General features: G+C 37.5%; 1 protein-coding gene across 1 annotated transcript; it reads right to left on the bottom strand.

The window, feature by feature from the left end:
• Positions 1-10,653: 10,653 nt before the first annotated feature.
• On the bottom strand, positions 10,654-56,455 carry PLPPR4 (phospholipid phosphatase related 4). The gene is made up of 7 exons (XM_049875735.1): positions 56,082-56,455; positions 28,341-28,526; positions 21,411-21,540; positions 19,319-19,514; positions 16,710-16,767; positions 15,601-15,774; positions 10,654-12,635 (listed from the first exon to the last, which is right to left on the bottom strand). Exons 1-7 carry the CDS (start codon positions 56,301-56,303, stop codon positions 11,310-11,312), a joined length of 2,292 nt encoding a protein of 763 aa, XP_049731692.1. The 5' UTR covers positions 56,304-56,455; the 3' UTR covers positions 10,654-11,309.
• Positions 56,456-72,089: the final 15,634 nt, after the last annotated feature.

Below are 72,089 nucleotides of genomic sequence, written 5' to 3' on the forward strand. Positions count from 1 at the left end.
CATTTTAAAATTTTTGCTTTAAAGACAGTGGTGGGAAGTGGATAGTTTGCTCTTTACTAAGATGAAGGACCAGGTTTGGAAATAGAAATGAGGATACACATTTTGAGAATATTAAATTTCAGATAATTATAAATAAGTTGAAATACATCTAAACAGTTGTATGTTTGAGTCTAGAGTTTTAGGGAGAGGTGAGGACTAGAGATAGAGAAATCAGATACATCTGCCTGAGAATAAGATTAAGAACAAGAATTAACATTTATAACTGCTTCCTAAATACCACACAGACAGCCATTGAAAACTCTATGGAGCACAGTTCTATTCTGATACATATGGGGTCACCATGAGCTGGAACCAACTCTATGGCAACTGTGTTGTTATTGTTGTTAGGTACCAACCACTCCGTTTCTACTCAGCAACCCTATGTACAGCAGAACGAAACACCGCCTGGTTCTTTGTCGTCTTCACAATCTTTGCTATGTTTGAGCCGATTGTTGCAATGACTGTGTCCATCCATCTCGTTGAGGGTCTTCCTCTGTTTTACTGACCCTCTGCTTTACCAAGCATGATGTCCTTCTCCAGGGACTGGTCTCTCCTGATAACATGTCCAAAGTATGTGAGACTAAGTCTCACCAACCTTGCTTCTAAGGAACACTCTGGCTTATTTCTTCCAAGACAGGCTTGTTCATTCTTCTGGCAGCCCATGGTTTATTTAACATTCTTCACTAACACCACAATTCAAAAGCATCAATTCTTCTTCAGTGTTACTTATTCATTGTCCAACTTTCACATGCATATGAGGCAATTGAAAATATCATGTCTTGGGTCAGGCACACCTTAATCCTCAAAGTGACATCTTTGCTTTTTAACACTGTAAAAAGACCTTTTGCAGCAGATTTGCCCAATGCAATGCATCTTTTGATTTCTTAACTTCTGCTTCCATAGGTATTTATTGTGGATCCAAATAAAATGAAATCCTTGACAACTTTAATCTTTTCTCTGTGTATCATGATGTTGCTCGTTGGTCCAGTTGTGAGGATTTTTGTTTTCTTTAAGTTGAGGTGTAATTCATACTGAAGGCTGTGGTCTTTGATCTTCATCAGTTAAGTGCTTCAAGTCCTCTTCACTTTCACATGCAAGGTTGTGCTATCTGCATAATGTAGGTTGTTAATGAGTCTTCCACCAATCCTAATGTCACATTCTTCTTCATATAGTCCAATTTCTTGGATTATTTGCTCAGTATACAGGTTGAATAAGTATGGTGAAAGGATACAATCCTAATGCACACCTTTTTGATTTTAAACCATACAGTACCCCCTTGTTCTGTTTGAATGACTGCCTCCTGGACTATGTATAGGTTTCCCATGAGTACAATTAAGTGTTCTGGAATTCTCATTCTTTGCAATGTTATCCATAATTTATTATGATTCACACAGTTGAATGGCTTTGCATAGTCAATAAAATACACTATGGCAACTAGGTTTTGGTTAATGGCAGACTGGGTGGAAATAAGAAACCAGTAGCTATGGCAGATACAAAGAAATTATTATAGTCTCTTGACACTAATTTATATTTTTGAATTGGAAAAATAACCTTGATTTCTGACTGTAAAAATGGTTCCCTGTTGTGTTTCTTTTTCCTTTTTTTAAGTGATAGAATAAGTAAGTACTCTTTACTGGCATTTGCCTCCACAGAGAGTACTGTGGAGGTGGGAACCTTTGAATAAACAACTGTTGCTAAATCATACCTATTGTGAGAAGACAGTTTGTTCCAAGAAATCTGACTTTTACCATGTCGACACTTTAAAAAAAAAATACTTTGACTAAGAATTAGGAGAAAAACAATGCATAAATTTGACTGCAGAGTCTTGGAGGGGATTTTTGAGAACTATGGAATTTTGAGGCACAGTCAAATGGACAACTATTTCTTTCTCTTTCAACCCCCCTTGTATTTTCTTTCATTTAATAAATTTTATAATTTACTTATATTAATAAAATTATTTTTCACTCACAGTAGATAGAACATACTCTAGTCATTCATAAATATTCTTATGTTTATTGACTACTTGTTAGAAGCTTCTTAAAAAGAGCTTACAATTTATTATGTAGTAAATATTCAATGCCTTGTTAATTAAATTGATTAAAATTACAAACCGTATGATTAAGTGAATACTTTGGCCATGCAAAACAAAGATTTATAAATATTCTCAACAGGGAGAGGTTATGTAGTCCTTTTGAAAAATGTACTGACTCTGATGTCAGAAGATTTTATTCCTTCATTCATTTCAAAATGCTTATTGTGTACCCAACCTATGTATTGTGTACTGTTGGGTAGGTTCTGACTCATGGCGACCCTATAGAACAGGGTAGAATCACCTCAGAGGGTTTTCTAGGCTGTAATCTTTACTAGAGCAGATCACCAGGTCTTTTCTCCCACATAACTGCAGTTTGGTTCAAACCACTGACCAGGTTAGCAGCTGAGCTCTTTACCATTGTGCTACCAGGGCTCCTTCGGTATTTGGTAGGAAGAAGTCCCTAAACTGTTGATTTCAAAGAGCTTAGGCTTCTTAAGCTAATGCTGCTTTATAGCAAGACTTTCTTTGCTAAACATTAAGGATTCAAAAATGGGCAGACTATAGTCATTTGCTGCCTCAGTGCCCTCCTAACATGCATTTAGGTAAATTGCTTCTCCCTGTGTTCTACTTTTCTCATATGTAAAACATAGGTAATAACAGAAATTATACCTAAGGGAAGGAGTGATCTCTCAGGTCCCTACCACCTCTAAAATTTTATTAAAAAAGATTGAGATTTACCCTTGAGGAACAAATGGGATTTTAAAAATAAGAGACAAAACTTTCCAGAAAGGGAGTTAAAAATAAAGTAAATGTATACACATATACACACACACACACACACAAAGAGCCCAAGCCTGTTGCAGCAGTAAGTTTACGTGGAGGAGCAGTAGGACACAGGAGTCTGTAGGTTATATAAAGGAGTTCTGGGGGTGCAAATGGTTAATATAGTCCACTGCTAACAGAAAGGTTGGAGTTCGAGTCCACCTGGAGGCACCTCAGAAGAAAGGCTTAAGATCTACTTCTGAAAAATCAGACATTGAAAACCCTATGGAGCACAGTTCTACTCTGACACTCTTGGGATTACTATGAATCAGAATCAACTCAATGGCCACTGGCTGGTCTGGTCAGGTTATATTGTGAATGATCATAAATGTCGGTATGACAGGAGGAATAATTAGCCCCCAGGAGCCATTTTTGTCCTTTACTATCTAGTTAAAGAATGCAGAGTGGTTAAACACTTGACTGCTAACTGAAAGGTTGGTGGTTCAAACCCATCAGCTGCTCTGCAGGATTAAGAAGTGACAGTCTCTCTGTAAAGATTTACAGCCTTGGGAATCATATGGGGGCAGTTCTACCGTGTCCTACAGGGTTGCTATGAGTTGGAATTAACTCAAGGACAATGGGTAGGACTTACCACCTAGAGGTTACACACCCAGCTTCTCTTGCAGAAAGGTGTGATCATGTGATCTAGTTTGGACAAATTAAGTAGATTTGGACAAATCAACTAGTTTCTATGCTATCTTCATTAAGACAAAGCTGCTTATCATTGACTTCCTCCCCACAGCTCCACTCCTGCTGGAAAATCGTGACAACTAAAGCAAGCTTGGAAGGCGTGTGTTAAAGCAGGCAAAACCACCTCTCCAAATATGGGCTGCGCATATGTGGACAGTTATGTGAGATGTGACATACTTCTACCTTATTTAAATCAATTTATTTTGAGATCTCTGATATAGAAGCTCAGTCTGACGGGAATTAAATAACAGTAACCGCCATTTTAACTACATTCAATCACAATTCTGGATTTTCTGAAATTGTCGTGATTTAAGATAATATTCTTTTTTGTAGAGGCAAGTTTTTAATTATATAATTGAATAAGATTTTTTTTATAATGTCCTATAACCTTTTTATAACCTTTCTTACAAATAAATCTGTAAATCAGATTACTTGAATAAAATAGATATCTGAATATTTAGTGTCTAAAATCTGGTCCCTTTAATCCCTAAGGGACCCTGATGCTTTATCAGATGGGGGCGTGGAGGGGACTCCAGATCCTTTTCCTGGTGTGCAGTCTCCTGGGATATGTGGTGTGGTCTCTTCTCTGACTGCTTTTCCAGCAAGAATGGGGCACTGCAGTTGATAGTTTTCTTATCCCTGTATTTTCATACTTTCTGTCATACTTAGTATAAATGCTAGAGCCCTGGTTGCAAAGTGAATAAAAGCTACAATTGCTAACCTAAAAAGTCTGCAGTTTGAATCCACCAGCCCCTCCTTGGAAACCCTATGGGGAAGTTCTACTCTGTCCTATGGGGTAGCTATGAGTCGGAATCCACTCTGCAGCAGGGTTTTTTTTTTTTTTTTTTGTAGTAAAAATGTATACTTAAAATACCACTAACTTGTTTTCAAAATTGGATTAATGCTTATATGGCCAGGACTAGGGTGAGGCAAACGAGGCGCTTGAAATAGATACAAAATTTGAGGGCCGCTTTAAGGAAGACAGGATTAGTATTACTGATTTTATTTTTGCCTCAGCCTCCAATATGGTTCTCCATGGCACTGTTACTGATCTATCTTTGCAATACAATAGAATAAAGTACACCAGAATACGATAGAACAGAATACAAGACACAGTGCATTGACCAAGGGACTTGTGATTAACAAGAGAAATTAAGGAATAATAGTCATTTATTTTGAGTTTGAGGACATGAATTGCTTTAGAAGTTACGGCAGAGTCATCTAGTCAAATATCCCAGAATAAACATTATTCAGATAAAAAATACCCAAACTTCTTAAATTTTTTTATTCACTATGAGTCAGAATGGACTCAAGGGCAATAGGTTTGGTCTGGATTTTTTGATATTTTGAAATAATTATAGATTCACATGCAGTTGCAAGAAATGATACAGAGAAATCTTGTGGACTCGTTAGTTTCCCCTAATGGCAGTATTTTGCAAAGCTATAGTACCATGGCACAACTAAAATCTTGACAATGATGTCTTATTCATATTTTTCTGTTTCAGGTGTACTCATTGGCATGTGTGTATGTGTGTGTATGTGTGTAGTGCTATCCAATTTTATCACATCTGTAGATTTGTGTGTCCACCACCCATAATCAAGAAACAGAACCATTTCATCACCACAAGGATCTCTTCTGTTGCCCTTTTATAGCTACACACCCACCATCCTTCCCTCTGCAACCTCTTCCCCCCTCCACTTCAGCCCCTGGGGATCATTAATCTGTTCTATTAAAAAAAAAATTTTTTTTTTAATATTTCTATTATTTATTTATTTTTAATTTCAAGCATGTTATATAAATGAAATCGTAAAGCATGTAACCTTCTGGGATTAGCTTTTTTTTATTCAGCTTAATTTCCTAAAGAGTCATCCAAATTATTATATGTAAAAATAGTTCATTTCATTTTATTGCTGAGTAGTATTCCATGATATGGATATATTATAGTTTGTTTAGCCATTAATTTGTTGAAAGACATCAGGGTTGTTTCTATTTTTTGGCCTTTGTGCATAAAGTTACTATGAATATTTGTATACAGTTTTTTTGTGGACATATATTTTCATTTATCTGAGATAAACTCCCAAGAGCAATTGCTAGGTGATATCATAAGTTGGAACTGACTCTATGGTAACCGGTTTTAAGGCTCTTGTGTGGCACAAACAGTCTGCAATCTACTACTAACCTAAAGGTTGGTGATTTAAACTCATCCACCAGAGCCTTGGAAGAAAGGCCTGGTGACCTTTTTCCATAAAGATTCCTGCCAAGAAAACCCTATGGAGCAGTTTCACTCTGTAAATGTAAATATATGGGTTTGCCATGAGTCTGAATCAACTAGACAGCTACAAGTTATGCAAAATGGCAGGACAGAGAGTTGTTAATTATTGTAAAACCAAGCTGTGTAAAAGCAAAACAAAGCAACCAATTTTCCTTTGCTTCTAGCATCAGGGAAACATGCATGATTGAACTGGAGAAACAAATTGAAGATTTTTCAAGGTTCCACTCCTGCCATTTTATCTAAGTGAGAGGTGGGGCAAATCCTGTGCATATCTACCCTGCTCCTGGTTATTTTTCTTGAGTTTAGTTTATGGCTTCTCACTACATTTATTGTTTGCTTCTTTTTGGTCGTGACCCTTCATTCATTCATTTATTCATTGAGAGTACATATATTTTGAGCCTATGATGTTATTACTGGGTTAACACTGGGTTGATTTCTGGATATTTTTTTAAGGTCCTTTTTCAGAACCATTATTGGTAAAAGTACCCTAATTCCAACACAATCTGGTAGTTCAATGTTCCTAGAAAAGTTTGAAAATAATTTGAGGATATTACTTACGGTCAGCCTAAACAAATCTTAATTCAGATGAATTTCCCATGTAATTCCTGAATTCTGAAGAGTTAAGAAAAATCCCATGGGGTTTCCAAACAAAAAATACAACTGGGAGGCAGCAAGCAAGATGTTATTGATTTTTTTCCTAATAATATTCTCTCTCTTTTACAAATATAAATCCATGTCAACGAAAGCTTTGTCTCCATTGACATGGAAGTTATACAACTGAGAGAGTTCTAAAGAATTTCTCATTATCCCCTGTATCATTTTCCTTTTAGATTAAATCATCACAGTTCCTTTTGATTTCCTTCAATTATATTATTTTAATCAAAGTATTCTCTGAATTGTGAATTTGTTTTCTTATACCCTTTGAGCTGTAATATAAAATGACCTGCAGGTATCAGGTAAAGACTTGACCTGTGAAACACAGAAATAACATGATACTTTGATAGCTTCTTATTTATATAACACAGAATCCACTCACCTGAAGCCTCATGAAAAAAGTAGTAGGATTAGGGGTACTTGTATACAAGTCATCTATTTTGATACATAAATAACAAAAATGATTGGTGTAGGCTTTTAGAATCAGCAGGCTTATGTTAACCTTGTGGTCAAAGGTGATAATACTTATTAGTCTTCTGAGACCAGCAAGTTATTTCCTATTTCTCTTCAGTAGTTTTTGTTCTCTAGATAAATAAAATGCAAAATGCTAATCCATAGACATTTGAAGTTGTCAAGGATTTCATTTTATGCAGGTCAAAAATCAATACCCATAGAAGCAGCATCAAGAAATCAAATGATGTATTGCATTGGGCAAATCTGAAGCAAAAGACTGCTTTAAAATGGTAAAACACAAACATGTCACTTTGATGGATATGGTGTACTTGACCTATGCCATGGTATTTTCAATAGCCTCAAGTGCATGTGAAAGCTGGACAATGAAAAAGGAAGACAGGAAAACAATTGACGCATTTTGAATTGTGATGTTGGTGAAGAATACTGAGTACAACATTGACCGCTAGAAGAGTGAACAAATCCGTCTTAGAAGAGGTACAGCCAGAATGCTCCTTAGAAGTGGAGATGGCAAGACTTTGACTCACTTACTTTGGACATGTTATCAGGAGGGACCAGTCCCTAGAGAAGGACATAACCCTTGGTAAAGTAGAAAGTCAATGAAAAAGAGGAACACCTTCAAGGAGGTGGATTGACACAGGCTGCAACAATGGGCTCAAACATAGCAACAATTGCGAGAATGGTACGGGACTGGGCAATGCTTTGTTCTATTATATATAAGGTCACTATGAATCACAACCAACTCAAAAGCACCTAACAAAACCAGAAAGGACTTTAAAGATAAGATATCTGAATGTCCCCATGTTAGAGATGAAAAAAATGAAGGTCCATACAAGCTTAAAACTGTATTTCTACTATCATAAAACACGCATAATTTTTTCATGTACAGACATTGCTGAAACAGGATGTTTCTTATAATTCATTAGCATCTTACAATGGTCGTTGGTTGGCTAGGTAGCAATTGGATGTCATTGACTCATAAGCATGAACTTGCTTGTTACCGGAAAACTGCGTGAACTTGATGGCATGACTGGACAACTTCAACTTCACATTTCAGTCAATAAATCAATTAAGAATCATTTGAGTAAAGCATAAATTCTGGCTATGGTCCAAAAAGTTGTGTTAGTACCTTTTGGTAAGATGCAGAATGTATATGCATTAAAATTCATATAATGGATGTGAATGGCTTGGAAGAAAATCCTGGATTTAATAGCTTGAAGCATTTTTTTTTTTTAAGAAAAGTTGCAGCACCAATGACAGGATGGCACAGAGAATGATAATGTTTGGGAACTATACGCGTCACCTACTTTTGGTGAAAAATTGACTCAAAGGAGCCAACTCTGGCACTCTCTCATGTTTTTGTTTTTATATATGCATATAGCATTGATACATGAAAAATATGTCTAAATAAGTCTAAAAGAACTCCTTTAAAACACATAAAAATTTTTTAAGAGATAAGGAATGTTATGTCATAGTTTGAAAAACTTTTCTTAGTGGAACATAAAATAATGATAGGTCTTATTATCAATGGCGTCTTAGATTAAGTGTAATAACAGTATTTAATAGTTGAGGAAGGATTAGAATTTGGCACTTCTGAATCACAATTCAATACCCTTTCCCCTAGAAAGTTATGGATTTAATCAATTCTTGTTCATTCTTACATCTTTAGCTGTTTTCCTATATTATCCATTTATACTCTCTCTGAAGTTGAAAAACAAAATATTCCAGTTTTGGTGAAGAAATCTAATCTTTATTTCTATGATGTTAGCACAATATACTCACACAATAGCTTTGCTCTGTACTTAACAAAATACATTTATAGCACTTTACAAACTTTTTCAGTTTGGAAAACATTGCATAACATTTTATTAAACACAATACTTTATATATATTAGATATATATTCATAATTTTATTTACTTTAAAAAGATAATTAACTCTCTTTATTCAATACTTTGTTTTTATCAATAAAGCACAGCCTAACAAAGGAAGAGGTGCTCCCATTAGCAAATACAATAAATAGACCACTAAGAAGAGATACCACCTGTTAGTCTGATTTATTTCAAATTAAGGTACCAGTGGAATGTAAACAAAGATTTTTTTTTCTGTATTTTTTTCTTCTTCTTCCTTTTTTTTTTTTTTACAAAAGATGTGTTATCAAATATACATGCAGAGGTCTGAGTTCTAGTGACTATCGTTATTTTTCCTTAACAATATGGTACAATTTGTTAAGTCATTAAAAACTGTAGCCTTTGGCACTTTGAATAGAAAAAGAATATATTATTATTTATGTAAAGAAAAAAAAACTTCAATGACTAGAGAAGTACTTTAAAATCCTTTGTTAAGAAATAGGAAAGATTAGGAAATATCACACTGCACCTCAAATACTACAGTTTTTTTTTTTTTTTTTCAGAGTCCTAAAACCAGTCCACCTTTACCTCTTTATGAACTGGCCGAAGCCAGCAGTAGTATTGTGATGGTGGTGGTGCTGAGAAGTGGGGAAGTCATCATTTTACTCCCACTTCCCTCTCTGAGAAGGAAATTACTAGAAGGGATGTGGTTGAGTTTGTTTTATTGCCAGAGTTTTCAATTCTGCTGGTTTTAGCTAAATCCCTTGTGCCTTACAAGGTAGGTTTCTCTACGAAAGCTCTGTCCTTTTCCTATAAAAAAAAAATAGAAGCTGATAATGACAAGATATTCTTCCTTTCTAAACAACTCCTTCTGTTCTCGTTGAAAACTGAACTACGAGCAGATCAACCAGCTCTGTTGTTTCTTTTTATCCCTTCAGCAAGTATATATTAGAATTCTTAAGAAATGGTTTAGAAAAGGTTTAACAACAAATTTCAAGAACAGAATATTTCTTCATAGTACTTAAAATATCATGTAAATTTTTAAATTGGAGAACACTTCAAAACATTTTCTTTTTATCTTCTTATAGATAGTATTGGTTTCCTTGGATTTAAGCTCAAGACTTCAGGATAGGTAGCAAAAACTGTTGTTGTTTTGCATTTTAAGCACTAAAACTGTACCTATTCAAATGTTTTGAAGAAATATATTCTTAACTTAGAATGTGAGATACTTTTACTTACCAATTTGCATTTTTCCAGATTCTTCTTGTTGGTGTCTAACTAACAAAAATATTTTAGGGAAGAGAGTAAAACCCAACTACTGTGACTCTAATTTTCTGGTTATCAGGATACCAGAAACAGTTTAATTATCTGGAACCAAATGAAATTTTTGGATTACTTGTTAAGCTAGCAACCTAAGCCAGCTAGTTGCTGCCATTGAATGGTAGACTTGACCAATGTTATTGGTTTGGTTCAAATTTTTTTGTTTCTAAATTCACAGCAATATATTTTGCTCAAGGATTGTCAACTGTTATCTTTGTTTTTAAAATATAAGAACATATCTATAACATCAAAAAAATTTAAAATTCAATAAATAAAGAAGCCATAAAATGCAAAATATGATCACAACAATTTTATAAGTCTCTCTAAAACAATATTTTTTAAATTATGCAGATTTACTCACTAAAAAACAGATTCTTCATTAGCAGTACCTATACTTAAATAAAAAGTAAGCAGCAGAAAAACTATGCAGAAAAATACTAGTTATTTCCTCTCACTGACAATATCCCTATGCAATTTTTGTTGTTGAAGAAAGTATAATTTTAAAGAAATGCACAAAACCTTTTCAATTTTTGACTGTGACAGAGCCACTATGGAGAAGATGCTGTGTGTGCTATTCTAACACAAAGCAACCAGCATCTTATTAATGAAGTAGCATTTCTTTGACAAGGAATTGCACACCACTATTTCACAGCTAAATAGAATATAAGAGTTTACATTGTATATTTACTATAATAATCAGCACCACTCGATATTGAGCTTTAGGTGCAGTTCTCCAAAATGAATATATAATACTGCATGGCCTCTGCTGTAGGGAAAACATGTGTATTCTTGTTTCCTACAGGTAATTAGAAAGAAAAATCCCGAAAGTTGGCACATTCAGGAAGTAAAATAGCATACATTGATGGAAACCACTTTTCTTTTGATAACTGCCCTCTGCAAAACCTTTTGTGTTTGTAGAAGACAGGTCTTAAAACTCTTCACATAATCGCATTAGTTAGGTTCTTGCATTGTGCTTTCCCTCCCCCTTGATATGAAATCTACAAGCTTGAGTGTAGCAGTTTGCAACAGTTCTAGTGTTCCAGGCTCATGGTGGGTAATCTAGTTTGGTGAGAAGACTTCCCAAATGCTGGAGCAAAGCACAGGTAGAATCAACAGGTGGTCTTTTCGGGGGTTGTCCAAATTATTGGATGGCCATCCCTCAATCCTTATAAGCCCGTGTAGGGGAGGTTCCTTTGTAGAAGATGTTTCTAGTGTTCTCAGGGCTGTTGCTTCTTTCAGGGATTAAAATGATGTTGCCCTTTCTTCTCAAGGTGGAGTCGCGGGAAGAAGAAATAGACAACGTCTCTGAACCAACTTCACTGCCCTCTACTGGGGTAACGCGGATGGTGGTGATGCCGTGGTGGTGATGCTCATTATTATCAATGTTGCTTCTCTTGCGATCTCCAGAACCAAAACTGTCTTTTAGGGACTCACAGCTTTCTGAGTCCCTGTTGAGATCGTTGAGTTCATAAGTTTGGCGGAGGCTGCCTTTCTCAGGGGCTTTCCATTTCCAGGAGCCACTGCCTTCGCCCTCGGTGGATGGGATCTGAATGATGGGCCTGTTGTTCTCCGGGTGAGCCTCCACCCTCACGATCCCACTGGGCTCGTGGTCTGTCAAGGTTTTGTAGCGAATGGAACCAGTGCAAGAGACCGTGCTGCCTTCGGTGTTCTTGGGGCTGCTCTGGAGAACGCCCTGCTGCTTGGACATGGCTATTACTTGCATGATTCGGGGCTGGCTGTTGCTTCTATTACAGGCCACAGTCTTCTCAGCAGCTTTCAACCATTTGGCCCGAGCAGAGCTGCTTTTGGGGGAGGTACTTAAATTTTCCTGGGTCTCCTCCGGAATGTGCACCAACTGTGAGGATCCGGGGCGGGACTGAATGGACACTCTTGGCCCTCCAGGCATGCTGTTGTTACACCCAGGGACAGTACCAGGCTGGATCTTGAGGTACTGATTGCCAGGACCATGGTGATCTCCATTCACCCCTACCCTCGATGGCTCTGAGCTTGACCTCATTTCTATGGATCTGGGTGGTGATTGTCCAGGCTCATTCTCTATTACTTGCAGGGACAACTTCCGGCTTTCATTTTTATTCTTCCACTGGGTGAGAAGCTGCTTTGATCGAGCAGAATCCATCGAGGCATGAATGGTCGCATTTCTTCTGACAGGGTCTTCTACTGATGGGGTGTTGGCCCTAGGCAGGGTATTGCTGAAGGTAACCATGTTCTCCTTCCCCATGGGGCTTCGTGGCGTGATGATTTCTACGTCAGCATTTGCCCTTTTGAGATTTGTCAGCGAGCTAGCATCTCGGTGGTTTCGGTTGAGGATGCCTTCTGTGTGAGCAATTCCATCACTGCTGCTACCATTTTTAGCAGATAAAACTCGGTTTGGGTCTTGATTAAGATCAGTCAGAGACCTGAGGGCTTCTCTGTGCTGAAACATACTCTCTTCACTAGGCAGAAAGTTCCCCACAGCATACAAGCCCTAGTGTCCAAGAGAAAACAACAAATCAGTCCTAGAAAATATGGTTACTAATAGTCTCCCCTAGAATACCCACTAAAGTATATAAATAAGGTATGTAGTCTGTATGACACCACTGACTAATAAAAGTAACAGAAAACCAAAACTACAACTAATTATTACCCTGTAAATAGTTTGTAAGTTATATCATAAATTGCTGAACTAATCGTTCAGAAATGGGGAATCCATTACTTTTACTATTAATAGGATTTTTCTTTCTTTTCTCCACTCATTGAATATTTTTGCAAATCCTTTCTTTGTATGTTTTGAGGAGAAAAGTCAGACAATGAGAGAAATAATGATATTCTTCTGTTTTTCAAAGCAATTCATTTTTCTGGTTTTAAGAACTTCAAATTGAGTGACAGCTCAAGGGGCTTCAATGATTTATTTTGCCTTTCATTTCAAACAAAGCTTATGATGGAAAGCAGAAGAAGTATAGAAAATATAGAGCAATGGATTATCCAAAAACCATGATATGAGGTTTTGAGATGAGGTCAGAGACACAAAGTATCACAACTCAATTGAGTACACCCTTACCTGTCAGCATTCTATAGAGTGTTCTCAGAAGGAAGGGCAGAGTCTGCCACTAGATCTTTCCTGATTTAAATTTGGTCTTATATTGGGAAATAACATTTAATTAATTTAGTGCAATTACAAAAAAATTTAACCCAAATTTTATTTAATCTTGTCTTCATAATCAGACTATCTATCTATCTATATATGCATATACATATATATATTTTCGATTTAGGGGCAAAAATTTGGAAAAGGCTAAAATTCAGATTCAGAATTTTTAACCCTTTTACACATGGAAGATCTAATCCCTCCTGGATTTTCAGTTTCTGAGATGCTTAGTTTGGAGATACAGTCAAGCAGAAGATGTTTATTTGTGTGCTAATTTCAATAAAATATAGACACTACATGTTTTTCCAGTTAAAACAAACGAGTTTTATGGATTTTTTTTTTGTAGCCAGTTTCCAGTGAACAATGGCCTTGGCTTAGAACTGATAAATTTCCAATTTCAGAACGCTGAATGCATGCAGGAATGAAGTAAAGTCAAGCTCCTATCTCTCCAACTATAATTTCTGGTGATAATCTCTTAAATAATGTCTGTCTGTTTCCACTAACAGAGTTCACTAGGATGAGCAGTCCCTACCCATGTTACATTAAAAATTAGAGTTAAATTTGTAAGTTTGGGAAAATCCTCCACTAGACTATAAGTTCTGTCTGTATTGTTCATCACTGAACTAGTTGGTCAACCCTTGCAATGGTATGAGGCACAACTGGAAGGAGGGTTGCAATTCAAGTTTATATCCTTTGTACTACAAAGTTCATGCTATTTCTGAGACACTGAAAAATCACACCTGCAAAAGCTTGAGCTATAAAACAACAGTTCTCAGTCTTCATTTCTTCTGTGACACATATTGCCAATTAACACTCCACGGGCAACCCAGGGTTATGCACAATTCCTGACACATTGACTTCAGTTTGACTCATTTCTCCTCCACAGAAGAAAACACGTAAGGAAGAGTGAGATTTAATGTGACAGCTGTAACTATATTAGTTTGTAAAAACGAAAAACTAAATCACTGCATACTGAGTATTTTATTATTTTTTGAAATAATGTTCTTGTGATACCTTTCACAAGTGCACCAAGCTCTCATGAGTGAGCACTGCTGCTATAGAAAATTCGTTCTTATTTCTCAGTCAGCTTCTTCTCACTTTCCTTCGTTATTGTCTTTTCCCTGCATGCTGCTTACATACTGGCATTCCGTGGCTCTTTTTTATTCTTATGATATGGCAATTTTAGGTGCCTCCATAAGTACAATAATACTTCTACTGCTAATGTTGATTCCCAAATCTATTTCTCCAGCACTGATTGCTCTTTGAGCTCCAGACTCAATTCTTCAGCATAAATACCTAAACACTGACAGTGTTACATAAAGCTGCCTATTGGTCATCTTTCCTTAAATATTTCAATATTTAAGGAAAGAATTTTTTCAATCTGATCCCTAACCCCACTGACCTGCCCTCTCTATCATATACATAGTTTGTTAATGAAGTCGCCATCTGCCCAGGCTTCTAAGCCTGAAATCTGGCCATCATCTTTCATTCCTCCTGTTCCCTCACCTGCCATATGTACTTGCCCTTTCACATGCCCATATCTCTACATATGCAGCTTCTTCTGCTTGAATGTCCTTCCTCCTTTCCTTACCCTGAGAAACTGTTGTTTTTTGAACAACATACCACTTCTATGAAGACTTCTTTAAATTCTTTAGGGAGTTTGCTATTCCCAAAGCACTTTGCTCATACCCTATTATATGATTTTGCATATTATAACCATTTATACTTATGTTAGTCTTTAGATGTACAAACTCTTCAAGGATACATCTTATTTCTCACTGTCCTGATGCTTAATATAGTGCCTGGCACATATTAGATATTAAATAAACGTAAAATTAATGAATAAATGCATGAATGAATGAAATGGGCAAGCTCTGTTTCCTTGTATTGAGGATATTTCTCTTGGAAGGAGATTGGATTTAAAAATAGAGTACTGTTAATGAATTCAATATGTTAGATCATAGTTATATCCAGGTGCTATATTTGTGTTGTTGGGCAAGCTATCTGACTTTCTTATACTTCACTTTCCTCATCTATAAAATAATACTAACAATAATAGCTTTTACCTCCTTTTTGTTGTAGTTGTTATAAAATGAGACAATCCTTCTGAAATCACAGTTTCTGGCACATAGTAAGAGTTTAATAAATTATATTATTGAAAGTGCAATATGTGTTTTGGCTTAGTATGAAGATGCGGCCAGAGACTTTTTTCACGATAGTAGTAAATTATTATGGTGCAAAATATTCCATGCATATTTTTCATTTTAAATTGTGGTTTATCAAATAATAATAATAAATTATTTACCAAGTAGAGAGCAATTCCTCCTCCTATTAAAAAGCCACAATAGACATCAACTGGGTGGTTTTTATACTGGGTTATCCGTGTTAGTCCACAGATGATCCCACAGATGATAAATGTAAAGACCAAGAGAGGTTTCAGAAGCTTAGAGGAATCCGTTAATGTGGAGTTGAAGTACATCTTCGAAATGAAAGAAATGGGTTAAGCCTACTACAAAGACCATTTTATATTAAATTATAATCAAATAAAAACAACAACAACAAAAAAACCAAACCCATTGCCTACAAGTCAATTTGACTCATAGCGACCCTTTAGGACACAGTAGAACTGCTCCATAGGGTTTCCAGGGAGCAGCTGGTGGATCTGAACTGTCAATCTTTTGGTAAACAGCCGAATGCTTAACCACTGGGCCACCAGAGCTCCTATCCAATAAAAGTTAGACTCAAAAGCCTAACTAATACACTCAAGCATCATTATTACTGTTTTATTCTCCCTGCTATGGTTGTGTTTACACCTGTAGAGAAGGGAGATACATGTTGGAATCATCAAACAAATAAAAGATCTTTCATTTAATTGCTTGAAAGTTTGAAAAAAAAATGGAAGCAATGGAATTAGTCAAATATCTGGTTCGTCTCCATGTTACTTGTCACATACTTTTGGTTGCTTTTTCTCACAAAAGACTTCATGAACTATATTGTATTAATCAGCTACAATGACTATTATTGTACCATATTTATCAAATTTACACTGGCTTAGAACTAACCATTGTTACGTAAATACTGAAAGTAAAGTGTGTGTGTACTTAATGCAGTTCTTTCAGTTTTAGTAAGTGTAACATCCATGTAGTTCACAACACCCTCCCATGAAGTACAATATTACATTAAAGGGATACCAAGCTAAATAAATACCATTACACTGCAAAAAAAAAAATTATTTTACTGTACTATTTTTTATAGAATCGTATTTCTTTCTCCAATGCCATTGTATTAAAAGACTGCAGTGCTAATGTTTACTGTTCTGTTATTACACAGCCATATAATCTGGTCATCTGGAGACAACACTTACTCGTCTGATTTTCTGTTAGACAACTTAACGAGAAAGATCCAGTCACTTACCGAAACATACACAGCTGCAAACGCTGCGAGGGTCGCATGTTGAGAAGGAAATGACTTTCTGCCAAATAAATACAGTCAAATTATGCCTTTTAATTCAGATACACCACTAGCAATCATCTGAAGAACACTGAGTGGTTAATATGTTCAATTTAAAAGCCACAAGGCAACAAAGAATAATTTTAATTCCCATTTCATTTTCTGGGGAAAGACCTGGGTGATAAAATAAATACTGCTACTTGCTGTTAGTATTAAAGAGTAATGGAGTTTCACTTTCCAACATAAATACCTGTGCCAGGTTGGTAAGGAACCACTTCTTTACCCCACTGAAATGATGGTTGAAAGTAGAAACTGATTGGCAAACATTATAATAGTTCTTATATAATAGAATTATTTTCTGTTTAAAGCAAATTTGAAAAAATTGGTGTTTTAAAGCTTTAAAACTTTTTTTATGCCTCTAAATACATGGTTTTGGTTACATAAAAATTTTTTTTTATTAACTTTTATTGAGCTTCAAGTGAACGTTTGCAAATCAAGTCAGTCTGTCACATATAAGTTTACATACATCTCACTCCCTACTCCCACTTGCTCTCCCCCTAATGAGTCAGCCCTTCCAGTCTCTCCTTTCGTGACAATTTGGCCAGCTTCCCACTCTCTCTATCCTCCCATCCCCCCTCCAGACAGGAGATGCCAACACAATCTCAAGTGTCCACCTGATATAATTAGCTCACTCTTCATCAGCGTCTCTCTCCCACCCACTGTCCAGTCCCTTTCATGTCTGATGAGTTGTCTTCGGGGATGGTTCCTGTCCTGTGCCAACAGAAGGTCTGGGGACCATGGCCGCCGGGATTCCTCTAGTCTCAGTCAGACCATTAAGTACGGTCTCTTTATGAGAATTTGGGGTCTGCATCCCACTGATCTCCTGCTCCCTCAGGGGTTCTCTGTTGTGCTCCCTGTCAGGGCAGTCCTCGATTGTGGCCGGGCACCAACTAGTTCTTCTGGTCTCAGGATGATGTAGGTCTCTGGTTCATGTGGCCTTTTCTGTCTCTTGGGCTCTTAGTTGTTGTGTGACCTTGGTGTTCTTCATTCTCCTTTGCTCCAGGTGGGTTGAGACCAATTGATGCATCTTAGATGGCTGCTTGTTAGCATTTAAGACCCCAGACGCCACATTTCAAAGTGGGATGCAGAATGTTTTCATAATAGAATTATTTTGCCAATTGACTTAGAAGTCCCCTTAAACCATGGTCCCCAAACCCCCGCCCTTGCTCCGCTGACCTTTGAAGCATTCATTTTATCCCAGAAACTTCTTTGCTTTTGGTCCAGTCCAATTGAGCTGACCTTCCAGCTTACATAAAATTTTTAAAAGACAAAATTATTTTCTCACCGCAGTAGCTCTAAATGTGTGTGTGTGTGTGTGTGTTTAATACCAAGAAAGCACGCAAAGTCCAATTTTAACAAAGCGTTTCTCTGTATATTACACTCTGGAAATCATTATCATGTCAAGAATAACAGAGCATTTTATTTAGTTAAATAATTGAAGGAAGATGGTTGGGGAGATGGAACACTGGATAGTGGGAGAGACACTTAAAAGGACAGACAAAAGAAAAAGGACAGAGATTTCTTTCCATGGATAAGAAAATCTTGGAAAAAATAAATTGAGAGTTATAGTAATGCCCCCCTAATTACTTGGCACCACATTACAGAGAATAATCATTCCACACAGACAAGATAATGTAAAAGGATGGAGAAAGAAGACATAGGTCTTGAATGTAAATTTAAAATTATTGAATGGTCCATGGGAACTTGGATGTGTATAATCACATGATATCAGTCTCTGGTTTCTCAAGTGTACGTATTAACTTATTTTTGACTATTATATTAATTTTGGGAACAAACTGAGTAACAAACCCATCTTGTAATCATTCATTTTTCCTCATTCCCCTGAAGTTTATCTCTTTTGAGCTTCTAAGATACCGCCTCTTGCCATATAAGTTTATTTTTACTTTGTTGATTGAAAAAAATAATGCATTGGTAGGCTTCTTTTTCAGTATTTTAGTCCCTTGTTTTCTGAAATGCAAGGCCAGAAGCTATAAAGGTATTCCAGGTTTATTTTTTAAAAAGATATAAAACCTGAGATGTTACCACTTCTCAAATTCTACCACAATTCACAGGGTTCTTTTGATAAAACATGTCGAGATGTAAATATCACAGATATTTAGTCTTGCAGTTAAGCCAGTGCAAGACACATGTCCTAAGGTGACATTAAGTGCCATAATGACTGTAAGCCATCACTGACTGTAAATATCTTAAAGTAAACCTATGAGGTAAATCTGGAACCAAAAGAAGTATAGGGCGTATCACAAAACATGAGTGGGGACTGGTGATATGAGGACTGGTAACAAGAATGTGAGGCTGAAGTTTGGAGACAGAGAGAAGGATTCAGAAGGAGCCACCAGTGGGTTTCTACCATACAATCACTAAAGAGATCACTGAATTGAGAAGAAAAATAACACCAAAATCATTATGACTTTGGATGTTTAAAATGATACCGCGAGCAATTACTGAACACCGGGAACACTGACATGGAATTTTTTTAGGTCTCAGTTTCTCACCTTCCACTGTTGATAACTGTAAGGTCAGATCCCGAGCAAATATCTTCTACAATGTAGGAATTTTCTTTGCAAGATACATTCAGAGAGGTATAGTTTGGCTTGCACACAGTCAGAAAGTATGGTGCCTGATACCCTGTGGACAGTTGTATGATATCTGTAATGAGAGCTGTAGAGCATAGTCCAAATACATGAACACCTATAAGCCAAAGGAAAGAAAGTGTAACCAAGTTAGCGGTTAATGCTGATGTTGAGTCATCATCTGCCATGTTAATTACACACTAATATGCCAACTTTAAAATCTGTTAGAATCATTTTCTCTAAGTTTATTTCAAGAAGATAGTATAAAATATTCCTAAACTCATAAACAGATACTTAAAGACAAAAGGGCAATAAGTATCTCCAAAGGAGTAATTTGAGACATTTTTATCAGCGTTTGGCTAATTAGGGCTAATTCTTGATATTATTAACCATAGGCCACTTGACAAACACCTGGATCACATTAAGTTGACGGTGTGATTTGAGAAGGGCTAAATGTGGGGATGTGGGGAATGAAGCATGGCATAGGACTTTTATTTCCACATTCCAATCCCTGGCAGTATGCAAGGTTTTGGAGAGAAGTAGGGATAATAGGGGAAACCTACCTAGTTTTACTTTTGGAGAAGGAAAATCATAACCCCAGACCCAGGAAGAATGGGGCTACTGAGTGAGGACCTCTGGAAATTGTTCACTAGAGTATGATGGGCCTTCTTTCAGTCACGAGGCATTTCGGAGGTCACATGCCATCTGTCCACAGCATTTTGTTAAATTAGGGAAAATTTTCTCAGAGATCAGCTACTTGCCCTCCAGTTTTATTCCCTGGCCTCAGTGTGTGACCCTGCCAAGGGATCTGTTCTTGTTTTACCAACTTGATATGCTTTACTTAGTGGAGAGGATTTACACAGTCCAGGACAGAATTTAAACCCAGACTTTTTGCTATTTTGAGAGAGAGGATTATATTTATTTAGGTATTACGTGAAGTTGCCTATTCCTTTGAACTGACAGGTAACAAGTAAAAATAACATTTTACTGACTTATTGAGAAATAATATAAAACACTCAGGTTGGTGTGATACACTGTGACTTGTCTACTTAGCTCAGATAAGGGGAAAAAAAAAAATTCCAGTTTGTGACTCAAGCACCATTAAGATGATCCATGCAAATCAGAAGGAATGAAGGTTTAGATAGTCTGATTGATCCTGGTTGTCCCAGATGTATTGATTTCCTTTGCTGTTGTTAACTACCAATGAGTCAGTCTCAACTCATGACAACCCCGTGGACAAGGGGATCAGACCATGGTGATCCATAATGCTTTTATTGGCTGATTTTTTGGAAGCACATCGCCAAACCTAGTTCATCTTAGTCTGAATGCTCCACTGAAACCTGTTCAGCATCACGGTCCCACGGAAGCCTCCAGTGACAGATAAGGGGTGGCTGTGTTTGAAGTGTACTGGCCAGGAATCAAACCCTGGTCTCTTACATGGAAGGTGAGAATTCTGCCACTGAACCCCATCTGCTGCCATTGATTTTCTATAGGTCTCCTAAAAAATGAGAGGGAAAGCCAGAGAATATAACCAAGGAAAAAGAGCCACGGATGCAGTGTTCCATGGTGACATTTCCATTTGTAGTAACTTCTGGATGAAAACACTCTTGGACAATTGAAATCGAATCATTGATGTGGCTAAAGTAATATCTGAAGAGTTACCCATTCGTATTGGCCTGCTGACATTTATTCTCCCCTTTAAAAAACTGAACATAGATTCAATGGAACCACTTCCTTTAAAGTAAATTCAAGTTTCAACCTGAGCTAAGACAAAAATATTCTTAAGTGTATGGCATATTAACTCTGAAAACAAGGCATATAACTGTAAATAGCACATTTCAGATACAAAGCACAAATTTTGGTGTTTTAACAGTTTCTTGCATAATGTAAATCTCATCATGTATCTGAAATTATACATGTAAATTATAGCTTTAAAGACTTAATATCTGTAATTAACCATAAGATTTCTACTTAGAAAAAAAATTTCCCTTTGTAATTGGTACCCCTCACACACCAACGAATCTAACGGCTCTTCTAAGAAAAGAGTTGAAGTTGCAGCCTCCAGCATTTATGTTGGGCTCCAGTCCAACTCCATTTCTTCTTTTGGACAGGCAACAGTAGAGAATTCCTTCCCCTACCATAATCTGCAAAGACAAGAAGGTGTTCAGAATGAACTCATTACTTACAAATGAATTATGAGTCATCTCTTAACACTTTGTCAATTCAACAAGGTAAAGGTGTATTTTCTTCAAAACTGTAAAGAAATGTAAAGTAATTTCTCCCGAGTATTTGAGCAAGCAGTGAGAGGAAGCAATTAGGGAAGCCGTGAAGACCATTAGGTGGATATCCTGTACTCTTATGCACTGGTTAAGTGTGCGATTGTATTCTGACACTTTAAAGTGGTTACAGCACTCAGGCTTTGGCCCTTTGCCCAACAAGACCCATGATGCTCAATAGATTAATCACATGGTGATTCTGCCCTAACTGTTAAAGCCTTGACATTTCATCCCTAAACCCAGGAAAACAAAATGACTAGGGAGAGAATAAAATAAGCACCAGATTTAGATCAGGAACATCTTATAAGTAGCTTAGTTCAGTAAACTAATTTGAGATTGAGCACAGCATCAATCAATGGAAATCTGGTGTGAGAGTAGAAAGGTACTATCTAGAGTGGTCCAACAAAAATTTCTGCAGTGATGGAAATGTTTTCCGCCCTGTACCACATGGTATCCGTGAACCACATGTGGCTATTGAACAGATGAAATGTAGCTACTAAAACTGAGGAATTGAATTTTTAATTTTATTTCTTTCCATTTAATTAATTAATTAAAATCTAAATTGATTTAATATTAAGATTAAATAGCCACATGTGGCTAAAACCAAACCCACTGCCATAGAGTTGATTTCAACTCCTAGCGGCCTTGTAGGACAGAGTAGAACAGCTCATATGGTTTCCAAGGCTGTAAATCTTTACAAAAGCAGACTCTCCTATCTTCATCCAAAGAAGAGGCTGGTGGGTTTGAACTCTGACATTTCAGTTAGGAGCTGAGTGCTAACAAGTACTAACAGCCCCGTGTGGCTAGTGGTTACCATATTGGACAATGCAGATTATGACAGAATCTAGCAGCCAGGGTGATATTTCCTATGGTATTAAAAAAAAAAAAAAAAGTTGTTTTTTTTTTTTTTTAGGAGCTTAAAAAATCTGTTCACAATGGACAGAGAATCAAACTGTAGTATCAGAAGCAGTGTACTTTGTTGTAAGATTCGAGGACACAGGACATCAGTCAAGGAACTCAGTATTTTTTGGGCATCATTTTTTCAGGAAGTTTTTCATGAAGTCCCTTACTATACTCTAAATTATGTCCCCTTCTATGTGGCTCCCTTGGCATCTTATACTTCCCTCTAGCACAACTTTATTAAAGTCCACTTTAATTGTTCATTTGATTGTCTCTCACTAGGCTAGGACCTCCTGAGGAAGGAACCATTTCTCACGCGCTTTTATCCTATCTAGCCCTGTGCCTAGTTCCGTGGGACTCATGGTACTACCTCTCTTGGACATTTGAGTTATTAGTTATTCTGTACAATAGAAGCAAGACTTGAAATATGAGCTTTAGTTATACAAACATTTTCAAATATTTGAAAAGAGATTGTTGTGAAATCAGATATTGACTTGCATAAATGTGTGGAGCTGAGAAACATAGAATTACATGAGATAGCAACAGTCCCTCAGATGCAAGTGATTGGGTCACTTTAGAGATTATAATCATTTTAAGTGGCTAAAATGGATTTTATGAAAGGAAAACTTTTCTCCAATTCTGATTATTAGCTTAATATTTATTTTATGAGGTGTTTAAAATTATAGGTTTTTTTCTTTTTTTATTACCAAGAGTATGGCCTTCTGCTTCAAACTACTAGGCACAATGAGACTAAATCTGTATTTAGTTATGTAGATAATATAATGTGTGCACAATTATTAAACATTAAATCTGCATAACAAATAAAAAATCGTTCTCTTCAGTGGAACTCTATTAATAACCTTGTGTGAAAATCATGCAACATGCATGATAAATTACTTTAAGATCAGCCATTATAGAAAGAATCAAAAGGAAATTTTTTCATATAACTGAGCATTGAATTGATGGGAATGCAGTCAATTCTATACTCTGGGCAGGTTGAGGTGACATGATGCACCCTGCACACAGAATAAAATAATGACTATCTAAAATTCACTATTTCAAGAAAATTAACCACTTAGCCCTGATATGCTAAGCGTATGGGTAAAATATACTGATTTGGTTTTCACTTCTTCAATAATAATTCTGTGAATAATATTCTCTTTTCAATTTTAGAATGACCTCACATCTTGTTCGTGAATGCTAAGTTACATAAGGATTTATTTTTTTCAGTTTCATTAGAGAAATATGTTTTGCCATACAACATATCAGTCATTATCTGAAATGACCTTGAGATTTCAGGAGTTTGAGTTGGTTTAATATGCTCAAAACTCACATGATGAAAGAGTGCCTTTGACTTCATTTGGCTTGATCATGTAATACGGATGGAGATTTCTTGTCAGTATTTTGACATCACCCAAACTTCCCTTCTCTTAGGAGCATATTAATTTCCTCCTCACACTTCAGTTCATTTTGCCGTGATCTATATTGCATTGCATGAATTTTCAAAATGATTTAATTTGCTTTCAAGATAGAATTCTCCTAAGGGGAACGAGAGAAACTTCCTAATGTATTTCCAAGTGCTCCTGCTTATTTTCGCTTTCTGAATGGCATGCTATTGTGCTGCAGCGTGGCTTCAGGGTTTAAGCTTTGACAATAAAGTTATCCTTTGTTGCTGTTGTCATTTGTAAACAGAAAACAGTTTATGACAAAGCATCTTCTCACAACAGTCTGTTTATGCTGCACGTAAGCCTGAAAAGATACAACATAATTTTTTTGTTGTTGTATCAATTATCATGGAAGAGATTGCATAGTGACTCTGCCTCAGAAAAGATGCTGAGAGGAAATACATCACTTATTATTATATGGGCACAGCTCTTAAAATAATTGCCATAGGAAGAGCTCTCACTCCAGGAGTCTTTCTCATTAAAAAAGCAAAACATAGCCACCAAAAACATTCTGATATTCACCACAGTATCTTTAATGTTTAGGTTTGCCATGGTTGTCTTTGGAAATCTGAACACATTTAACATTCTACATTGCCATCATATAGTCTACTAAAGATAAGTTTACTATCTAGGAACTATCATCAAAATCTGATAGAATTTTCCTATACATTTAGATGGAGTCATCCTTTAATAATAAGCAACACAATTGTATTTTCAGGGAAGGAAAAGTACACATCTTTCCTATTTATGTAATTTCCATGACAATTCATGATAAACCCACATGTTCTGTGTTACTTTCTCTTAGAAAATATTTCCAAAGGACGTAAGCAAACTGCTTGTTTCATTATTAACACTAAAGTCAATGAAAACCGAACATTAAGGAAGAAATTTTCCAATCAAGAACAATTTTTGGAAAATAAGAATTTCACAGATATGGAAGGAATTTTTATGGTTTCATATACAACAGGTATGTGAAAGACAAGTTATTTTTAAAATATCTCTCAAAGCATAAAGAAAAACCTGAGAAGCAAACACTAAATGATCTGTGTAAAAAAATCACTTGATCTTTCTTTTGTTCATGTGATGGTCCTTTTAAAGAATATTGCTAGCATGAAGTCTTTTGTATTGCTTTGTCTTCTCTCCATGGAAACTGGGTGAACATAGGAAGCCCTTTCCTCATACAAATTTATTCTAAAAGCCATTTTCAAATGAAGGATACTGCTTGCCCTCCCCTCCTCCCACACCACCCCATTTTTGAATAGGTTTTATGCCATCATGAAACTAAAAGAAAAACAGCATCCTTGAAAGTCGGAGACTATTAGTCTATTTGTTATTTTCACTTTTAGGAAGAGAGAGAGAGAAAAGACGGTAGTGTAATGTATGCAGTAAGATTAGTGATAGAATTATAGTTCTAGAGCAAGATGACTACAGAAACTATAGGACCAGATGTTGGAATAATATATGTTTTGGGAGAAGTCCTTACAAAAAGAGAGAAAATGGAATTGGAAAGAAATCCAAATGTTTAGAGAGGAATATGAGAAGCAGTATTTCAGTATTTGATGTCAGCAAATCAAGATTTGTCTAACCACAACGCTGTTCACCCAAAACCCATGAAACAGTGTCATAGAAAAGGGTTGCTGACATTCTTGAGTGTTCTGGATCGTTAGGTGACGGGGGAGAAATTACAGGCATCATGGTGTAAACATCTCCCTGGTTTTTCTCTTGTTCTATTAAGAGGTAGGTATTCAGCAGAAATGGAGGCCCTGTGGAGGCCCAGGAATTCAGTGATGCTTCAGGAGCATTCACCTGTCAGAACCACAGGGAAAGAAGTTTGTGGCAGAAGTTGGAACTGGGCATCCCAGGGCAGCTTGGTGGGAAGGGATACACAACAAATTTCCTTTTTCATTCCTCAGGATCCAAGAAAGATTTCAACTCAGAATCCTTCAGAAAACTCCCCTAAGCTGCATATAAGAATTTTTTTACAGGAAATAAGGAATCAGAGGCAGGGGCACAGTGATGGGGTCAACATTGTTGTCCCCAGGACATGTAACTGTGTCAGCAAAGGAAGCAAAGTCAGGGAAATGTTGTTGGCTGGGAGTGCCACAATTAGACCTGCTGTCCTAGAATTTGATAAAATACCCTAGGGAAGAAAGACTTCTGGATATAGAAAACGAAAATTATTAAAGTGATTAAATATTAACACAATATATTCAGCAATGTCATGAACATTTTTATAGTATTTTATTCTATTTCAAGTATATTAATAATAAAAAATTCAGGCTTTAAACCTCAATTTAAGAGAAATGTTTTTGAGTGTGATAGATTTAAAACATATATTCATTCTGCTCTTGTCAAATGATGGGATGATATGGAATTTTTTGTATGTTTTTAGAGAAATGACAGGAAAATGCTGCTATCCTGAGCAATATTGCCCTTTGAAAATATTTTATTAGTCTCTGAGACTCAGCTATATTGCCCTTTGAAAATATTTTATTAGTCTCTGAGTCTCAGCTATATTGCCCTTTGAAAATATTTTGTTAGTCTCTGAGTCTCAGCTGCTTCCAAGTAAATCACTATAGCTCTAATCACCTGGAGTCACTGCATTTTGAATAACTCATTAATTCACAAAGTATTTTGAGACCTTTTAAATATGGAAAATTAAGCTCTAATTTTACTTTCTGAGAGTGTTTTATATAATTTATTTACAGTGTAAACAGAATGATATAATTACTTAATACAGGGGAAATTTAAAAAATAAATCCATGGCTATACAAAAGCGGAGTTTAGAAGGTCTCTGCAAAGACTTTTTCTCTAATTGCTGATGTACAGAGCCAGAATAGGCCAATTCATTAGGAAATCTTGTAAAACTTTTATTCAAACACAGTTTTTAATTTAACCACCACTTCATCTGGCATTCACAACCATGATAAAAGCAAAGTAATAGTTTCTACTGGTAGAAATAAATACTATTAACCTTAAAGCATGTTTTTAGTTGCCTTTATGTAGTATTCTGAGAGTAGAAAGATTGTGAAAAAGCTTTGCTAGTCTTATTTATTAACGAATTAATCTAAAAGTGTGTTCTTTAACATGATTGTTAACTTAAAAACAACAGTGTTTTTTATAATGAAGTATTGCATTGGGGAAACCTGGTGCAAAAGACCTCTTTGAAGTGTTAAAAAGCAAAATGTCACTTTGAGACTAAGGTATGCCTGACAAGCCATGGTATTTTCAATTGCCTCATATACATTCGAAAGCTGGACAATGAATAAGGAAGACCAAAGGAGAATTGATTCCTTTGAATTACGGTGTTGGCAAAGAATATGGACTATATCATGGACTTCCAGAAGAACAAACAAGTCTGTCTTGGAAGAAGTAAAGCCAGAATGCTCCTTAGAAGCAAGGATGGCAAGACTTCATCTCACATACTTTGGACTCATTATCAGGAGGGACCAGTCCCTGGAGAAGGACATCATGCTTGGTAAAGCAGAGGGTCAGTAAAAAGGAGGAAAGCCTTCAGAAAGATAGATTGGCACAGTGGCTGCAACAATGGACTCAGATATAGCAATAACTGTGAGAATTGCACAGTACAAGGCAGTGTTTCCTTCTGTTGTGCATGGGGTCATGATGAGTCAGAACTGACTCAATGGCACCTAAAAATGACAACTATAATGTTTTTAATTCAACTTCAGTGGGCCAGAGCATTTTTTAATATGTTATATACTTTAAAATGCAAATATCTTTTCTGAGTCAAAACTATCTGATTCATTGTGTGTCTGTGTGCATGCATGCACGAGCCTGTCAGGAATGTGAGTCCCATCCCCTTTACTTTTCAATTGTTGATGCTCAACGGTCATAATCAATAAAAAGTGCTGGCCTAGTTAAAAATGAAACTGTTAGTGACATTAACATGCAGTTTTGGGAAGAAAGTCTGTGGGCTGTACAATTACTTGCTTTTTTTCCAGAGATTTCCAGAATTCAGATACCAAATAAACACATAAAAAATACATTCATTAGTAATGGATCAGAAATGTCTTATTATCCATTCAAGAAGAATTATGAAGTTGCAAAATCTTTTCAGAATAATTGATGAAAGTAAATACTAGTGACCCACCATTTTTGTAATCATACAATCTTAAACTTTATTGTGAATAATTTTAAATATTCCTATGTGATGCAGTCTAAATACTTCAAAGATATCTTTTTGGTCCAAGATTTAGAGTTCATCTTTTGCTTTTTATTTTATTTTTCAACTCATTTATTACACAAATGTGATCATTTTTAGTTTTCTGGGACTGAGAAGCACAATCTGGGAGCAATTCTTACCGTAATTGCAGGTCCAGCAAAAGCCAAGCTAAGCAACATGAGGAATGGTATTGCCTCCTGGGTCGGTTCAATGTACGGCATGCTAAGACTTCGGTCATAGCAGCTGAATCCAGAGTGCACAGGTTTGAAGACATCAGTGAGTTCAAGGAAATATAGGCTAACCACCGAGGATGCCAGTATAGGCAGCTGAGAAAAAAAGATACAGAAGCTCGTTAATGGGGGGACATAAATATAATCAGTACATCTTGAAGTAGGAAGCAAGAGGATTTCTCCCTTTCTCTCATTTCATTTCTTATCTCATCTCCCAGAATTAAAATCATTCATAAATACTATTACTTTTGCCTTCAAGACATCTCTAATTCACCCACCTTTGTTATCAACCTACTGGAAGTCCAAACCATCCCTCATCTTTGTTCTTGAGTGGCCTCCTAACTGGTACTCAGATTTCACTCTTGCCCTCCCACTCACCCATCCCTTTTCTACCTAGGATCCAAGTAATCTTTAGAAAATGTTCAAATCCTATCACTCCCTGTCTTAACTACTTCCAGTGGTTTCCTTTCTACTTGAATAAAATCCAAATTCCATACCATGCAAATCTCTGTATGATTTGGCTCTTGCTTCAGTTGCTTACATCTTTGTTCACTACGCTTTCACCACTCCTCAGCCCTCTGCCCACTACAATCCAATTTGTCCTCATTCTTTTCTTGTCATAGTCAAGCTCATTTCTGGTTAGGGCGTTTGTGTTTGCTGTTCCTTCTTCATTTTATGTTCTACCCCTGGCTCTTTGCACAACAGACTTCTCAGTATTTAACGATGCCTTCCTGAACTCTTTCTCTAAGGTAGAGCTTGATCCATCTTCCACTCTCTACTTCATTACTTTGCTTGATTTTCTACATGGCACTTACCAGTAACTGAAATTATCTTTTCAATTTAATGCTTCATTTCTTTATTTTTCACCTTCCTCCATAGCTTACTGAAATACATACTCCATTAAGAGAGAGTTTGCTAGTGTTATTTACTGCTGAGTCCCTGGTGCATAGATATTTTCTTGGCATGTGGAAGGGACACAATCCATCATTTAGTAGTTTAATGAAGAAATAAATACTTGTCAATAAATGACCAAATGAATAAATAAGTAAGCCTTAATTTCTTACAATAAGTTAACTAGAGTTACCAGATTTAGCAAGTAAAAATACATTACTTAAGTTGAATTAGAGTTTCAGATAAACAGCAAATAATTTTTAGTAGAAGTGTCTCCCATGGAATATTTGGAGATACTTGTACTAAAAAATTATTTGCTGTTTATCTGAAATTCTAATTTAACTGTTGTTGCTGTTATTTGCCATGGAATTGATTCCAACTCATGGCAGCCCCCTGTGTGGCTATCCTCTATTTTGTCTGGAAGCCCTAAACTAGACGCAGTCTGCTTTCTAGATTTTGTGTTATAAATTCAAGTATTCATTCATACCATTTGTGATGTACCAGGTACTATGTCAGGGACTAGCTATAACATGGCGAGCAAGACAAATGTCAGCATGGCCACCAAGGACCATAAGCATAATGAAAGATCCGCTCTCAGTTTAAGAGAAATACTACAAGTGCATTGTCTAATAGGCCTTTCAGAACCTGAAAACGCAGACTATTGAAAATTGAAAGAACTGTTTAGTTTAAAGCTTTGTTACTTGTTAAGGAGTCAATATTTAACCAAAGTACAGGTTTTTGATAAAGACATTATAGGCTACTTGTGACTTCCTGTTGTCTGGTTTTAGGAAATGGGAAATTTCCATGGCAGCATTGTGTCTTCTAGCCCTATGAGCTATTTTGGCAAAGAAGTGAGACTAAAGTTTATTGGACAAATTAATAATGTGTGGCGATTAATCTGGTTTCCATTCAGCAAAGGAGAGAACAAAAATTTTGTCAAAACATTCATACTTCTCTTATTAGAATCGGTGATCATTGGATCACCCTAAATATCTGATCATTTCTTCCTACCTCTTGGGTACAGCAGAAATAGTAGCTTTCAGTTTAGGCCAATAAATCACCTCTTTGTGGTGCAGGACAGATTTCCACTTAAATCCACATAAACATACTTTAGTTTTAATTTAACAAACATTTAATATAACACTCAGCCGGAAACTATTCTAAGGAATTTAGATATTTTAATTAATTTACCTTTAAACTTTCAATTATGACATAAGATAGTATTATCCAGACACTGTAAGCAAGTGGCAGAGGGGGGGCTTGAACCCATGAATGCTAGTTGCAAAGCCTTGTTTGTGAACCAGTGTTTTATGTTGCCTTTCTAAAAATAGGGTACAGTATAAGAAAATACAACTGGCATCAATCAACTGAGGTACTGTTCAGCTCAAAATTCTCATCCATTAAGCATTTCTATTTGCAAATCTTAAAAGGAGCCCTGGTGGTACAGTGGTTAAGTGCTTGGCTGCTAAAGGTTTGAACTCACCAGCCACTCCGTGGGAGGAAGATGTGGCAATTTATTCCATAAAGATTTCAGCCTTGGAAATCCTGTGGAGCAGTTCTACTCTGCCCTATAGAGTATGAGTTGGAATTAACTTGAAGGTGATGAGTTTTGGAATTTGCAAACTTTTAGTTACCAATATGCATAACAGCACAAATAGTACTGAAAATTATGACTTCCATAAGTCCAGAGAATGGTTTTCCTCCAATGATTTGAACGCTAACCCTTTCATGAAGAGTGGGACATTTAGATCCCACTTACATTTTCTGCCTCTATGGTTTATTGAGGAAACACTGGTGGCCTAGTGGTTAAGTGCTATGGCTGCTAACCAAACGGCTGGCAGTTCGAATCCATCAGGCACTCCTTGGAATCTCTATGGGGCAGTTCTACTCTGTCCTACAGGGTCACTATGAGTCGGAATCAACTTGATGGCACTGGGTTTGGTTTTTGGTATGGTTTTATTGATAAGGCACTGTATCGCTGACAATACATTCTGCCAGCAGGTGGGGGCGTGTATAAATTTTTGAAATGAAAGAAACAGGTGTGTGCTGCAAATTACTGTTTTTACAGGGTATTGCCCCTCGGTGCTCGAATTGGGAGGGTGCGACTTAATGATTGCCCCTGGGCGCTCATTGCCCTCACAACGACCCTGCCCACAGGGTTTCCAAGGCTGTGATCTTTACAGAAGCAGATTACCACATCTTTCTCCTGCGGAGCCGCTGGTAGGTTCAAACCGATGCCCTTTCAGTTAGCAGCTGAGCGTTTTAACCACTTTGCCACCAGGGCTAAGAAAACCCTGTGGGAGTAGTTCTACTCTGTCACGTGGGGTTGCTATGAGTTGGAATTGACTGGATGGCACCTAATAACAGCAACAGCTATCACCATGGGAATGTTGAAAGGATTAAATGAGGCATTGCGAGTAAAATTCAAAAGTGCCTGGAATGAAGAGTAGTTAATAAATGCTGGTAAGTGTTATTATTATTAATAAACTGATCAAATGTCCTGCTAGTATTAAAATTTTCGTTGATAATCCTTTTTGAGAGTAATTCTTTACTCTTGATTCCTAGCACTTTTTTTTTTTCCTAGCACATCTTTTCAGGAAATTTTTGCACAATGCTTTATATTATAGTTAACTGCTATGGTTTAGTTATGGGGTCTCTGGGTAGTACAAACATTAAGTGCTTGGCTGCTAAGTGAAAGACTGGAGGTTCCAGTCCATCCGGAGGCACTTTGGAAGAAAGGCCTGGCAATCTACTTCTGAAAACTCAGTCATTGAAAACCCTATGATGCGCAGTTCTACTGGGAAACACATGAGGTTGCCATGAGTCAGAACTTACTGAGACAGCTAGTACTGATATAATGTAGTTATAGACTTTGCTCTGCTGAGTTTGAAATCGCATTAAGGTAGGGAAGTAATCTCAGTTATGTCTATATTTCTCTCAATAATATACACCATAACCACTTCCAAATAGTAGTATATTATTTATGTATATAATTAATATACAAATGAAAATAATTTCTATGACTAATATTCTGTATCTTAGTCCTCTCAGACATTAGCCTTAATGAAGCTCTCAGTTTTTCCTGTTATACCATTTCTTCTATCCGTGTATTATCTTCTATAGCTCCACAGAAGTATGTTTCAGAATCTTCAATTGTTTTAAAAATAAGAATCATTTTTCTTCCATTTTTGAATTATTTTTGATATTTGTTGCTCTGATTTTTAAATAATTCACCTTTCACACATTGCATTTGCATTTATTTTGTAACACTAATTTGAAGACTATTTATAATACCTGGAAAATAAGTAATTTTATGCATTGTTTTCCTGCGCCGTATTTTACAACCCAACAGCGTACTGAATTAAATTATAATGTTTTCTTCTAAAAAATTTGTCATCAAAGGTATCTTTAATATTTTGAAATGTTCAACAACAGAACTTTCTTTTGAGCATAAGAAATGATATCTACTAATTTTGGCATAGATATAGAATTTATATACAAATAATAAAATTACATAATGGAGTTGTCTTGATTGTTTTTAAATTGCATTTAAAAATGAAATTCTTTTAAAAGTGAGCAAAAAAAATCTATATGATCAGGCATTAGGGATTTTATTGTCTACTTATGCTGTAGCCAAAAGAAAAATGTGGACCAAGTTCTTTTTATGTAGCGATACAGAGGAGGGAAATTACTTGAAAATCACAAAAACTGATTTTCACAAAGATTGATTCTTAAAATTGCCATAGGCTAAGGAACAGACAAAAATAATAAAGAGCAATTTTAAAAGAGAAAAACCTACAACTGTTTTAAAGGACATGGCAAACAGGAAATGTGTTTCATACAAGCATATTTGCTAGGTAATATTGATTTTTTTCACGCTAATTAAAAAAAGACAAATCTTCAGTATAAAACCATTTTAGTGGAACAGTTTATATAATCTATCATGACATTTTATATAGGTCAGATAGCTTACTTGGTTTTAGCATTGTTAAAATACGGACAAAGTTTATTTCTCATTTAGGAGAGTTCACTTTACACTCAGTCTAGAGCGGATTAGACACTCAATACAGGTCAGTACCATTCTTTTACATTTTCGTGATCATAGTGAAGTCAGAGTCCTATAAGGTCTTCTTGAACTGATGGGACCATAGTTACAAAGGATCAGTTGTCATATATGTTATGCATGGTTCATTCAGGTATTCATTCATTCATTCAACGAAAATCTATTGCGAACGTACTACTGCTAGGCATTGTTCTGGGTCCTAGGAATACAGTTATGAAAACACAAAATCCTTATTCTCATAAAGATTTCATTCTACCTGAGGAAGGCAGATAAAAAAATAATATTAGAAAAAGAATATTGTTGTTGTTGTTAGGTGCTGTTGAGTCAATTCTGACTCATAGTGACCCTGTAGAACAGAGTAGAACTGCCCCATACGGTTTCCAAGGCAGCAGGTGGTGGATTTGAACTGCTGACTTTTGGTTAGCAATTGTGTGCTTCACCACTAGGCCACCAAGTCTCCAGAAAAAAGAATACGTGCTATAAGGGGATAAAACAGAAAGTTGTGATGCTTGTGTTGTTATTTTCGATCAAGAAAGACCTACTTGAATAGGTGCCATTTGAATGGAGACTTGAATGGGCAATAAAGAACTTGTTGTTGTTGTGGGTCATTGAGTTGATTTTCTTCTCATAGCAACTGCATGTGACAGAGTATAACTGTCCTATAGGGTTTCCTAGGCTGTAATTTTACGGGAGCAGATCCCCAGGTCTTTGCTCCTGTGGAGCTACTGAGTAGGTTCACACTGCCAACCTTTTGTTTAGAAGCTGAGCATTTAGTCATTGCACCACTTAGTCTCCTTAAGGAAGAATTAGCCATATCAAGTTTTGGATAAAAGTCATAGACAAAACATGGAAAAGTGATACAAGATCAAATCAGAGAGGAAGACTGGGGCCTAGACTGTGCTGAGGCTTGAAGGCCATGATGGAAGTTCAGATTTTATTCAAAGGGAACAGGTAACACTGAGAAATTTTAGTAGAGGAGTAACATGAATTAAAAGATATTTTATAAAGATTAGTCTGGCTATTGGGTTGAGCGGGCCAAAAGTAGAAGCAGGGTAAAAATTAGAAGGCTCTTAAAAAACTCAACAAATATTTATTAAATACTGTTATGGACTGAATTGTGTCACCCCCATAATATGTGTTGTAAATCCTAACCTCACAATTGGACCAATAAGCAACATCATCCTAAATGGAGAAAAGACTGAAGTTGTCAAGGATTTCATTTTACTTGGATCCACAATCAATGCCCATTGAAGCAGCAGTTAAGAAATCAAACCGTGTATTGCATTGGGAAAACCTGCTGCAAAAGACCTCTTTAAAGTGTTTAGAAGCATAAAGATATCACTTTAAGGACTAAGGTGCACCTGACCCAAGCCATGGTATTTCAATTGCCTCATATGCATGCAAAAGCTGGACAATGAATAAGGAAGACCGAAGAAGAATTGAAGCCTTTGAATTATGGTGTTGGGAATGAATATTGAATATATCATGGACTCCCAGAAGAACAAACAAATCTATCTCAGAAGAAGAACAGCCAGGATGGCAAGACGTCATTTCACGTACTTTGGACATGTTATCAGGAAGGACCAGTCCCTGAAGAAGGACATCATCTTTGGTAAAGTAGTGGGTCAGTGAGAAAGAGGAAGACCCTCAACGAGATGGACTGACACTGTGGCTGCAACAATGGACTAAAACATAGAAACAATTGTGAGGATGGATCAGGACTGTGCAGTGTTTCATTCTGTTGTACATAGGGTCGCTATAAGTCGGAATCAACTCGAGGGCACTGGGTTTTGGTTTTGGTAACAGCAACAACATGCCTGTGATTATTATCCCATTTGGGAACAGGTTGTCTTTGTTATGTTAATGAGGGATGATTAGTGTAGGCTGTATCTAGGATATAAAAGAGGTGAAACAAGTTAGCAGAGCAGAGCTGAGGGAAGAGAGATGCCAAGCCACATGAAAATTGCCCTAGAGCAGAAGCTCAGATGAGACAAGGATCTTCTTCCAGAGCTGACAGAGAAAGAAAGCTTTCCCATAAAGCCGCCACCCTGAATTAGGACTTCTAGCCTCCTGAACCGTGAGAAAATAAATTTTTGTTTGCTGAAGCTACCCACTTGTGGTATTTCTGTGATAGCAGCACTAGATAACTAAGACAAATACCTTGTATGTCTACAACTATGTCATACTGTGGTGGCTTGTGTGTTGCTTTGATGCTGGGAACTCTGCAACAGGTATTTGAAATACTAGCAGGGCCATCCATGGTAGAATAGGTTTCAGAGGTGCTTCCAGATTAAGATAGACTAGGAAGAAAGGCCTGGTAGTCTACTTCCAAAAATTAGCCAACGAAAATCTTGACTTCCAGTACTATATCAGAACATTAATATAGAACATTGTCTGATACAGTAATGGAAGATTAGCCGCCTAGGTTAGAAGACAATCAAAATGCACAGTGGCTGTAACAATAGACTCTTGATCATACCAACAATCGTGAAGATGGCACAGGACTGGCAAATGTTTTGTTCTGTTGTACACAGGGTCACCATGAACCAGAGACAACACCATGGCAAGTAACAATGTTATGTGCTGGGCAGTTTTCTAAGTGTGAGAAGTACAATGGTAAACACAACAGAGGAACATCCCTTTATCAAGGAGTTTCCATTCTGGTGGATGCATGTCTGTTCTAGTAGGCCAGCCAAAAGATGGTGGCAACTTTTACTAGGCTGTTTTACAGGAGATATAGTCAATCGGTTCTGAACATGATTTTGGAGACAGAAATGGCAGGACTTGTTAATAGGTTGGTCACTGAAGGAAAGAAAAGCTGATTCCAAGGATTTCAAGCATAAACAATTGGACCAATGGTATAATTTACTGAAAAGTGGAAGACCAGAGGAAGCTGGGGGAAGAGGAATCTAAAACTCTGTTCTGGAAAATCGAGGCGCCGCTTAGTTGTCCAAGTGTAGTCATCCAGAAGGGAATCAGGCCTGAATCTAGGGTTCAGGGGAGAAGCCAAGAGCAGAGGTATAAGGCTGCACAGTCACTGGTACGTAGATAATGAGACAGCATAATCCTCCCTTTTGAAGAACATGTGCACGAAAAATTTCAAAGTTAAATTACTTTGGTTTTGGTATGAGTAATGTCACAAGAAGTCAAAAAATTTAATTGTGTATATTAATGCTACTCACATGCAAAAGGAGAAAAAGGATCATTCTATACTAACAACTAATTTAAACTGGGTGTCTGAGAATCAATCTTGATAAGTATTTAAAACTAATACAAAATGTGAAAATTAGAGCATTAATAGAACATATCAAAATGAAACTCAAACTGGAAACAAGTATTATCAGATCAATGCAATTTTTATTAAAGTCTGTGGATACTAAGGAGGTTGTCACAGGTCAGTACACAATGATGAGGGAATTTTCTATTTCCTACCTGGAGCCCTGGTGGTGCACTGGTTAAGTGTTATAGCTGCTAACCAAAAGGTTGGCAGTTCGAATCCACCAGCTACTCCTTGAAAATCCTACGGAGCAGTTCTACTGTGTTCTATAGAGTTGCTATGAGTCCAACTCCACAGCAACAGGTTTTTTTTTTTTTTTCTTCTTACTTACCTGGAATCCTTAATGATATTTCATAATATTTTTTACCTTGTATCTAACACAAATAATTTTTTTCTTCACATATTGACGATAATAATAACTACTAACAGAGTATAGTTTATAATACTATTTCATCCTAATTGTGGTAAATTCAGAGAGCAATGGGTTTTTTTTTTTACTTCAAAAATGTAGAATATATACACATGTAATTTACATGTTTTTAAAAATCTATATTCCATTATTCTTTTCATTAATAATAGGTCAAAATGAGTCTATAACAGTATTCAATGTTTAGTTTTCAAAAATAACGAAGAAATGTGGGTGATCTGGTTCAAAATATAGATATAGAATGACATATAGGATATTTTATAATATGGTCTGAAGCCAGCTTTCTTTTTTAATTTTCTACTGTACCTATGCTCCATATTCAAAGGTCAAAAGAATTATTATTTGTATATAAGAATATATACATAATAAAATAATCATTTATGAATCATAAAGAAAGGAAAATCATAATGAATAATACTGATAATATAGGACTACCACCGGTAATGTCAATTTGAAAAATAATGTGTACTCGTACACTATATTTCATATGGAGTACTTAGATAAAAACGAAAATTATTTGATACATCTGCAGAAAAATAATATTTTATTTAGGGGAAATCTTAGCTTTCTCAGCTATGAAGAAACTAAGAAAATTACAAAAGTCTATAAAATTTTTAAAACAAACATTAGCAATATAATAAAACTAAAAAAAACCAAACAGATTAGAAGATTTTTGCCTCAACTGTGTTTGACAAATATACTAAATAGACAAAGAAAAATTATAGCTAATGAACAAAAATGAAATATTAATATATTAATGAAGTATTGATTTGTCAAAGCTAAGAGTTTCAGTCCTGGTCTGAATAATCAATAGAATATGAAAGATATTTATGTCAGCATACACACAAGGATGTCCAGATTAGCATTTGTCTATACTACAGAGAATTTGGAATTAATCTAAAACCTCAGTCGTAGAAAAAATAACTTTTAATGTATTAATATGGCTAATTAGTCAACAAACATAAAAAAAAATTATAAAAACTATATAGAGATGTGGAAAATTGTTTATTATTTTCAGTTAGGTAAAACAACATCACCGGCTACAACTGATGACTGCCCTGACAGGGAACACAAGAAAGAACCCCTGAGGGAGCAGGAGAAGAGTGGGATGCAGACCCCAAATTCTCATAAGACCAGACTTAATGGTCTGGCTGAGACTAGAAGGGCCTCAGTGGCCGTGGCCCCCAGACCTTCTGTTGGCCCAGGACAGGGACCATTCTTGAAGCCAACTCTTCAGACATGGATTGGACTGGACTATGGGTTGGAGAGGGATGCTGGTGAGGAGTGAGCTTCTTAGATCAGGTGGACACTTGAGACTATGTTGCCATCTCTTGCCTGGAGGGGAGATGAGAGGGTAGAGGGGGTTAGAAGCTGGTGAAATGGACATGAAAAGAGAGAGTAGAGGGAGAGAATGGGCTGTCTCATTAGGGGGAGAGTTATTGGGGGTGTGTAGCAAGGTGTATGTGGGTTTTTGTGTGAGAGACTGACTTGATCTGTAAACTTTCCTTTAAAGCCCAACAAAAATTATATATATAAAAAAATCAGAGTATGTATAACTACAACCAAGTAAAATAGGAATGAAAGAGAATTGTAAAAATAAAAAATTCATTAGACTAGTTTTAAAGCCTTTTTCAAAAGTGTTAACTATGTATTGCTATTTCCAAAAAACAATAACAAAAACAAAAAAACCCAGTGCCCTCAAGTCGATTCCGTCTCATAGCGGCTATTTAACCCAAAAAGAATTAAACTAATCATTAAGAAGTATCTCATTTTTATTCTAAAAAGTAAAGTTAAAGGTTATATAACAGACAAATCTTGTTGCAACCTATCTAGCATGCAATGAATATGTAGCTCTGTACAGAAAAATACAGCAAATTACACAGAAAAAAATGCAGACTGTTGCCCAACTTCTTTAGGGCATTTTTTCTAAAAGAACTATTTAGGACCTCTAGGAAAAATAAATGTGCTCAAGTCAGCCCCTAACTACAGAGGGTGTGAGATTCCATCTAATGGATGTAGCTTATATGGCATGCAGAGGTGCAAATTAAAACAGGGCACTGTAATAGGGAGGAGCTGATGCTGGCCTCAGAAACAGGAGAATCCAAATTCTCCTTCATTCAGCCCATTAGCTTCTGGGATTTGGGGCAAACACTTAATCTTTCTGGGTCTCATTTCTACAGGGAGCAAATGGGTGTCACTTCTTATCAATGAAATGAGCGGTTTCTCATGTGGCCATCTAGTTCTAAAATTCTGCATGCATAGTCATGATTTAACAAACGTTCCTCCCATTTCTTTTCACACTCTCACTGCCCTGTGTAATGCACGGGTTCTTCTCTATTCTCTCTACAATTTCTTGAACCATTCACAGTGCTTCCACGGTTAATTTTTCTAGAATTCACATCTGGTCCTGCTTCCCTAATCATAAAGTGTGCCCCACTAATAATGAAATAAAGTGTTTTTTTTTTTTGAATGACATTTAAGATATTTTATAATATGCCCTCAAGCTGACTTTCTTGTTTAATTTTCTACCGTAGCTACGCTCCACTTTCCCAACTCAGTGATACAACCCATGTTCTGATTATACTCATTTCCCAAGAAGACATATTATAGTCTCTGCTTTAAGTCACGTTTTCCCATTTGTTTCCCATAAAGATTGTCTTCATTCTTCCAGGCTAAGTCCACATACTTTTTTCTCCCTGAAATCCTCCTCATGCTCTGCACTCAGAGTTGAAGACTCCCGCCTCATGTACTTCGTGTATAACTTCACTGTCTGACCTATTACTCTGTCTTGGATTATCGTTATACACCTATTACGAGCTCCTGTCTGAAGATCAGGTATTCACAAGTGGGAATTTTGTAATTCACACCATGCTTTGGATATTTTAGGTGTTCAGTAATTTAATTAAAAGAAATTAGGAAATTACTATTACAGATATGAGAACTTGGACAATTTCTTAACAATACCTAACATGTATTGAGGACTTAGGTAGCAGATACTGTGCTAAATTCTCTAATAGATTACTGTGTCAATCCACACCTTATAAGCAAGTACTAATATTAGTCCCAATTTATAGATGTGAAAAGTCGAGTACAGATAAAGCACCCCCAAAAAAACCCAAGCCCACTGCCATCAAGTCGACTGCAACTGATAGCAATCCTATAGGACAGAGCAGAACTGCCCCATAGGGTTTCCAAGGCTGTAACCTTTACTTAAGCAGACTGCTACATCTTTCTCCCAGAGATTGTCTGGTGGGCTTGAACTGCTGACCTTTTGGTTACCAAGAGAGTGCTTTAACCACTGTGCCACCAGGGCTTCTTTTTGAGGTAGAGATAAGTTACATAAATTGCCCAGGGGTCACAAAGTCAGTAAGTGGAAATGCCCAGATTCCTGCTCAGGCACCTAAGTCCAGGAAACATGCTCTAAACTGCTTTGCTTGTGGTTTTCAACCCATTTTTATTTGCTTTTTTTTTTCTCTTAACACTGCCACAATGGCTGTAATTCCCAAGTGATTGTGTTAGGAAATGTGTGCAATGTGAAAACAGCCAGCCAGTTGCTGATAGAAATACCCTTAAACACTTTCTCTTCCCATTTCTTCCCCATTACTCAAACATGAAAATCATTTCTTTTACTCAGAATTAAGACCTATTCTTCCTACCCATTTCACTCTAAGTTACTGAAAGTAGAATTTGTTGAACACCTAAACCCCATTGAACCCCTACTCAAACCTAAAAAAAGAAAAGAACATCTATTGGATGTTTAGACATTTTCCCTATAAATATCTAATTTAATTCTCATACTCTCCTTCAGAGCTTTAATCCACATTTTAGAATGAACATCTTGCCCCAGATAAGTTAAACAGCTTGCCTGGCTTCTCAGTGGCAAGACTAGTCACTAGAATCTAATCTGCTGAATTCCTGAAAGCATGTGCCACTGTGCTGCCACTCTGCCACATGTCGCCATCTGTCAATAGTCTGATGCTTTTTAGGAAAGGATGACCCTAGGCTTCAATGTGAATGCTAGATGAAAGGATGGAAGGGGTGAGGTGGCCATGTGTGCAAGGGGTTTAAGCGGCACCAAGACAAAAGGGGAAGGGTCACTTTCAGATCACGGTGTTACTAGTATGGGATAGCAAGGTCTTGAAGGTTCTTACCTGTGCAGTTCCTCCAAAGTCATTTTAATTGCATATGTGTGTATGTGTGTAATAACCTGTAATTGTTAGTTGCCGTGGAGTTGATTCTGACTCATGGCAACCCCATCCATGTGTGCAGAGTAGAACTGCTCCCTAGGTTTTCACGGCTGTGATCTTTTGGAAGCAGATCACCAGGCCTGTCTTCCAAGGTGTTTCTGGGCGGGTTTGAACTGCCAAATTTATAGCTAGCAGTCGAGTGCTTAACTGTTTGCACCATGCCAGGACTTCTGCACAGTATCCCAAGAACCTTTAATTACATCTTGAATGTGCTCTGCTTGTATTCTCACTTCTGCCTTCCCTAGTAAATTGTTCCTATTATGAAATACCAGGAATTGGGCACATTTAGGGCTTCAGATGCTTTTCTGTCTTTAATTTTGGATCGTTTTCTCTGACTATACAGAGATATTCCCAGTGAATGCCTCTGTCATAGCAGATGTGACATGGGGTGACTATTGTCGCTCTACTTTTCTCTCCTATTCAATGACAAGATTCTTGAAAGCAGACAAATTGTCTCACTCACCTTTCTATCCCCAGGGCCTAGTGTGGAGAAGGACCTGGTATAGCAGATGTACTCGATGTCGAATAAATGAATATATGTGTGAATGATTTGAACTGAGATGTCAATTGTTTATATGATTTTCATAATGTGGCTAATATGAGGAAAAAAAAAAAAAACACCCAGTTCAAAGATCCTTGTTTATTTAAACCCAAAGAAAATGTTTCTTGTTTTGAATTCCTGGAATTCTAATGATTTTATTAGCATTAAGGAACACAAGAAACTCAAATCAGTAATTAATAGGAAAGAGCTAACAGACCTAATACATATGTTAGATCTAATGGGAAGAATCTACTCTATGTCTTTATGCCTGCGTATGAACTACATTTTTACAGCTCTAAAAAGACTATTTACGATCATTCACCAATGTAACAGTAAAGTCTAAAATGATGACAAGTGGCTTTTTATTACCTGAATATTGATCTAGCATTCAGCTTGGGGCAGCAGGCCTTGTAATCACCAGCCTTAACCTCGGGTACTGAAAATTTGCTCCTCCTACATAATTAGACACTGAAAGATGTGCATTGTCTTGGAAAGCAGTTTGTTCTTTAAACCGAATTAGAAAATAAGACCTGAGGCAGAGGGCCTGTGTTTCAGCTGTAAGAGCAATTGCCTTTAAATCCTTCTTTCTGTTGTAATTTCTTTTCCTTTAGAACATAGAGCTGACTTTCAAAAATAGGAATACTAAGCAACCTAATGCTACTAGTATTTTGCCAGGTACCATGTAAAAAAATTCACGTCTTAATGTAATCTTCACAAGAGCCCTTTGATGAAGATACTATTATTATCCCCATTTTACAGATGAGGAAACCCGACACAAAGTGATTATGTGATTTGCCCAAGGTTATACACCTCCTTAGCTGGATTACAAACTCAAGCTACCCGATCTCAAGTTCATGTTGGTAACCACTGTACGTACTGCTTCTTCACAGAAACTTCTACCAACTACATACATTTTCCCAAAGATACTGAGAAATAGCAAAAAATAAATTAGTATAAAATGTTTTTCTTTATATTCTGTGAATGCCACCTTACTGTTTCTACTGTGAGTGGTATTATACGTACATGTTATTATGTCTCCTAAAAAAAGGTAAGATCTTCATGTACTCAGATTAAAATTTTCACTATTAGTGGGACAATTTTATTCCTGTAGAGAAACATATAGATTTCACCCTGAAGAATCTTACAAAAAAATGTACCTTTGTGGTCCTATACATATTTCTTAATATCAAATAAAAGAGGAGTTAAGGAAAAAGAAAATCATTGTCATAAGGCCATGGAAATGAAATGTAACTGGAAATTCTGTTCTTGAGATACATTAGATGGAATAAAAAAGGAAAAATTCTGATTTGGAGATCTAGAGTAACATATAACCTTGTGCTATATACTCATAAATGATTGAATTAGAGGCCATCAGTATATTGAAATTATTTTTTTCAAGTTGTTTACTAAATTCGGGCACCAAATTTATCATTATACCATTTTACGTATGCATAAAACAGTTTATATTTTTCTATACTGTGTAATAATCAATTTATTTAACAAATATGTATTGAGTGTTTACTATTGTCTGAAGTATTTTATTTGACCTGCAAATTATACGGAGTAGTTATTTCTAATCTAATTGTGGAGATGAAGACCTAGCAACGGATCACGAACCTCTCTCTTTCCAACCTTATTTCCAGCATACTTAGATGCTTACTGAGAGCCCACCTTTAAGATAAAAGATTTTTCAACCCTGCTTAAGGCCTTATTTACTTGAACGTTATCTTTGAAAGGTATTGATGGACATAAAAGAAATATTGAAGGAGAGATATTAATGTGGTACATTAGCAACTTTGAGTTTATTTTCCAATATCCTAAAACTGTGAATATATTATGTATAATTGTATTATCTGTTTCACTGTGAAATGCTTCAAAAAGTTAAGAGAACAGTATACACAAACCACATACAACGTAGCATTGGATGTAAGTACATTTGACAAAGAACATTTTTTACAAAAGGCTTAAATGAATAAATCTAACCATGCTGCTGGATTGCTTAACTGGCACAATAACCTGGGAAACCTTGATTTGAACCAACAGCAAATGAGATCAGACTATATATACATATAACTTAAGTGAAGCCCTCCCTCACCTAATTTTAGGAGACTTGAAGTTTTACCTGATACCACGTACGGATCCTTGGCCCAAACCAAAAACCAAACCCATTGCCATCGAGTGGATTCTCACTCATGGAGACCCTGTAGGACATAGTAGAACTGCCCATAGCGTCTCCAAGGCTGTAATCTTTACAGAAGTAGGCTGCCACATGTTTCTTCCATGGAGCAGCTGATGGGTTTGAACCACTGACCTTTTCGTTAGCAGCCAAGCACTTAACCACTGCACTACTAGAGCTCCTTCAGATCCTTGGCGTATGGTCCAAAAGAATGGAAAGGTCTCTAAGATGAAGGGACCTTTAAGTAGTGCTGTTGTGGCTAGTGAAATTTTTAAAACAAACTCCCATCCATTCTACTTTAAAGAATATCCATAACAATAGAGATTCATTTGACCCCCGCTCATACACCAAATTTGAGCAGTCTCTGCTGTTGACAACCAAACCACCTGGTATGTTGAGGCCAACAGTTACAACTTACTCTTGGAAATCAATCTCTTCTCTGTGATTTTTAACATGGCCTGGACAATGAAGAAACAGCTCATTGCTGGCTGCCAAGAAGAGACTGTGGGTCTGAGGCACAGCTCATAAAGCCTTTGTACTTCTTGGGATCTCCTCTTACAAGCTACATATTGTTCCTTCCTTCTCTACTCTGCTAACTGACCTCTACAATCTTGAGAAGGTAGATGGGTACTAAAGAAGGAAGAAAGAGTGAGCTGTGAACTTTGGAATGAGAAGTTCTTAAAGTCTTTTATACCCCATAGAGCCAGAATCTTCTAGGAGGTGCTGTACTTGGTCCTTATTGATCATGTTGAAGCATACACCTGGGCAGTGAATTCTTAGCAATTTCTTACCTGCTTCTAGACAGGATTGAAAGGGCGTCTGGACTTCAAGGTCAGCTAGAAAAGACTAAGGCCAAGACCAAGACCAAAGCTGAGGTTTGTGTCCTGGCTCTATCTCCTGATCTGCAATGATGAAGTTAATAGATTTATCGACCAACACAACAATTAATGCAACACGAATTTACTGAGAGCCTACTATGTGGTCCCTGATATTTGCATTGTCCTAGATAAAGGTAAAAAAGCAATAATAAAAGGAACTGTTCCTTAATTATCTCCTAGTCTACCTATCTAAAACTTCACTGGAATCAATATTATCGATGAAGTAATCACAATAAGTCTGAGACTTGTGATTATTTCACCATCAAATAATTTTTATTCATATATATAAAATTTAAATGGATACTAGAAACCAAATAAGATCTTGGAGTAGGAGCATTTTTAAAAGTTCATCTTTCTGTAGCATACAATTTAAAACAGATTGCAGTTACCATTTTGTAGTGTTCCCATGAAGAAGACTTTATAATCTACATAAAAGTCTTTACAGTTGGAAGTCCTCCCTGTTTAAATCACTCAAACTTCAATTGCTACAATATCAGAGTCTCCAGGTCATCACCCAAGGGACAAAAAAAAAAAAAAAAAAAAACTTTTAGTTCTTTTGGTTATATCCATCCTCCTTAAAGAAATAATTCCAATGAATCTCACCTTAAATGTCTAAATGAGGCCATTTATTCCCAAAGGTTGGCTTATATTTTGACTCATGATGTTTTCTATCACCTCATATGCATGCAAACCTGGATGATGAATAAGGAAGACTGAAGAAGAATTAATGTCTTTGCATTGTGGTGTTGGCAAAGAATACTGAATATGCCGCGGACTGCCAAAAGAACGAACAAATCTGTCTTGGAAGAAGCACAACCAGAATGCTCCTTAGAAGCAAGAATGGTGAGACCACATCTCATGTTATAGGAGGGATTAGTCCCTGGAGAGGGACTTCATGCTCGATATAGTAGAGGGTCAACAAAAAAGAAGGCCCTCAACAAGAAGGGTTGACACAGTGGCTGCACCAATGGGCTCAAGCATAACAACCACTGTTAGGATGGCACAGGACCAGGTAGTGTTTTGTTTTTGTTGTACATAGAGTTGCTATGAGTCAGAACAGACTCAATAGCACCTAACAACAACAACATTCATTTAAACCAGCTGCTGTAAAGTCGATTCCAAATGTGGCAACCCCATTTGTGTCAGAGTAGAACCATGCTCAATAGGGTTTTCAGTGGTTGATTTTTTGGAAGTATATCACCAGGTTTTTCTTCCAAGGAGCCTCTGGGTGATTTGAACCTCCAACCTTTTGGTTCACAGCTGAGCACATTAACTGTTTGCACCACTTAGGGACTCCATTTCATAGGTGGCTATATTGAGACATGAGGAGATATGCAATTTGCATTAGATAGTCCCTGATGCTGACAAGTCCATGTGCGGTACCATAGTACTCAGGAAAGATGAGAATGGCAGAGTCTTATTAAGTGTGAACTACCAGCATCCTTCAAGAGAGAAAGTGCAGTGGAGTATCACATTAGTATATAGTAGGTGCTCAGTAAATGTGAATTCTCCTGCACCGACTAGGTTAAGTAAGGGTACTCAAGACAAGCAGTATTCATTTTGTGAGTGAGTGTATGTGTGTGTGTGTGTGTGTGTACCCCATCAATAAAAAAAGAGCATGTATTCCAATATTTGTTTTTTTATATATTTATACATTATAATGAACTACTCTATCATTGTATGCACATCATAAAACATAAATATGTGATTTTAAAAAAGATAAGGTAAATAAACCCCCCACCAGGGAATCTAGTAATATCCGAAGCCACAGAGAAAATTTACTTTAGACAAGACAGACAAGACAAGATAGAGGTGGAGGTATGCATAAGTGAGAAAGAGAACTCATTCACTAGGTGCTGACTGCACATTCAAAATTGTTAGCTGTATTATATGATTTGTATTAAAGGGTCACAACGACACTGATTGTTGTATTTTGTATTTTCACCATTTTACAAATGAAGAAAATTGAGGCTTGGAGGAAGTGAGTGATTTGCCCAAAATTACAAAGCTTACAATAGGCCAAAGGAAAAACTTATGTACTTTTTAAAGAGCTAAAAATTGATATCTAATAGTTTATTCAACTTCAGACACAAAAAATTGTCTTTGCTGGTGTGTGTGCCTTATATAACTAAAATGGTTTCCTATGAAAAATTAATACGGTAAGTTCTTTGCTTCAACAATGCTTCTTGTCGAAGCCCCAAATCTCAAATAATCCATACATATGCTCTAGATCACAAAATGAGCATAAATACAAATAAGAAATAAGGACTCATATAGACCTTGGACACTGATTTAATCTTCAGTTTTTCAAGAATCCACAAGGCCAAATAATATCTTTGACAGGGTGTTTATCAGTGCTTACTTTAGAAATAAAAATGTCTCCGCTGGCCGAAAAAAACAGTTAAAGAATAATTTATGTTCATAGTTATTACCCATTGCCATCGTGTAGATTCTGACTCATAGCGGCTCTACAGGACAGAATAGAACTGCCCCATAAGGTTTCCAAGGAGCGGCTGGTGGATTTGAACTGCCGGCCTTTTGGTTAGTAGTCAAGCTCTTAACCACTACGTCACCAGGGCACCACAGTTATTAGTACTGTTTTATTCCATCCATCCATTCAGTGAAAATTTATTCAAAGTCTACTATGCACTAGCAGCTATGCCAGTAATGGTTCCATAAAATTCCCATTAATTTAACCAAAAGGCATGTAATAAGCAATCGGAAATATTTATTTAATGAATAAATGAAAGTATAAACAGGTTATACCCTAGAGTTTCACTTTAACATCGCTTATTGGAGAAAATACAGGATTGGTGCCTGTTGGACTTTATCCCTAAAGTGCGACTATTTTTGCTATTAGCTGCAGTCAAGTCAGCCCCCCAAATCATGGTGACCCCATGTGTTACAGAGTAGAACATTTCCATAGAGTTTTCATGGATGTAATCTTTATGGAAACAGTTCATCAGGTCTTTGCTCCACAGAGCCACTAGATGGGTTCGAACCACCAACTTCTAGGTTAGCAACAGATTGGAAAATGCTTGCACCACCAGGCTCCTTGAAGTGTGACTAGGACTTTATCAAGTAGCGATTTTACCTCTAAGGCAATTCCATTGCATAGGCTTTGGGGACAGCAAGACATTGTAGACAGTATATCCACAGATATCTCTGTTAACCCTAATTCCAAACAACACTGTTAAATGCACTAATACTTTGTCTTCCTTTTTCACAAGATACATTACTTTGAAATACTTGTATTCCCGATTCTCTTTATGTCTAAATGGCTTAATGTCACTTTTAGAAGAAGTAAACGTAAGCCATCTTGTTATAGTAAATAAGAAAACAATTATCCTCCTTTATTTTGATTGACATGGTTTTGTGACTAAAAAACAAATGGAGAAAGAGAAAAAAAATGTAACTAACATTAACAGACCTAAGCAGCAATTGGTGCAGTGTCTAATTACTGAGCGGAAAAACATTTCAACATTAATTATGTCCAAAACAGTATTTCTGCCCTTGGCATCTATATTCTAAAATCCACGTGACCAATAGGAAATTACTCCATTTCACAGTTATCCTGAAGTCCATTTCCCCAGGTAATTCATTCTAGAAGAAACCATAGAAAGTCATGATTTTCAAAATTAAAGACTCAACAAACTTTTTCTTTTCCCCTATGTTGCCAAAATGAGAGAGTAAAACTACTCGAGTTTTAGGCAAGTTCTTAGACCTTCCAAGTATCGGTTAGTCAATTTGTGACAGAGGGTTATATTTAAAGGATCAAATGAGATAATGTATGTGAAAACAATATAAAAAACTGTAACGGACAATTAAAAGTTATGTTGTTACTGATGATGTAAAATTATACTCTTACTCCTTCCAATGTTTCCTCTTTACTTTTCTGTGAAATTAGAGGAGGGTGATTAGGCAATGGGAAAGAGAAATATCACTGCCTATCATCTGATCTTTACTGGTTACCATGCTTTCCAAAGAGTCTAAAATTTTGGAAAAGTAGAAGATCCAATGCATAATTGCTTTAAGGGTTTAATCCAGTGTGATGTGATGAAAGACGCACCTTAGTTATTTAGATATAACTTTCAAACAACTAGCTCAATTCACTCACATTTAGAGTTAGGCTGACCTGTATTTTAAATGTTGTAATCCAAAGGGAAATTTGCTAATATGAGGAATTCTAGAAATAGTAATAATTAGGAAAGAGCACTAGAACAGGAGTCAGGAGACCCAGGTTCTATTCCTGAGCTGACATTAAACTTCTGGCAACTCAGTTAACCTTTTAAGCCACAATTTTCTCATATGTGATAAAAAGAAAAAACTTGGATCAGATGACCTGTTAAGTCTCTGTCAGTTCTTGGAGTACATGATCTTATTTGGCTTAATTCTTTAACAAGACATTTCCTCACTTTTTTTTTTTTTAATAGAGAAGGTTTTTGAGAGATGGTCTCTGTCGTATACATACACTGGGAGGAAATCTGTTTACTGTGGGTAATATTTGTAATATATTCTCAAGATAAGCAGCAATAATTATGCCTCCAAAATGCTTTTATTTAACAAGCCAAATTAGACAACCCAAATGGCTGCATGGGTCTCCACAGTTTGCTCGTAGATTGGATGTACTACACACATGCTTCATTTCTATCTTTTATTTTCTAGGTTTTTTTTTTTCTCTCAGTCCTACTTAGTCTAGCCTTTCTGTTTCTATTAGCTCTTTGGGATTCTTTCCTCTACCATCTATCATTCTCATAGACCTACAGATTCTACTTAAACTTTATTCCACTCCCAAATCTTCCTTCTCACTCTTCACCACAGCTCCTCATTAATCTCTATACATGGCTCAGGGGTGCCATTTGTGTTTTCTCAAAGGAAAGCATCTTTTTAGGTGGGCAGTCGTTGTGCCTTTTGTACACCAATGTCAGATTTAACTCAGTTACTTTTAATAGAATATAGCACTAGTGAAGCTATTTCAGCCACTAAATGAAGAGGAAATCTTTATCTGATAACTTAGAGTCCCAACCAGACTTCTTCCAAATACATGCCTTCTGATACCACAGTGGCTAGCTGGGCCAACGGCAGATGCAGGCATCTTCATTCCACTTCATCATTAATTTTAGCCTTATTATTGGAAGCATGTGTGAGGCAGTGTGTTATAACATAAGAGCAAGATGAACCAATAAGCCCTCAAATCCACACTTCCTCACTTAATTGCTGTGTGTCTCTGAGAAAGTTATTCAGCTCTCTGAACTACAATTTCCTGACTTAAAAAATGAGGATAATAATACTTTCTTGGTAGGGTAGTTTTTGGAACCAAAGATAATGTATACATTGCATCTGTCACACAGAGGAGACTTAGCAAACTAGTTATTTTTTTATTGTTACTATCATTATTATCACCCTCCTCCCCAGTTTGAAGTTGATAGAAGCTAACTTTTTTTTTTTTTTAACCTTGTTACAGAAAAGTAGGGCAAAGAGCATTGTGAGTGATTTGGCCATGGAGGCACAGTAAGGTAGTGATGGAGCATAGGAACAGAATATAATTTTGTAATAGCAGGTCCTACATTCAATACTGGTCTTGTTACTTGTGGAAATGTCCTTATTTAACTGTATCTCTAGAACTTAGGATCTATTATTTTCTCTGTTTCTTTTTCTTTTCTGTCAAAGGACTTTGAGTATTGCAATTCTAAAAGAGGAGGAAAGATTTGCCAGCTCATCTCCGTTGGCAGAGTTTGGAGTACTTCTTTGACCAGACTGTCTAGAAAAGGAAAAAAAAAAAAAAATCTACCACTACTATTTTTGTGTATACAGTGCAGACATATGATTTTATATATCCTACTAAACTTTTTTTTTTCTTTTACTGATTCTAAAGTTTATGCAAAAGGAAGTACCTGGCTATATTTCCCAGCAAGAAGATTAAATGGGTTATATGACTTTCACATGAAACAGCAGCTAGAATGAAAATCTTGTGAGCTAATGTTTGCTAGAATCAAGAACCTGTGGACAGTTTCCAATGGGAAGAAAGCAAAAAATTTTTAAGTGAATTAGATTTTGTCAAGGTATCCCAGTGTCAAGACATGGTGCTCAGATGGAACTAACCAGGGTGTCTTCGCTCAAACAAGGGCATTTTTACTGAAACTATTGTAATTCACCTACAGTAACAAAATCCTGCAATACATCCATTGCTAAGTATAGTATTCACACAACTGAAAACTTTCGGCATAATTTCAATTTTGTTGAGTGAAATATTCTGAATCTCGAATGCTTCAGATAACTGTTACTTTATGCTAACTGGAGAAAGAGATGATATTATCACTCTGTCTGTGTTTGTGCATGCCCATGAGAATGTATGTGTGTGAAAAGCAAGAAATTTCAAACTCCTATATATATCTATAGCCCTGTAAAAATATCCACTGTATATAGGTCAAACATAATTCTTCTACCTCCATAAAGTGGACATCAGATCAATAATAAAAACGTATGCTACAAAGCAGAATGTTTAAATGCAAATAATCTTTCCCTATTCCTTTATTTTATATTAAGAACACATGCCTTTTGGGTTGAAAGGTAATTTATCATTCGTTTACATTTCAGGCTGAAACGATGTGAGCTCATGTCTTTAAAAAAGGGACTAATGAGAATAAAACTGTGGGTCTAAGCACAGGTTGGGCCATTAGCTTTGCATAAAGGAAATGCATCAGGTATACAGCAATCAGCCTTATCACATACAATAAATAAAAAAAAAATTTTATTTTTTTATTTTTTTTTTACAATACTTGGGTTATTAAGCTTGAAAGATCTTATGTTAATTCTAGGTGTGTGACTGGTGGCAATTGCCACTGTAAGTGATACAGCTATCACTTGGAGAGTGCTTTGGAACTTTAAAGACAAGAGAAACCTTTCTTCAGTGGAAGATTCCTTTTTAAGTGCCTTTCTGTTCAAATCGATAATACCTTGGATATGCTTATTTGAGAATACCTGTCTTAGTCATCTAGTGTTGCTATAACAGAAATACCACAAGTGGATGCCTTTAACAAAGAGAAATTTATTTTCTCACAGCAAAGTGGCTAAAAGTCCAGATTTAGGGTATCAGCTCCAGGGGAAGGCTTTCACTCTCTGTTGGCCTTCTCATCAGTATTCCCCCAGACTAGGAGCTTATTTGCACAGGTATCCCGGGTCCAAAGGATGCGCTGTACTCCTGGCACTGCCTTCTTGGTGGTATGACGTCCCCAACTCTCTGCTTGCTTCCCTTTCCTTTTATCTCTTGAGAGATGAAAGGTGGTACAGGCCACATCCCAGGGAAACTCCCTTTACATTGGATCTGAGTAAGGGTGGTGTTACAATCCCACCCTAATCCTCTCAACATAAAATTACAATCACAAAATGGAGGACAACCACAGAATACTTGGAATCATGGCCTAACCAAGTTAATATACACATTTTTGGAGAGACATAATTCAATCCATGATAGTGCCTTTAACAAGGTAAGCTTTCTTTTCCTGAGTTCAATAATACCAAGCTGAATTATCAAATTTGTTTAGACAGTGATATCCTGGAAATCATTATGTGCCTTTCAAATGACCAGGTAATAGTGGTATATTTAATTACTATCAAACATAAGCCCCTTTCTTAGCAGACAATTGGTAGCATAAACAAATGATACAAGAAAAGTTAAGTCTATCGATTAATTTGATGTTTGCTGAACATGAAGTTTAGTGAACTGGGAAAAGATTAGTTGATTTGAGCAGCTGGACAACTGGGCCTAACCCACCACCACCACCATCACCACCACCGGTTGTGCTCTACTTGATTCTAACTCACGGAAACCCCAGGTGTGGTAGAATAGAACTGAACTGTATAGGGCTTTCTAGGCTGTAAACTTTCAGAGCTGATTTCCAGGACTTCCTCCCAAGGGGTCTTCTGGGTGAGTTTGAACCGCCAACCTTTCATTCAGTAGTCCAACACTTAACCATTTGCACCACCCATAATGATTCAATTAGAGATATCCTGACATGCTTTGCAAATGAGCTGCCAGCATCCCCACTCTTCCCCTGCACCTAGGCATGGGACCTTGGTGAGGGGGCACTAGCTGCTAACTAGTGAGTCAGAGTGGGGAGCACACACTGTTCACCAACTCTTCTTGCTTTCAGGCTCCCCATGGAGGATGAATCAAGCTGAGAAAGCTGGTCTGTTACCAGCAAAAATTGTATCATTTTTGTCAATGTGCCCTTGCCTAAGACTGTCCATAAAACCAAATCAGTTGCTGTCGAGTCGTTTTTGACTCATACCGACCCTATAGGATAGAGTAGAAGTGCCCCATAGGGTTTCCAAGGAGTGGCTGGTGGAGTCAAACTGCCTAAGACATCTTCCTATTTTCTCCAATAAGGAGCCGTAGGAAGTCGCTTTATATACACAGTTGGGAGAAGTAGTCACCCAGCTGTGCTTCTGACCTTGCTTTCTACACTTGGGAAAGTTGTTTAACTCCTATGAATTTCAGGCTCTTTTCTAAAACATCCCTGGGTAATAATAGCCTCTCTCTTAAAGTTTCTTCTCCTTCATCTTCCAGCGACAGTTTCTTCATATCTCATACCTACCATGAACAGCAATTTAAAACAGCCTGAACTTCTAGAAGAAAGACAATATTTGAACTGTCTACGGTATCACTGATTTGAGACCTCGAATCATTTGTCCTCGAGATCTGGTCCTTTTAGCCTCTTTTTGTTAGTTTATTATGGTCTGAAGTAACACATAAGGCTTGAAATAGGTGTTTTGGGCTGACATATGTTGGAAAGGGATTCACTTATGTTTTTATTTTTTTTTTTAATTTTAATTATTGAGACCTTGGAAAACTATGTTGTAAAGCAAAGCAGCATTAAGCATTTTACTGACATGTTAATTCATGCTACGTAAAGGAGATGTAAAGTTCACTCTCATAGGGTCGTTCCAAAGGAACTCTGCAGTGAGTCATTCAAAATGAGTCATTCCAAAAGAACTCTGTGGTGCATCCTGTCAACCCTTAAAAATTGGTATTCTAATGTCTTCTCCCATTTTCTGAAGGCTGTTGGGTAGTTCATCATGCATTTAATTCTCCATGAGATAATTTGCTATCCAATTTTGTGCCTCTTCTTTGATGTCTGTTACCCCAAGACATAGTGTCATAAATACTCAAACTCCATGAATTGTCTTCAAGTAATTGTTCTACAGTTTGTACTGCTAAAGAACTCATAGAGAATATTTGAATGGGTCAAGGTGAATGTAATGAATTTGGGGTGCTTCCATTCATGAACAAGAAGTAACATTTGTGAGATGTTTGTTCCTAGACACGGAATTCAAATACACTCTAAGGCATTTTCACTTTTAAAATTCTAGATTAAGGGACATATTCTCCTGTTAGGTAACTCAAGAGTGCAGAAACAGATTCTTTAAAGGCATGTCTTTAATTTTCTGGTTTGTATCCTCTTTCACAAAAGTACTTTCCTCAGAGCCAGATAGCTTCAATTGACATGTGGTCAGCTTCTGCCTGACCTGAGGTGTGCTCCTTCCAGGAGGTGGAACTCGGCAATTAACTGATTTCTCCTAGACAAACGAAATATATCCAAGCATAAAATGAAAGTGTTTGGTAGTAGAAAACCACAGTGGATTAGCAAAGCGACAAGTGGCCTGACAGGATTTAACCTGAAGGCAGATATCCCATCTTCCTATTCCTTTACACTTTTCGTTGTGGGATCTTCTGCTGCTCACAATTTTTCTTGAGAAAGCTCTTTATTTCAACATAGTTACGTAAACCACTGTGAAAAAAATTTTCTAAACTATTACCAACCGTTTGTGGAAAGAGAAAGGGTAAAAATAAATGAATCAATTAATTAAATCAACAGGACTAATATTTTTCTTCTTTTCTATGAGTCACAGAAGGAGACACTCAGCATTTCTGAGGCTTATGCAAGTCACATATACCTTTCTTGAAACTGAAATTATTGCTTGAATTTATTACACCTAAAAGATTTTTATAAATATGCTGTTATCTGTAAGAACAGTTTGACAACACCCCTTCCCCCAAGTTTCAAGGCAGTGACTATTCCTCACCGCAGATTCACCTAACAATCATCAAATATAGAATCTACTATCTGTACTTGGAAGTACAAAACCTCCATGTTTGGCTGGAAAGATGACCAAGGAAAGATATTTATAATACAGCAACAGTCTTGATAATTCTCTATATGACCCACAGTCCAATTATACAGAACACACGTTTATGCCTAAAATGTTTGATTTCCCCAGACCTCCCCAACATATCTCTTTTCTACCTAAGATTTAATAAACTGCTTCTTAAAAATGTCTTCCTAATGCAATGGCTCACAGTGCATGGAATCACTGTACCTGTCAGTCTTTATACCCCTCCCATAAATTGTTCCTCCCTCAAATGCTGCATTTCTGTAAGTTAGAGGTTCATTATAAATACATCTGCATGTTAATTGCTTATCTGTAACACTGCTCAACACAGAATATATGCACATATATAAAGCATGTAAAATCAGTGATGTCATTTATTATTACTACTTTCTTTTTACCGTGGAAAAAGACCAGTAGACTAGTGCCTAGGGATGCACATCCAATTTTAGAAGTAGATGTGTGAGCACCATAGTTAATTATAATAGAAGGTTTTTTTTTTTTTTTTGAAAACTTGGTAAAAAGCAGCCAATAATCCAAACACCATACAAACAACCCCAGCACTCATCCGCAGGGGGCATGGCTTGTGTGCACTTGAAGTCTCTCTAAAAACTCACACAATCCAAGATATTCCACAGATTGAAGACACCAATCCCGAAATATCAGCATCATGGCCCCTCAGGGGCACTGACATTGTGCTCATCGGCTGGACACGAGGGCCAGGGAACTAGACTCACTCACACAGGTATCCCTCCCCTGCAGGCCACCCAGTAGCGACACCTCTAGTGGCAAGCACCCTGGCCTGGCAGGCACTCATAGGCACACTTGGGCGAGCTACCGAGAACCCTGAGGGTCGGGCATTTTGGGGCAGCGGCGCGCACCCTGGCACAGTCTCTGGGCTTCGAACACTGTCCAGGACCTGAAATTGCTCCGGACCTGCCCGGACGATCTGCATTATGCCAAGGCGGTGGGCCAACTCACCTCGACGAAATAAAAGCAGGGCAGCAGGGTGACGCTGTCCTTGATCACCTTGCCCTTTGGCCTCTCCTTCGCCGACATCCCGGCCGCCTGCTGGGGTCTGCGTCTTCCACCGGGCGAGGTGTGCACGGTGCAGCCGAGGCGAGCTGCCTCTTCCAGCCGCAAGCGCCCAGCGCCGCTGATGTCACATTCCCCGCGGGCACCGCTGGAGCCAGAGCGCTGCATGCAGAGTCCCTGCCTCTCCCCACCCTTCTCTGCTGCAACCCAATGGTTCCCTGAGCCGGCAGGTCGTCTTCCGCCTTGATTCTAGCTCCCGCTCCCGTCTTTCTAGGGGAAGAAATGTCCTACTCCCCTCCAAGCTGTTGCTGCAATGGCTTCTCCCCGTCACCCTCCCTCTGCTCTCCACCGCTCTTGCGAGGCTACGCGGCTGGCTGTGGGAGCTTGACGTCAAGAATCAGGAAAGGGGGACGCACCCCTGGTTCCTGCAGCAGCGCAGCGGAGGAGCTCAGGCACCTACTCCCCCCTGGGCAAGCCTTCTAGGTCACTCCAGGAACGAGAACTTCAGGATTGCTGGAGAGCAGAAATCAGCTCCTGCCTCCAAACTCACAGCGAGGAAATCGGCTTCTACCTGCGCGAAATTAAAATTTGGAACCCATACTGAAAAGTAGGCCGTGGGGGGAACTCACTGAGAGTCGGCTGCTACCCAGAAATGCCCGGCTCTACTCAGGATTCTGCCCAAGGGACTCCTGGGCTCCCTACAACCTCGAACCACCCACTGACGAACCCTAGCTATCAGCGGTGTGGGAATGGTGAAGGTTCTCTGCATCAAGGGGGGCTGATGTTTGCATGCACAGGTTGTGGGCATCCTCACAGAGCCCAAGGGCTGGGACGTGTTTTAACCACCCCATCACACCCCCAGAACATCAGTATACAGTGATAACCCTAACAAGGACTTCTTCAAACATTAAACATCTAAATAAAGTCCTTCACTCTTAGTGTGCATGGCTCTTTTCAACATGGTGATTATTTTGGGAACCCGGAAGCATTAAATGACACAGAAGAGAAACACACCCAGCAAATGCAAAAATATTGTATTATACCTGTGTCAGTGATTACATGCCTAGGTGATTTCCAACATATCAAATGTCTCCATTTTAAGCAGGTGACTGCAATCCCCATCCCTCTTCCAACCTTACTTCTTTAATCACTACTTCAGCAGGTCTCTGGCAGCATGGGGACTCTATCATCCATTAACCATACACACAGGTCACCACCACTACCACCTCCTGCTGTGGCTTTCTTCCTTACCAGGTTTGCATTCTAGAGTACATCAGTGTAATCTCTGCTTTCTCTCTCCTTTTTCATCATACTCACCTGGCAAGATCCCAGCCCCACTTAAACCCAGTTCTCTGCCCATACCAGAGCAAGTGAAAGTCATTGCAAAAATACACAGGACCACATGGTTTCCTCTCACATTAGACTCATGGGCCCAAACTCCAAGTAATTTTCCAAAGTCAGGTCACCTTTCCCACTCTTTACGGACAAACTCATGCCTCCCTTTTCAACTTCCTCATTCTCAGCTAATGACTTCAACTCTTACTTCACTCAGAAAACAGAAATTACGTAAGAGAACTACCTCATCTTTCAAAACTGACTGTGCGTCCCTCATTCCCCCAAAACACACACACACACAACTACCATTGTCTATTGCCTGGACTGGCACAATAGTCTTCTAACGGTTCTCTGAGTTTCCCTCCTTAGCATTGCTACAACCAACATTTCATTCTCTATACAGCGGCCAGAATGATCTTTCAGAAAATATATCCAATTGTGTCATTCCCTTGTTCAAATCTTCCCCAAACTCTGTCACCTTCAGCAGAAAATCCAAATTCTCCACCACGTCAACAAAGTCCTGCCTGGGAGTCCTGCCTGGTTCTCAGATCTGGCTCCCTTTGCTCAGGGTCTGAATGGTGCAGTCTGGCTATTTACTGTCTCAGGGACTTTGCATGTATTGTTCCTTTGTCCAGGAGCTCTGTTCAGCCAAAATTGAAAGACCCAACCTCTCAGTTACCTCATACCTCTGCTCAATTTAAATTTCTCAGGAAAATTTTCTCTGACTACTCCATCTAACTAGCACTCGTCACCCTAGATCTACATTTCTCTTCGTAGGACTTTATTACTATCTGATGGTGTATTGAGTGTCTCTTTATCTATTTTTTCATTGCCTGCCTCTCCCATGAGACTGTAAACTCCACGAAGTTAAGCACTTTCTCACCGTTATATAAAGCATGCACCACATAACATCCTGTTTGGGCAATGTGCAACCCCATAAACATCTGTGGTTCCATAAATTCAGAAATCCCTGTCTGAGAACAGGATGTAGCAGACGTAGCCAACGCAACAGCTTCCCGCATGCAGCACGCGTATCTCATGTCTCTTATATACAAAGCAATTGGCCTTTTGTAACCCAGGGACTGCCTGTATATAATATGGTGTTTGTACAACATCCAAATCACATAAGGTCCAATTTCACAGAATGTATCATGGATGTTAAGCGATGCATGACTGTACTTCATATCTGGAACTGTGACTGGCAAATAGTAGGTGCTCAGTAAACATTTGTTGAATAAATGAATGGATCAGTTGAATTAAATGATGCATGTAAAATCATGTAGCATAGTTTTCCTCTATGCTCAATAATCATTGATTGATTTTGCTTGTTAATTATTAAGTTACTTAAACAGTAACTATGTTTCACATTACTACCAAAGTTACTGTATGTGTATGTGGACTTTTTTTTCCCTCAATTCTCTTGGCATCTCAACAAAATTTACAATTCTTGGTAGAGGAGGAAAAAAAGTTAGAAATTTATGAATTTATTATGCTGGAAACTCAGTATTTCTGTATTAAGGGAGGTGAAGCTCAAGACTAGAACTATAGGTTCGTAACGTCATTAGCGAAGAGCTGACCATATGTGGTAAAATATCAAAGATGCATGTTAACTATGTCTCGATATTTTATTAAATTATGGAAACATCAGAAAAGCACTGCTCTTCCTTCTCTAAGTGGTCTGCCCATTTTGACCTGCCCACATTGTCGGGGATTGGAAAACGCTTCAGAATCCAAAGCCGATTTGTATAATAAACCTTTTACCCCATCCATGAACAGACTTTTTTTTGTTTCACTGGATACACGTAGTAAAGAATAAATATGGTTCCTGCTGTCACAGAATTTACAGTCTAATGCAGGTGGTCACCACCCATCTGTCAGTTTGTCATGCTGTGGTAGCTTGTGTGTTGTTATTACGCTGCAAGACATGCCACTGGTATTTCAAGTACCAGCAGGGTTATCCATGGTGGGCAGATTTCAACAGAGCTTCCGGACCAACATAGACCAGGAAGAAAGGCCTGGCAGGCAATCTACTTCTGAAAATCAGCCAATGAAAACCTTATTGATCACAACAGAATGTTGTTTGCCTTGCTTGCTTCAGACATGTCATTGAGAGGGATCAATCACTGAAGTAAAAAATCATGTTTGGCCAAGTAGAATGTCAATAAGGGCAGGAGAGACCCTTGATGAGATGGATTCGCAAAGTGGCTGTATCGGTGGCATTGAAAATGTCAGCGATTGTGAGGATAGCAAATTTCACTCTGTTGTACATGGGGTTTCTATGAACTGGAGTCAACACCACGGCAGCTAACAACAACAACAACAATGCAGGTGGAGAGAGGAGAGACACAAACAGTAAATGAGTCATAATAGAAAAATTATATGGTGCTCACTATGGACAGGCACTGTTAAAAATATTTTGCACATATTACCTCATTTAATCTTCACAACATCCTTACAAACTGGATGCATTGTAGTCCCATTTTAAGATTAAACTGAGATGCAGATGTAGGTCATGCATGCAGGGACAGCAACTGAAATTGGTAGAGCTGAGATTTTAGACCCAGGAGATTGTCCCAAATTGTTTGATTTTAAAGGCTACATACACTGCTTCTCTTAACAAATATACAATTGCATCTTATGATAGGAGCTATTAAAGAAACAATTAGTGTATGGTGTAAGTAAGATGGCTAAGGAAGACCTTGGGAAGAGATGGCATTTAAGCCAATTATAGCTTTGAGGCTACTTACTATAGGTTATTCCTGAACCAAGATATATAGTCTCTCCCACTTTGCTCATTTGGGCCAAGGGCAGAATTTGTATGTTGAATGTTGCTTCAGGTATGCTAATTGCAAGTCCTCATAATAATAGTGGCATTAAAGATGGTTAACTATGTCATGTAGAACTTGAACATTTTCAATAGAAATCTTGTTCCAGCACATTCAAATGAAAAATGGCACCCACAGAAAAAGCAGACTCTGACATTTTACAAGACAGTCTACTTCACAGCACAAATAACCTGGCAAAAATATGCCTGAAAATGCATTTGACATTATCATTAAGACTGTCAGATTTCTCAGATAAGAAACAAGTAGCATTCTTCTGTATTGGCTTTGGGTGTCCACAGCCAAATACTGTTTTTCAGCTTTTTGGCAACTATTTATCCTTTGGGGTGTTTGTGTGACATTTATCTTTAATATCGTAAAAATGTATATTCAGTTATCGGCTTCTTCCATGGCAATTTGAAAAGATAAAGTAAGATTTTATTACATTTTCTAAAAGGGAGGGATTCAAAAAAAAATCAGAAGATGTGTGAAGTAGGAAAAGTACTGAAGTGAGGATGCCCCTGGAAGATGAGAACATTTTAGCTTCATCTCTGACTAATTATGGGGCAATAGATAAGAATATTTTTCTTCAGGGACTCAGCTTCCTCATCCAGAAATGAAGTTGTTGAACTGGTGAAATAGACATTTGTGTTTCTGCTTGTCCAGGGTTCATTCTTCTTTCCTTTTTTTTTTTTTTTTTTGATGACATCTTGATTTTTCCAGGACGAACTGCCCCTTTCCCTTGCAGTCAAATTCTAGGACTATAAATTAAGGTTTCAGCATTCCCCAGGCCAAGTGACAGACTAGTGACCTAAACTATTGGACTCTATTCCCTAGGAATTTAAATCTTAAGGGCAGTTATACAGAGAGAGAAAATTGTTGGTGTTGATTCATGGCAAAAGTAGAGAATGGCGACTAATGCTGGCCTTTGATTCTCAGAACCACTCTTGTTTCTTTCCTTTCAGAAGCCTAGCTTTTCACTTCGTTTTTGTTTCTTTTACTACCTGTATCCTTTTAATAAGGAGCCCTGTTGGCAAAATGGTTAAGAGCTCAGCTGCTAACCAAAAGATCAGAGGTTCGAACCCACCCAGAGGCTCTATGGGAGAAAGACCGAGCAATCTGTTTCCGTAAATACCGCAGCCTAGAAAACCCTAAGGGGCAGTTCTACTCTGTTTCATGGGGTGTTTATGAGTCGAAAGTCAACTCAACAGCACCAAACAACATCCTTTAAATAGAAGCAATAAATAAATAAATTTCCTCTTTCTCACAAATTGAGGCAGAGTCTATTTTGGTGACCTCAACCAAAAGACCTCTAACTAATATAAAGAGATCTCAAGACATTCATTTGCTAAAGGATTAACTTAAGACTTTAAAAAAAAAAAATACCAGTTTTACCTAAACCAATTCTTCTGCATTGTTCTCTTTAATAGAATTTTACATTTTCTTACCCTCAGTGACTTTTGCCCACCACGGTCTCCTGTGATTCCCAAAAGGACGTGACACAAGGCAATTTACATGACACTGGCCAGCCCCATCCTACAGGCTTTGTTTTGGCAGTTAATATTTAGTGCAAGGGATCCCATAACAGTGACACAAGGAACAAAAACGAAAAGTTGGTTTGCATAGTTTCCCTACAGATGTGCATTGACATACTAATGTGCTGGAATGGGTTACAATGGTACCGGAAGACACCCGTTTCCCTCAGGAATATTACCAGGGCCTGGTGTGAAAGAGACCCTGTGCCTGTTACTGCTGGTTGCTAGCATATTCCTTCAGGGTAAACCAGGGTATGACAGCATGTCCATGGGTCCAGAAGGCTGCAAGTCTGAGGAAAAACATCAGCACTTGCTCTTCTACCCCAGTACAATGAACATAGCCAAAAAAGTGTCCTGCCACTTGGAAATGCACTGGCCATACCACCTGGAAGGCCATTTGCGAGGCACATCATATCCATGGGACACTGGACACAGCCCCAGGGGTGGCCTGTTGAGAGTGAAGAGACCCAGCAGTGCTCCTCATGGATTCAGGTAAAGGCAAACCAAACCAAATCCATTGCTGTCGTGTGGATTCTGACTCATAGAGACCCTATAGGACAGAGTAGAACTGTCCCATAAGGTGTCCAAGGATATAATCTTTACAGAAGTAGCCTGCCACACCTTTCTCCCTCAGAGCAGCTGGTGGATTTGAACCACCGACCTTTCAGTTAGCAGCCAAGTGTTTAAGCACTGTACCACCAAGGCTAAAGGCAGTGGCTGATATTTCTGTCTTTACTTCTGTCTGTTAATTCTGTCCATGGGCAACCAATATGTCATTCTTTTGGTGCCCAAGATATCTGCATAGCAACTTCTCTAAAAATGCATGCATTGCACACGAGAGCATCAATGTTCTTTTGAAACATTTCATGTGAAAATGTTTAATTGGATTTAAAATCCATGCAAGTTGTCACAAAAAAATTCATAATTACTTTTGTCAAGAAAAGTGAGCTGTTAGATTATTTAAATATATTTTTAAGTTGTTATATTTTTAATGACTGTAAAACAATGATTTTAGAGTTTTGTAACCTGCTTGTGTAGGCAAAGTTTCTCTTTAATAGCGACTATCAAGAACTCGAAGAGATCAAAAATTTTGATGAGAAAGTATATGTAGCCATTCCTTGTACAAAATCAGAATCATGGAAGTTCATCGTTTAATAATTTAATGATATTATTTGGAAGTTTTATATAAAAGTAATAATTTAGCATGTTTTTGTAAAACATGGTATTTTATTTGTCTTCATGCTTGTATATTGTAAAAAGTATAATTAATTTTTTCACCAAGTTCTCTATTCCAGTTGCTATCAATTCAGGCTCATGGCTACCCCATGTGTGCAGAGTAGAATTGTGCTCCATAGGGCTTTCAGTGGCTGAATTTTTGGAAGTAGATCCCCAGGCCCTTCTTCAAAGACATTTTTCTGTTGGTAGTTGAGTGTGTTAATTGTTTGCACTACCCAGGGACTCCAGGTTCTCTACAAACAAAACCAGAACACCAAACCCGTTGCTGTCGAGTCAATTCGGACTCGTTGTGACCCTCAGTTCCATTTTAGTTTATCCTATGTGCTGCCTAAATATCTCTATTTTATGTGTGAAACGTTGGAAAGTACATGAACATAAACTGAACTATCCCTTTTCCTTCACTTACACTATGCAGACATTACTACACTATCTTTGTGGTAAATGACAGGCAGCAAATAAATGAGATATTAGATGTTCCCAATCACCAGTCTAAAAATATTGTCATTCCTTTTGATTCATTCGTGCCTTTCATAGTTTATACTTAGTTTTCAAATTCTTTCAATTTCTTTTGAAATTTTGTTCTTTCATGTCTGTCTCTTGTTCCTTTCTATTGGCATTAATTAATGCTTGCTTCCCTGCAACATTCTACTGCAACCTCCAAGCTCTTCTTCCATATAACACCCTTCTGGATAAGCCACCCCCGACTACACCCGACTATACACCCCTTGTCTCAGATTCCCTGCTTTATTGCCTCCTCTTTAGAAACATATTCTCTTCTCTGAAGAGCCTGTTTGAGCCATAATTCTGGCATGTTTGTTTGTATTTGTACCTTATCTTCTGTCTTTCTGTTTTTTCCTTCTGGAATGCATTCACATTTCACATTTCTGAATTTTCTCCTTGCTTCTACAGCTCTCAGCAAACTCTCTCTGGATACTGGTAGTCCTTATTTTCCACTGCACAATCTAGCACTTGATTATGTATTATTTTGTTTTACTTGATATACTATCGTAATCTGGTACTCCCAATTGTTGGAGCAAATTGAGGGAATGACCCACATAATTTCTCTTCTATTCATTCCCCCCTTTCCATCTTTGCTCTTACCATCTTCTTCAACCCTTCCTTCTCTCTTTTATATTATAATAGCCCTCTGGCTTTTTTTGCTGACTTTATGTCTCCCTCTTTTGGAGCATTCTACAATTTTATATCAATTCTGATCGTGCCACTCCCTTGCTCAAAAATGTTCCACGGTTCCCCATTGCCTAGAAAATTTTATTCACAATCTTTAGCCTGGCTTTTATGGGCTTCCATGGTCTGGTCTCCACCGATCTGTCCATCTCAACTTCCATTCCTTCCTTGTACAGACCCTACACCCCAGACATCCCAGCCTACACTGTATTGCACAATAAACCATAATCTCTTGCATTAAAGGCTTTTGTGTGTTTTTCCGTTCCCCATTCTTCAAGTTTCAAACCCAAAGCAACCTCCCTATGAAGCTTCTCCCGTATTTTCCACCCCCGTGTTCCCTTAGGGTTTTCTTTGGCTATCTCTCGTATGTAGGTCTTGTTACATTTTGTCTTGATCATCTTATTTTTCCCCAAAGGCATTTTGTTCCTTGGAAGTATGAACCATGTCTAATTCACTTTTTCTTTCTTTTGAACCTTTAGCATAGTATTTTGTACATGCCAAGAGTTCAGTGAATATTTAATAAATAAATTCCATAATTTCTACTCTTCCCCTGTGGTAGAAGTATAGCAGTGGGCCAACATAGAGATTCCGAATGAATAATTATTAATTTAGGGTTTAATGTTTTATGATTCTGTTGGAATATGTATGATCTCTCTCTCTCTCTCACTTCCGTGTTTCTTTCCCGCTTCCCCTGTGAACACTTTTGAGAACATGGTCAACTCTCACAAGAAGTGCGAAAAATGTCTGACACATAAAAATGAAAATCCATCTTAATTAGCCCAGAGTCTTTCAGTAATCATCAGTTGGTTGCAGAGGTAGAATCTCGGCAGTAATTAGTCCAATGACAGAATTTAAATTTTTCTCTGGAGCTGCCGGAAATGTGCTCCAATGAAGTACATTTTCTTTCTCCCTTCTTCTTCTTCTTCCAGTATCCTACTCACTCGTGCCCTCTCTGAAATATTGCATCTCAAATTCTCCTAAATTCTACTGAAGTTTCACTTCCCTTATGAAGCATTTCGGCCTTGTCCCCAGGCTCTAGGAGCTCCAAATTTTTTCTGTAATCCATATGTTGAACTCCTATTTTTTTCTCTGTGTACCTTTGAATTTGTGCAGCCCTTGCTTATACCTTCTTACCTATTTTGTTCTCCTCAGCTGTTGAACTCCTCTGTGGACTGGGACTTCAATTTTTATTTTATTTTATTTTTTATTTTTTGTGTATTTACTTGTTCATGTCATTTCATAAAAGCAAGAACATAAAATATTTGTTTTTTGTGATGGACTTATTTTGCTCTACATAATGTCCTCCAGGTTCATCCATGTTCCAAGATGTTTTGGGAACTAATTTTTCTTTATCACTGAGTAGTATTCATTTATATGTATGTATCACATTTTACTTAACCATTCTTCTGTTGATGGACACTTAGGTAGTTTCCATCTTTTTGTTATTGTAAATAATGCTGCAATGAACATAGGTGTGCAGACCTCTGTTCATGTCACTTCTATTAGATCACTAGGGTATATATCTAGGAGTGGAATTGCTGGGTCATATTGCAGATCTATATCTAGTTTTCTGAAGAACCCCAAACCCGATTGCCATTGAGTCAATTCTGACTCATAGTGACCCTATAGGACAGAGTAGAGCTGCCCCATAGGGTTTCCAAAGAGCAGCTGGTGGATTTGAACTGCCGAACTTTTGGTTATCAGCCTGAGGAAACACCAGACTGTTCTTCATAATGGTTATACAATTTTGCATTGTGGATCTTCTATTTTATTTGTCATACTAAACTCCAGTTTCTCTATACACTATCTCTCTTAATTTCAGTGCCAAGATGATAACCATTATGTTTCATAACTAATTATAAGAAGAATCAGGGCAGAGCCCAAATTATTTGAAAGGAAACATCTGTCTAGACATGGAAAACAGCATAAGATGAAGGAAGGCAGTAGTTTTTTACCTTTGTTGCCACTCATACCACTTTTGTTCTTGCAGTATGTTCTGGAAGCCCTTACCAAAGAGCTGAAGCAAGACAGTTCTAAAATTAAGGTACCTCATAACTTTAAAATAAAAGACAGAATTGCAGTTTATTTTAATTTCAAAATTATAAAATACATAAAATTACACACTTACAACAATTTTTGCCCATTTAGTTACTCTTTTGATGTGGATTTGCTCATTGATATTTGAAAAATAGTTCTACTCATGCTAAACTTTATTCTGATGTACAAAAGTAACACAAATTCGATCTCACACAGGTGTGGAGTCACTATTGGTAGAGGATCTCCAGTCCTGTTTTTGCAACTGTGTAGTCAGTGCTATTTAAAATCTAGAGTACTCAGATTCATTGACTCACTTTTTACTTGCAATCATAAGTCATTGATTTGTAATTCAATGAAATACTATTTCATCAAATTTTTATCTTTGGTAGACTCCAGGTATTGGAAACATTTGTTGCTTCGGTCTGTACCCACCTCTTCTTATGAGACAGGACCTCCCTTCCCAATACAAGTCAATATATGGTTCAAGGGCATGGGATATTTTCCATCCCGGAGTCCCTTATGCTGATTACGTTGTAAGCACACAACTGAGGTGAGGTTAATCATCAATGGTACCTCATCCTCTGGTTACGGAGATTTGTTTAGAAATGGCCGTATTGCCAATAGAAGCCTATCAGAATACCCACCCAGGAATTTTCTAACTAGAGTCACAAGGGAAGAACACCTTTTCCTTTTTGGTGGCAAGGCTGAACAATTTTTTCAATTTGCTTGTGGTCGTAGTCCCTCTACATAATGAAGAAAGTCCTACTGTAATAGAAGAGAATAAAGCTTTCTTTAAGAAAGAAGGAGAGATAAAATATAGTGAAAGATTCCTGGCAGTTTTCAGATCCTGAATTCAATTACTCATGAGTCTAGATCCAACACAATCTTCTCTGAGGTTCTAATACATAATCCAAATAATCACTTCCTCTCCCAGCCATTTTTGCCTAAGTTACTTTGCTTTAAGTTTCTGTCACCTATAATCAAAAATCTCTGTGTAATACACACTCCATAAAGTACAAAAAAGAAAAAAAAAATCTTACTTATGGTGCTGTAAGAGTTTTTCTGTGGGAGTAAACTATGAGGTGTTAGCAGTCAGTGTCTCACTGATTCCATGCCACAGTCTTACCACACCATCCTCTTGATATGAATTGTAATAGACTACAAATTAAGCCTTAAGATAAATTACTCACCACTGTACAATTTTTTACCACCCAGAGTTTTTAGTCAGGGTGATGATAGGGGTGTCCATCAATCCCCCTTATGTAGTGATTCTGGAGCTTCGCTATTTGCAGGCACACACAACTCACCCATCCGCACAACTCATCCATGTAGCAAACTCACTGGGGTTGACTGAAGCTGATTAGTGAATTGTGCAAGTTGTGTGATGGGCTAGCACTTGTGAGGTGATGCCAGGATAAAGACAAGTGGAACACTGGCAATATAAAAGAATCAAGATGAGCTACATTGGTTTGATTTGCATTTTGGATAATTTGACTTCTATTCAATTTAGAAAGTCTAACACTTCCTGAAGGGGCTTCTTGCATCCCAAGGAAATGACGAGGCACCTGGATAAGAACTTCCTTTAAACAGGAAAAAAATTCTTATTTTATGAGGAAAAACCGAAGGCTTATTCTACACCCAAAGAGAGAAGTTACCTTGCAGCAGATCTTTATTTTGCAAAGAGTTGACATACCAAAAAACTAAATCCGTTACCATCAAGGAGATTCTGACTCATAGAGACCATATATGACAGGGTAGAATTCCCTATAGGGTTTCCAAGGAGGGACTGGTAGATTCGAACTGCCAACCATTTGGTTAACAGCCGAAAGCTTAACCACTGTGCCACCAGGGCCCCAGAGTTGACATAAGCAGATGTAAATTGAATAGGAAGCACTGTCCTTAAAGGAGCACAGGTGGTACGACAAGTGCTAAGCTGCTAACTGCAAGGTTGGCAGGTATGGACCCACCCAGCAGCTCCATGGGAGACAGACCTGATAATCTGCTCCTATGAAAATAACAGCCTAGAAAATCCTATGGGGCAGTTCTACTGTGTCACATGGTGGCACTATGAGTTGAAAATTGACTGAATGGTACCTAACAACAACACTGTCCTTAGGGAAGGATGTTGCAAAATATTTGTGGCCAGTGAAGCCCTTCCCAAGTTTTCTTTGAGAAGTGAATCAGTTTTTTAAAAAAACCCAGAGTATTTGTGAAAGAATGAGACCCAGACTCTGACCCATATTTTCCTGAATAGGAGCTAAAGAAGACTCTCAAGATGACCTCGGGTGGTCCTAAATAAGAGGCCTACTGGCAGAAGGAACTAAGAAAAGAGGAACTCACCAAAAGAGAAAGGGCCTGATTTGGTGACACAGGTCCAAAATAAAAGGCCTTAAGAGTTGTTGAAGGAGGAGTTCTGCAGGAATATGCAACGACAGTTGGATGCCCCTCTGGACTCAGCCATGCTGGCGTGGTGTAGGGCTTTGATGAACAAGGGATGACATTGATACTGTGAAGAGAGAGAGCTCTGGCTCTCCTGCACAGAGGCAGCCTGCACAAGGTTCCCAGCCAATGATAAAACCACAGTATCCTTGGACAAGCTGGCATTAACCTGTGGGGGACCAGTGTGTGGCAGCAAAGGAGTAAAACTGTCACAGAGAAAATAAGACTCCTTGATTCTCTCTCTTCAGGCATGGGAAGGGGGCTGTCTCTTTTGGAGCAAGTTAGGTCCTGGGGTTCTTGAACCCTCTAGAGAAGGGGTAGGTTAACAACTGGCTCACGGGCCACACCCAGCCCTCCATCTGCTTTTATAAGCAGTGTTATTGGAACACAGTCATGCCGTTTCTTTTCCATGTAGTCTATGGCTGCTTTCTCACTGCAGCGGCAGAGTTGAGTGGCTGTGACTGAGACCATATGTCCCATGAAGCCTAAAATATTTCCATTCTGGCCCCTTACAGAAAAGTTTGTTGAACTCTGATATTCAACAACTTCCACAATTTCATTTCACTTCCTCCATCCTAATTCTATTTCAAATTTTACTCTGAGTTTAGTCTGAGCCAATGTGGTTGATCTTAGTGAACCGTAATTCTTTCCTCATATACTCTGTTCCTCAACAATATCACTCATGATTGAGTTATTAAATGACATTTTACCCAAACACACTATCTAGTGCTTGACTCTATAATGCTACATCCTATGGACATGAATTCAATCCATGGACTGCAATGAATTTCTGTACTGATGTCAGACACACAAGAATAATATGAAAACAAAATAGTTTAAAGTGTATTTTTATAAAATATTTGACAGAAATTAAATATATTATTCAGAGTAATGTGCCATAAAATGAAGTACAGCAATATTTTTATTATGGTATTTCATATGAATATGAATTTAAGACATCCATTTATCCTTGCAAATATTATTCAGAAAAAATTTTAAATGTAACGTGTTACAAAGTGACAGAAACCACATTATACAAACATCTTTAATATGCTCAATCTGTGTTGAGTTCTTTCAAAATTATTTAAAATGGCATGCAAATCAGAGTAAGTAACCAGTATTTCAAAAAATAGCAGATGGAACCTTGGTGTTATTGGCATTTGAATGCTGAAACTAACTGCTGTAATGATTAAAAAGAAATATGATTGTATTTAATGAAACCAATATAGTTTTCCATTTTTGGCCAATTACTGTCATCATAGCACGACATAATTTTAAAAAGTGTACGTAGAGAATATCTGCATTTTTATATCTACATCTATGTATATATGTCATCTATCTGTCTCTATCATCTCCCTATCTCTATTCCTACAGAGATAGCAAGCTATATTTGGTCATATACTATTTTCTTATGCATATTGTTGTTGTTAGGTGCCATCTAATCAGTTCCAACTCATAAAGACCCTATAGGAGGACAGAATAGCACTGCCCCATAGGGTTTCCTAGGCTGTAATCTTTTATGTGAGCAAATTGTAAGGTCTTTTCTATGGTGGGTTCAATCCACCAACCTTTCCGTTAGCAGCCAAGCACCTAGGGCCAGCACAAAAGGCCTAACTGCATAGGAGGCTAGGAAATACAGTTTTCAAGCTGTGTGTATGCCTTCCCCAACAAAACCATAATTCTAATATTTGGGTAAGCAATTAGTTTCTGCGAAACGTTTGTGCAGATAATTTGTGAACTCTGAAGCCAAGCAAAATGTAAGACAATGTTTTTATATTGCTAAACATGCTTCTCTTTACATTAATTTCAGATGTCAGCAGGATATAAAAGTTGGAAGAAAATATAAATTTTACTGAACTCTCAGTACAGGAATTGGATTCAAGTTTTTTTTTTAATGTCATCAGTAGATGGTTATCTAGCCTTTGCTTGACAATTTCTGACTTTAGGCTTGAAATATCGTCTGGCTAATGAATTATAAAACAGCTTAACATATTTTTCCAGAAAACATACCTGTGGAGACAGAAAAATACATGATGAAATAATGAAAACAGATAACACTGAAAACTAACTCCTAATCTTACCTAAAAAATGTAGAAAAACTAAATTTCTTTTCAACTCCATAACTCCTGGATCAGAGCAATGGTTTTGTACAAACCAGAACACTGAAGGGCTATTCTTTTTCTTTGGAAGCACTGCTTTTTGTAGCACTATCTTTATATTCCTATACTCGTTCAGAGACTTGTGGTTGTTGTTAGCTTCTGTCTAGTCGGCTCTGACTCATGGTGACCTTATATATTATAGAACAAAATGTTACCCAGTCCTGTGCCATCTTAATGATGGTTGGTATGTTTGAGTCCATTGTTGTGGCATTGTTTCAATCCATCTCATGGAAGGTTTCCCTCATTTTCAGTGACCCTCTGCTTTTACCAAACATGATGCCCTTCTCTAGAAATTGGTCTTTCCTATCTTGTCAAAAATAAGCAAGCCAAAGTCTCACCATCCCTGTTTCTAAGGAGCATTCTGGTTGCATTTCGTCTAAGAATGATTTGTTTATTCTTTTGGCAGTCTGTTGAGGCTGTTGTTGTTGTTGGGTGCCACTGAGTCAATTCTGACTCAGCAAAACTATTTAACAGAATAGAACTGACCCAGGTCTTTTTCCCAGAGAGCCTCTGAGTGGATTTGAACCACCAACCTTCTGGTTAGCAGCCAGGCGCTTAATTGTTCTGCCATCAAGATTCCTCCCATGGCAACTACAGTTCCCAAAATGCGACAGGGAGAGACGTGCAATCATGCACTGCATCCTGGGAAACGAATTTCTCAAAGTAAATTACTATGAGCTGAAGCAAAGGTGGTCTGAAAAGCCTGGATAAGAGCACACGCTGAGGACTGCAGTTTTTCCTGGTTTCCATTCATTTATTATGGGAGAGAAATTAGATTGCAGGATTTGAAAAGGACCACTTCAGTACAGCACAACTGCACAAAATGCATGACTTATCCACAGTGAAAATGGGGCTATTGCTATGTACTTATACGAGTCCTCCCCTCATTCATTTATTCAGCAAATATTACTGAACATCTAAACCAAAAAAAAAAAAAAAAAAAACCAAACCCACTGCCATCGAGTCTGTTCTGACTCATAGTAACCTTATAGGACAGAGTAGAATTGCCCTGTAGAGTTTCCAAGGAGCGCCTGGCAGATTCGAACTGCCGACTTTTCGGTTAGCAGAGGTAGCACTTAACCACTCCACCACCAGGGTTTCCATTGAACATCTACTAAATGCAAAAACAGTTCTAGGCATGGGAGACACAGCAGAAAACAAAAAAGATTAAATCCTTGAACTTCAAGGAGCTTACATTCTAATGGA

This window comes from Elephas maximus, chromosome 3 (genome assembly GCF_024166365.1).
Source record: "Elephas maximus indicus isolate mEleMax1 chromosome 3, mEleMax1 primary haplotype, whole genome shotgun sequence".
NCBI lineage: Eukaryota > Metazoa > Chordata > Mammalia > Proboscidea > Elephantidae > Elephas > Elephas maximus.

What these genes read in the sequence shown, in the direction of transcription:
- PLPPR4 (XM_049875735.1), bottom strand. Translation starts at nt 56,303, where the DNA reads ATGCAGCGCTCTGGCTCCAGCGGTGCCCGCGGGGAATGTGACATCAGC. An exon ending in AAGAGCCGTTAGATTCGTTG is followed by an intron (nt 19,515 to 21,410) that starts GTGTGTGAGGGG and finishes TTTGGCTTATAG; the next exon opens with GTGTTCATGTATTTGGACTA. An exon ending in TTGCAGCTGTGTATGTTTCG is followed by an intron (nt 15,775 to 16,709) that starts GTAAGTGACTGG and finishes TTCATTTCGAAG; the next exon opens with ATGTACTTCAACTCCACATT.